General features: G+C 44.6%; 2 protein-coding genes and 1 pseudogene across 4 annotated transcripts; 2 read left to right on the top strand and 1 right to left on the bottom strand.

Annotated features, from left to right (window-relative positions):
- Window positions 1-34,885: 34,885 nt before the first annotated feature.
- Window positions 34,886-40,861, top strand: LOC103650711 (uncharacterized). Of its 3 annotated transcripts, none has more exons than XM_008676278.4 (12): window positions 34,886-35,227; window positions 36,683-36,793; window positions 37,354-37,442; window positions 37,947-37,993; window positions 38,083-38,163; window positions 38,243-38,408; window positions 38,552-38,789; window positions 38,875-38,943; window positions 39,705-39,824; window positions 39,907-39,982; window positions 40,111-40,159; window positions 40,403-40,861. In XM_008676278.4, exons 1-11 carry the CDS (start codon window positions 35,049-35,051, stop codon window positions 40,150-40,152), a joined length of 1,218 nt encoding a protein of 405 aa, XP_008674500.1. In that variant the 5' UTR covers window positions 34,886-35,048; the 3' UTR covers window positions 40,153-40,159; window positions 40,403-40,861. The 3 variants fall into 3 exon arrangements, with proteins under 3 accessions (XP_008674500.1, XP_008674499.1, NP_001311201.1); XM_008676277.4 differs by having other exon boundaries at window positions 40,111-40,170; NM_001324272.1 differs by having other exon boundaries at window positions 34,952-35,227; window positions 40,111-40,148; window positions 40,403-40,743.
- A 2,291-nt stretch (window positions 40,862-43,152) lies between these two features.
- On the top strand, window positions 43,153-45,589 carry LOC101202727 (uncharacterized). The gene is made up of 2 exons (NM_001279534.1): window positions 43,153-44,771; window positions 44,872-45,589. Exons 1-2 carry the CDS (start codon window positions 43,153-43,155, stop codon window positions 45,581-45,583), a joined length of 2,331 nt encoding a protein of 776 aa, NP_001266463.1. The 3' UTR covers window positions 45,584-45,589.
- A 3,312-nt stretch (window positions 45,590-48,901) lies between these two features.
- On the bottom strand, window positions 48,902-50,137 carry LOC103652260 (two-component response regulator ORR6-like; annotated as a pseudogene).
- Window positions 50,138-72,089: the final 21,952 nt, after the last annotated feature.

Here is a 72,089-nt window from a genome sequence, read left to right as displayed (position 1 = left end):
AAAAGACTCTCAAGGATATGCTGGCCTTTTGGGAATCAAGGTGAAGCTTATCAAGATTCAAAGACTCTGTTTGCAGAAAAGCTTACTATAAGTGGATCCTTAAAAATCCATTTTATTATCAAGTTAAGTAGTTAACTCCATCTATAGTTCTTTCTATTCTAGATCAAACACTTGGTCTATGCTAGCCGTCTTTTATCAACCTTTCAGTTCACTTGATTGCTACGTGTAAGTCAATGACCAAGTCTTCATGTCCGAGAAGTAACGGCGATCCGAATCGATTAATACCCATCTAGGGATCTCCAACCACATGACATATGTAGCACTTAACCATTGCATATGTCAACTCGCCACCGGGTTTCTCAAGACCAAAATGGGTTCACGCCAACCGAGAGCACAGATACTCCACCGTCCAGTCTCTTGCCATGGAGGGTACACGCTACTCTTGCCATCTCTCCAGTACCATTGCGTGGTGGCCTTTCTAGTATTGGTCCGACCGAGGCAAAGCTTACTCATGACGAGGCATGTGGCCAGTTAAAAGGTCCTTGATCATCAAGCCTACATCGGTTCGGTCCTTAAACGTCTCAGACGGAGACACTACACCGAGACTTCCTTCTCGTGCAAGCCACCCGCTCGGTCTCATCTTTATCATTTACAACCCAAAGTTTGGTATCTGACAGAGGTACATCTTTTCAGATGTTGAACCCATCACGGCCATGATGGATTCACCATCACAAGTCTTTTATTTATAAAAATCCCCATCCCATATGAAGCATCCTTTTTTGTTTAAAACAAAACATTTTGTTTTTCTAGAGCATGGATAAGCATCATAAAATCCTTTTTATAAAAGGTAATCAAGGAATGGTGATCAATTTTCCAAGGAAGTAATGCATCAATTGTTTACCACACAACTCCTATCACCTAATGCATCATATAAGGTGATAAAGACTTGAAAGTAAACAACAAGGAAAAGGGATAATGCACCGGGGCTTGACTTGTGTTGCAGGAGGTTCCAGGTCTACTCCATAGATGTCGAAGTAGAAGTTATTCTCGCCTAGAGGATTTTCAGCTTGAGTGACAACTTCTTCTTCAACCACAATTTCTTCCTCGTTTTCTATACATGACAAAACATGTACATGAATGCTTATGTGATGTCATGAATATGCAATTACACAATAGAAACATACTAAGTTGTATCTTTCATACAACTTTCCTTCACGGTACACACTAATCACTAGGGTTTCCTAAATTGGTATTCTATCAGTATTAAGCAGCTAAACCCTAGGAGGCTAGTTATTGGGTTTGTGACCAAACAGTATCCAAATCATTTCAAACTTCACTCAAGGTCTTCAATCATCATACTAAGCCTACCCAAAAAGTTGTACCATTTTTGGAGCTACTAAATTATTTCTAAAATTCTAAAAGGCTTGGTTTGAACACCTTTAAAGGCTACATAATTCTTGGTTTGGGATAAAAATCTTGGAACTATTTTTATTAAATACTAGATGATTTTAGGAGTCTAGCAAAATTTGTCCCATAATTTTACCATTTTTCTACTATTTTCAACAGTTTTTACACGCTCCCAGTAAAAAGAAATGGATAAGTGATGAATAGTGCTAGGCCGATTCCGGCCCGAGTCGGTCCGCAAGGAGCAGAAAGGCGCGCGTGTCGCGCCCGCGCTGTTGGTTTTGCATGAAGGCCCCTGGCTATTCAAATAACCCATAAAAAGCCTGTGACACTATTCACCTGTCTCACTCAGTTGCATAAAACCCCTTGCAATTCTATTTCTTTACGACTTTCGGCCCCCGACGGAACCACATCGAGCACCTGGCCGGAGTCGCGGTTCCACGGTGATGGCGACCCGTACAGGAGGCAACAAGCACACGAACATCGTGCGCAAGTTTACCCAAGCAAAAGCCCTCACTCAATTGGGTTCGACCTTAATCGATGCTTGTTCCCGGTCACAGCGGCGCTAGGGCTTCGGTGAGCGTGTTCTGAGCAACCAAATGCAGTAGCGCTTAAATTGAAGCTAGGGTGAGTTTCACCGATTCACCAGAGGTCGGGTACACGCATGAATTTGGATAGAACGGGGGTGGAAGAGTGGGTCAACGTGAGTGCGCGCTCGGAGGTGTTCCGCGGCGGCGAGGTGATGTTCTTGATGCCCAAACGTGATAGCGCTCAATTGGTTGGGCCGACGAGCAAGGTTAACAGTCAAGGATGCTAAAACATGACACAGAAGGGGATGAACAGACCTGGAAAGGGCTGAGCACGGTAGAATGCCTCACGGCGACGTGATTGGCCCGATTTGGGGGAAATCCAGTGACTGTGGGCTATGGTGCACGGCAGAGACTAATTGCGGGTGGTATGAGCACGTAATAGAGAGGCGGAGCGAGGGTAGTGCTCAATTTAAAGGAACCAGCTACGTGCTTTGCTAATTTGGGCCGAAGACGATCATGGGGGCGATGGGATATTCCACAGGACGAACTCGTCGTGGTGCCTGCTGGTACAATGGCTCAAGGATGGTAACTCCAGGCTTGCCACGGCTATAGCTATGTGGTGAAAGGATAATGGCGTGGCGCAATTGCGAAGAACGACGGCCACTACGACGATGGTCGTCCGGCCACGTCGCGCGTGCAAGTGGGTAGGCGAGCTGAGCAGTAATAGGGCCCAATGATGAGGACATCACTTCTATACATACAATGAATGGACTGATAACACGATCGCGTACACGACAGCTAAATCTCCAGGTACGTTCTACCCTAGTCAATTGTGTTTCAGAGCTTACGCTTGGGGCCATGGATGTTTTGATGATTAGGAACCTTGGAGAGGACCAGCAAGGACTTGGGAAAGGCCTAGGTGTTGAGGAGGAGCAGCAAGGGCGCCACAACAGGAAGGAGATCAAGTCTGACTTGGCTACGACTCCATCTCGGGTTCCAGGACCAGTCTGCACTAAAATGGGCGCCCAAGATGCATCCGGACTCCGATTGCGACGGACTTGATATGGTTGGAAAGATAAGGAGATTATCTAACCAACCCAACTGGTTCCACCCTAAAATTCGTCCGGAGTCCACGGGAATCGTCGAAACAAGTCAGCGTTCAGATTCTGTTTTGGTGCTGCGACACCGTCTGTTGGGCCGTTGGGCCGTGTATCGCGTCGGAGCCCATTAGGGGCGAGTCCAGGGGTCACTCACGCCCTAATACTATATTTATTCAGCAGCCGCCGCCACATTAGGGTTGGGTTTTGCTTAAGTTTAGATCTGTCGAGAACAGCCTCCGTCGATCGGTTTGTGAGACCCCAACTTGTGAGCTTAATCATTCATCCTCAATATTCTAGATTGTGTTCTTTCTTGTTCTTGCTTGTGTCTTCGATTCTCAGGCAAGAATTAGCCCTCGTGGCGAGGTCAATTGTGCAGTGCACGGTTGATAACCAGAGGAGAAGTGGTGCTACGATTGCGGGGTTCTAGTCGTGTTGATTGGAAGCCGGATCATCTGTGTGACATCTCCACCAAATCAATAGTTATCTTCACCTGACGGAAGATCGGGCACCCCAGTTCCTATCACCCAATCTCATCCCAACCCCGAGATCTTTTAGCCCAAGTCGTTATCCACGCGCCACAGAGCACGAATCCCAACACCGACGTGGATTGCGACGCGGGTTCACCGACGGCGAGATTCACTGCACCTGATCTTCTTCAGGTTACTGTACCATGGAAACATCATTCAGTCCGCCTAACAGAGCAAGTTAAGGAGCTTCTTTCTCAAATTTTCATCTGGGAAGCTACCAATTCATCTGTATCAAAGTTGTTGCTCTTCAAACCAGTTTTGATTTTGTTATAAAGATCATGATCAAACATCCACTAGATTGGGCGCTACTTGGTTCTAAAGTTGATCTGATGCCACTGCGAGTCTGAATTTTAGACTAACAATTGACTGACAACTCATCTTCAGGTCCATTTTTCTCCAATTTCCATATAGTTTTAGGGCTTAATCACTTAATCAAACTTGCACTACTATAGTAGCTCTACAAAATTGTTGTAGTGACCTAGGGCAAAATCTCCATGGATTATGAAATACAGGGACCCAAAGTCAGCCTAATCTCACTGTTTTTCAGGGTTAAGTCATATGGGTGCCTTTGAGACTTTTTGCAATTTACTCCAAATTGTTCCACAAAACCTGAAAATCTCCAAATGTAAAAGTTGCTTAGTTTTTGTTACTCTACCACTTTGATATATGCACTTTGGTCCAAAAGTGTATAGAAATTGATCTCATCTCATAGAGCTCTAATTAGGGTTTCTAGGGTCTTTATTAGGGTTTTGGGTGTCCTAGGGTTTAAGTGGCACTTAACTTTCCAAATTTAGTCTCTCTTGAACATCTCCACTGATCTTTTGAGATCATACTCCAATTATTATGTCACACATACCCACATACCACTATCCCTGGGTTAAGTACCCTATCCTAGGGTTAAGGATCAATTCAAGTCATCGCATCACAACTTGTTTTGAAGTTTTAGCCTAGTGGATGCACTCTAGGTGTAACATACATAATGAAATGTAATTGCATATGATGACATGCCCAAGTTTTAGTTCTTGTAACACCAGGGGTGTTACAGGTCTGGTGCCCCTGCATTGGTCCCTGATGTTCCCCTCACCCTGTCGTAGTTAGTCCAGGCCTTAGTGCGCCCCAGATCCCCTCTCCCCGGCCGCGATTCCTCGCCGGAGTTGCCCCGACCCGCTCGGAGCTTTTTCTCTGCCATTCTCCCCTCTCCGACCCTGGTCTCATGGCCAAAGCCCCCTCAGTGTGTTCGTTGAGCCATCCTTGTCATTTCTGGCCAACCCCGACATCCTCTGAACCGCCGTAGCCCGCACCCGCCTTGGCTCCAGTGACCTCACCACCGTGAGTGAGAGCGGCGCCGCCTACAGCCCTGAAACCCTTCGGTGCTCGGTCTCAGCCGTCTGATCTTCATCGTGCGGAACAGATCACCGGATACCGCTTCGCGCACGTGCACCTGCGCCTGGACCCCACCGGTCGGCCGCTGGTGTCCCTGGGACCTGGTCCGACCGGTTAGTCTGTTTCGCCGCCCTCGATCGCTGACCGCCCTGGCCCGCTGGTCAGGGCGCGCTCGCGCCTGTGTCCGCGCGCTCGCCCATGGATCTAATCTCGGTCGTTGATCGTAGATCCGACGACTGAGGAAACCCTGTACCCCTTCGTGTGGCAGTTTTGCTAAAGAATCCCTCGAGTTTCCAGGAATCAACCCGTTGTCCTGTGTTTTAGCACGCAGACCCCTGAACTCTTATAAACAGACCTCTGCACTTTTAAACAATTACAGAATTGGACCTATTTTCATATTTCAAACTTCAAAACTTGGTTATTTCATATCTTTTTCATATGAACTCCAAATTTAGTGATTCAAATTGCAAAATGTTCATAGAAATATTCTATTTTCAAATAAATTATGTTCATTCACAGTCTATACACCCTAATTTTGTGTCTAACTATAGGTTAGTGTATGTGTTGATTTATTTACTTAATAAAATAAATAAAAGGAAACCCTAGTGGTAAATAGGTGTTTAATATTGTGAAGATAATAACATGTGATGTATGAACTTATCTCTGGTTTAAATTTGATATCTCATTAAAATAAGTAGAGTTAGATTATGTAATCATGGACAACACTCAAAGAATAATCAACTACTAAATGAGATTAGTTCATCCTATAATTTAAACTCCCTTTTGAGTTTATAATTTTCCTTTTGAGATGTGTTCCAATGTTTGTACATGATTGATGTGCTATTCATTTGTCATTTACCAACCTGGTGAAGGCAAGTGTCCTCTAACATATTATGTCCTACATATTTCATAATTCAATGTCCCGCATTACATTATTGAAACCTAAGGATTGACTAGTCTGTATTTACTTATCCTTGTTTACCTTTTCGGTTAATCATGGTTAGCTTATGCTATTGCTTCAACTTAATCAATGAACATGATGTGAACATTTATGATACGATGATGTTATCCCAATGTTGATATTGTGATACTTTAGGGGACTCAGGCCATTTTCCTAAGTACATCTCTGTAAGGACCTGTTCGTGGAGTGACCACCCCGGATAATAGTGCAACCATGAGGGTGCAATGGGACGCCCTTAGCTGATTAAATACATGAACCTAGGGGTGTAGTTGGCTTTGCCCGAGGGTCATCAATGGGGGTTAGGCCGTAGTGCTCGCTCTGCCAAGGGGGTGCAGAGGTTCATTCGATTTGGTTTTGTTAGTCACCCACCTTGGGGAGGTGTACTGTGTTTGTACGACTGGCGAAACCTAACGAGCAGCTATGCACCAGGGGAGTCTTTGTAAAGGCTTCGTAATGAGACCCTGCGAGGTCACCTTGGTAGTGATCAACGGGGAGTCATGATCTCTGGCAGAATGGGAATCATGACTCATGGGTAAAGTGTGCAACCTCTTCATAGTGTTAGAAACTGGTATATCAGTCGAGCTCATGGTTAAGAGAGGCCTTGGGATCCTCTTTGATTAGAAGAACTCTTATTACTTTTATGATAATGGTTAATAATGATGGTTATAATTTTGATCTCTGGTACTTCCTATTGGATGAGGTACATTTGGGTAATAACAGGGTTGGCTGTTAGTAAAACTTGGATCTACTGATAGTAATAAATACTTGACCAACTAAAAGCAATTGCTTAACCTTAACCTCACATACAGCTAGTCCACTTTAGCCAAACGGGGCATTTGCTTGTTACGTTGATGTATACTCACCCTTGCTTCACAAACCACCCCACCCCAGGTTGTCCCCATTGTACTCAGTGCTCGGGAGGAGATACTGGCAACATGGAGGACTTTGAGGAGTTCAAGGACTACGACGAGTTCTAGTTTTTACTTAGTGGCAAACCCCCAGTCAGTTGCCTATGTAGACCTTATCTGCTACGTTACGTACTTTCCGCACTTTGATGATATTAATGACTATGCTATGTATTAGACTCTATGGACATCTTATTGTAATAAAAGTACCATTCCGCTATTTACTTTGAGCAATGTATGATGATGTCCAATTATGTAATCGTTGTGTACGTGAGTTTATGATCCTGGCACGTACATGGTTCGCATTCGGTTTGCCTTCCAAAACCGGGTGTGACAAGGGCAAGCATGGCTGCTTGGTAATTTTGGAGCAGAGAGAAGGGCGTCGAGGTGTTTGAAATGGAATGAGCATGGGTAGTTTGACACGAGAGCGCAATGTGGGCGCGGACTAAGCGGAGGCGATTGGAGGAAGGGGACAGGGTTGACGTGTGGGGCCCACGGTGCAGCGTCGTCGAGCGACTAATAGGCCAAGCCCACGGCTAGGGCATGACTGCGGACACTTGCGTGTGTGCACGCGATGGGTCAGGGCACAAGGGTGAGGTGGCCGAGTGGGCCCAAGAGATGGGCCGAGCGGGCTGAGAGAGAGGGGGACGCTAGGCCACCGAGCAAGCCAAGGCCAGAGAAGGAAAGGGGGAGCCAATCTTTTAATTTTTTTCTCTTTTTCTATTCTTTTTTTCCTTTATTTGAGTTTAGTTTTAATTTTAATTCAAGGTCAAACTTGTTTCATAAGTTTAAATGGATGTACAAAGAAAGAAAAAAGATGCTCCAACATGCGATGCACATTTCAAAAATTCCCCTAGGGTTTAACTTGCCAAATCTAATACTTGTTTAATCAGAACAACTATAGTTTTTTAGAAACAAAAAGAAAGGGCAGGAAAAGAAACAGTAACACTTGAATTTTGAGTATAGAGCAAATGATTTTTTTATACCCAAAATTTAGGGTGTTACAGCTTAGCCTTGGCCCTCCTCACATATGATTGATAGAGAACACATTCAAACATATGGATATGATTTTTAGTAAGTTGCATTAAGCGGTTGCATCGAGTGATACTGGTGATCGAGTTGCAAGATGGTGGTGTTTGTTACTATCGGAGGTCCCCACCTCCTAGACAGTTTGGAGGTTGTGATTTTGTGGAAGCCCATGATAAGTTGTTCATAGCTCCAAAGAAGAGAGCAGTATTGTGCTCACTCTATGGGAGACACGAAGAGCAACACTAGTAGAGTGAGGTGTGAAGAACGCCAAGTGGTCTAGCCCAATAAGTGCTAGAGCTTAGGTGTGAGCACTCCATGCGGGACAGTGTGACTTGCGAATCACCACTAGCAAAGGGATCAACAAAAATCTTGGGCTTGCCTCAACAAAAGAGTAGGTGATTAGCAAATCATTGAACCTTGGGAGAAAAATTATTGTGTCAACATTTATCATCCCATTGGTCTGCAACTTCCTAACACTAGCTTGTTCATAGTTGATCATGTTTGAGGTAGTGATTAATGTGTTTTTGTGTTGTAAAGTAGTTATTCTCTTATGCTTGTAAGCTGGTGTAACTTAATAACTTTACTTAATCTATATAGTTAAGTTGTTTACCTCACTAGTATAGTTTTTGTAGCTTTTCTAACTCGAGTCATGCTAGTGAGCTGCCACACCCGGATTTAAAGGATAAAGCCGGGTGCGTCTCATATGTGCGCCAAAGAAGAACACCACATATAATGACAAAGTGTATAGAGATAAATGTCACCAATATCATAAATGTCATTATTACATAGCGAAAGTCTTACAAGAAAATAAATGATAATAATAAAGCGAACTAAGTATTATTCCTTGGCGCCATCAAGCTGACTGGGAGACGCCACCTAGATCAACTCAAATTCTTCATTGTAGGGCGGCTCCTCTTGGACCACCTGCTCTTCACCTGTGGGGGGTTTATATATCGCAAGAGTGAGCTCACAAAAGATCATAGCTCAACAAGTTTTGGGGAATAATGTGCATGAACTTACCAAAGGTGGGAGTTCATGTGAAGTGTAAGGCTGATCAACAAATAAGGGTTAAAGCTAAGCATTGCTTTTAAAAAGTTGGTCAAATTTTATTAGCAATTACTAAATATAAGTAAATACCAAACCAGAGTAATAGTAGATCAAAATAAATAATAAATCCTAATGCGACACAAATGACAAATTGAATTTAATTCCAATGATTATTCATGTGAGGGTTCGAGCCGCTCATGACCGTGAGCACGGCTGATATACCAGTTTTACACTCTATAGAGGTTGCACATCTTTACCCACAAGTCATGTTACCCATCTGCCAAGGGATCGCGACTTCCCATACACCTCTACCAAGGAAGAGAGGCAGGATAACACTACGAGTCCTTTACAAAGTTCCAGTAGCTTCAGAAAACCCGCTACAGCTCTAGGAAGCTCCAATGCAGGGATCCCTCGCCTGACTGCCACCGCAGCTAAATCAACCCAAGGTCCTCCCTACACCATGACCACTCCCCTACTGTCATTGTGAAAGGGAAATAGGCTTACACCTTTTCCTAGATTGATTTTGGTGGTTGAATTGCCCAACACAAATAATTGGACTAACTAGTTTGCTCTAGATTATGAGTTCTACAGGTGCCAAAGGTTCACAACAAACCAATAAAAAGACCGAGAAAGGATTCAAATATAAAGAGCTAAAGTCAGCCGAAGTGTGCCCTGGTCTGGCGCACCGGACTGTCCTGTGTGCCACCGGACAGTGTCCGGTGCACCAGGGACTCCAACTCTGAACTGCTCACCTTCGGGAATTCTGGGAGCCACTCCGCTATAATTCACCGGACTGTCCGGTATGTCAGCGGAGCAACGGCTACTTCGCGCCAACGGTCGTCTGCAGAAGGCATTAAATGCGCTACAGTGCGCGCCAGAGTTAGAGCAGAGCCAGACGGCGCACCGGACAGTGAACAGTGACTGTCCGGTGGCCCAAAAGACAGGAGCTCCAACGGTCAGAATCCAACGGCTGGGTGACGTGGCAGGCGCACCGGACAGTGTCCGGTGGCGCACCGGACTGTCCGGTACGCCATGCGACAGCAGCCTTCACCAAACGGCTAGTTTGGTGGTTGGGGCTATAAATACCCCAACCACCCTCCATTCATTGTATCCAAGTTTTCAGACTTCCTACACCTTACAAGAGCTATAGCATTCAATACAAGACACACCAAAGAGATCAAATCCTCTCCCAAGTCCTAAGATCACTCCAAATCAAATAGTGACTAGTGAGAGAGTGACTTGTGTTCATTTGAGCTCTTGTGCTTGGATTGCTTCTTTTTCTCATTATTTCTTGTGATCAACTCAATTGTAACCGAGGCAAGAGACACCAATTGTGTGGTGGTCCTTGTGGGGACTTTGTGTCCCGTTTGATTGAGAAGAGAAACTCACTCAGTCTAAGTGACAGTTTGAGAGAGGGAAAGGGTTGAAAGAGACCCGGTCTTTGTGACCACCTCAACGGGGAGTAGGTTTGCAAGAACCGAACCTCGGTAAAAAAATCCTTGTGTCTCACTCGTTCATATTTCTAACGCTAACCCGGCTTGTAATTGTGCTTAAGTTTATAAATTTCAGATTCGCCCTATTCACCCCCCCTCTAGGCGACTTTCAATTGGTATCAGAGCCCGGTGCTTCATTAGAGCCTAACCGCTCGAAGTGATATTGGGAGCATCCGCCAAGAGGGAGCTCGGGACCGGCGACAAGTCCGCAAGCTCGGGGAGAACACACTCAAGGGAGTCCGCCCACAAGCACAAGGAGGAATCCTCTTCCTCCATCAAGTCCCAACGGAAGGGTGACAAGAAGAAGAAGATGAAGAAGGTGGTCTACTACGAGACCGACTCTTCGTCACCCTCCACCTCTGGCTCGGAATCGGCATCCGTCACTTCTAAGCGCCATGAGCGCAAGAAGAATAGTAAGATGCCCCTTCGTTACCCTCGTATTTCAAAACGCACTCCATTACTTTTCGTTCCATTAGGCAAAGCACCTATGCTAGAGGGTGAAGATTATTCTATGTGGAGTGATAAAATGAGGCATCACCTAACCTCACTCCACAAAAGCATATGGGATATTGTTGAGTATGGAGCGCAGGTACCAAAGAAGGGAGACAAGGATTATGACTCGAAGGAGGTCGAACAAATCCAACACTTCAACTCCCAAGCCACAACTATACTCCTCGCCTCTCTAAGTCGAGAGGAGTATAATAAGGTGCAAGAGTTGAAGAGCGCAAAAGAAATTTGGGACGTGCTCAAGACCGCGCACGAAGGAGACGAGGTGACCAAAATCACCAAGCGGGAGACGATCGAGGGGGAGCTCGGTCGCTTCATGCTTCACCAAGGGGAGGAGCCACAAGCGATGTACAACCGGCTTAAGACCTTGGTGAATCAAGTGCGCAACCTCGGGAGCACCAAATGGGATTACCATGAAATGGTCAAGGTTATTCTAAGATCACTAGTATTTCTTAATCCTACGCAAGTACAATTAATTCGTGGTGATCCTAGATACACACTAATGTCTCCCGAGGAAGTAATAGGCAAATTTGTGAGCTTTGAACTAATGATCAAAGGCTCAAAGAAGATTATCGAGCAAGGCGCCTCCTCCACACCCGAGACTCAACCGGTCGCATTCAAGGCGACAGAGGAAAAGAAGGAAGAGTCTACATCAAGTAGACTATCCATTGACACCTCCAAGCTCGACAATGAGGAGATGGCGCTTATCATCAAAAGCTTTCGCCAAATCCTCAAGCAAAGGAAAGGGAAGGACTACAAGTCCCGCTCCAAGAAATTATGCTACAAGTGTGGTAAGCCCGGTCACTTTATTGCAAAATGTCCATTATCAAGTGATAGTGACAGGGGCGACAACAAGAAGGGAAAGAGGAGAGAAAAGAAGAGGTACTACAAGAAGAAGGGCGGCGATGCCCATGTGTGCCGCGAGTGGAACTCCGAAGAGAGCTCCATCGACTCCTCCGACGAGGACGCCGCCAACATCGCCGTCACCAAAGGCCTCCTCTTCCCCAACGTCGGCCACAAGTGCCTCATGGCAAAGGACGGCAAAAGGAAGAAGGTAAAATCAAAATCCTCCACTAAATATGCAACCTCTAGTGATGAGGGTAATTCTAGTGACGAGGAGGATAATTTGCTCACCCTTTTTGCCAATCTTAACATGCAACAAAAGGAAAATTGAATGAACTAATTAGTGCTATTCATGAGAAGTATGAACTCTTGGACACCCAAGAGGACTTCCTAATTAAGGAAAACAAGAAGCATGTTAAAGTTAAAAATGCCTATGCTCTAGAAGTAGAAAAATGTGAAAAACTATCTAGTGAGCTAAGCGCTTGCTATGATGTCATTGCCAACCTTAGAAATGAAAATGCTAGATTAATTGCTAAGGTTGATTCAAATGTCTGTGATGATTCAATTTCCAATCTTAGAGATGATCATACTAGTTTACTTGCTAAGATTGAACTATTGAATACTTCTCTTGCTAGCCTTAGGATTGAAAATGAAAAATTGATTGCTAAGGCTAAGGAATTAGATGTTTGAAATATTTCTATTTCCAATCTTAGAAGTGAAAATGACATTTTACATGCTAAGATTGTTGAACTAAAAACTTGCAAACCCTTTACATCTATCGTTGAGCATGTTACAATTTGCACTAGATGTAGAGATGTTAACATTGATGCTATTCATGATCACATGGCTTTGATTAAACAACAAAATGATCATATAGCAAAATTAGATGCTAAAATTGACGAGCATGAGCTAGAAAATGAAAAATTTAAATTTGCTCGTAGTATGCTTTATAGTGGGAGACGCCCTGGCATCAAGGATGGCACTGGCTTCCAAAAGGGAGACAATGTCAAACTTAATGCCCCTCCTAAAAGATTGTCTAACTTTGTTAAGGGCAAGGCTCCCATGCCTCAGGATAACGAGGGTTACATTTTGTACCCTGCCGGTTATCCCGAGCACAAGATTAGGAGAATTTACTCTAGGAAGTCTCACTCTAGTTCTAATCATACTTTTATGTATAAGAGTGAGGCATCTAGTTCTAGGCAATCAACCCGTGCTAAATTGCCTAAGAAGAAAACTCCTAGTGCATCAAATGAACCTAGCATTTCATTTAATATTTTTGATGCATCATATGTTTTAACTAACAAATCTGGCAAAGTAGTTGCCAAATATATTGGGGGCAAACACAAGGGATCAAAGACTTGTGTTTGGGTACCCAAAGTTCTTGTATCTAATGTCAAAGGACCCAAAACCGTTTGGGTACCTAAAATCAAAAACTAAATTTGTTTTGTAGGTTTATGCATCCGGGGGCTCAAGTTGGATCATCGATAGCGGGTGCACAAACCATATGACAGGGGAGAAGAAGATGTTCTCCTCCTATGAGAAAAAACCAAGATCCCCAAAGAGCGATCACATTCGGGGATGGAAATCAAGGGTTGGTCAAAGGATTGGGTAAAATTGCTATATCACCTGACCACTCTATTTCCAATGTTTTTCTTGTAGATTCTTTAGATTATAACTTGCTTTCAGTTTCGCAATTATGTAAAATGGGTTACAACTGTCTTTTTACGGATATAGGTGTTACTGTCTTTAGAAGAAGTGATGATTCAGTAGCATTTAAGGGAGTGTTAGAGGGTCAGCTATACTTAGTAGATTTTGATAGAGCTGAACTCGAAACTTGCTTAATTGCTAAGACTAACATGGGTTGGCTCTGGCATCGCCGACTAGCACATGTTGGAATGAAGAATCTTCACAAGCTTCTAAAGGGAGAACACATTTTGGGACTAACAAATGTTCATTTTGAGAAAGACAGAGTTTGTAGCGCATGTCAGGCAGGAAAGCAAGTTGGTGTTCATCATCCACACAAGAACAACATGACGACTAACAGGCCACTCGAGCTCCTACACATGGACCTATTCGGCCCGATAGCTTACATAAGCATAGGCGGGAGTAAGTACTGTCTAGTTATTGTGGATGACTATTCTCGCTTCACTTGGGTATTCTTTTGCAGGAAAAATCTCACACCCAAGAAACTTTGAAAGGATTCTTGAGACGGGCTCAAAATGAGTTCGGCTTGAGGATCAAGAAGATTAGAAGCGATAACGGGACGGAGTTCAAGAACTCACAAATCGAAGGCTTTCTTGAGGAGGAGGGCATCAAGCATGAGTTCTCTTCTCCCTACACGCCACAACAAAATGGTGTAGTGGAGAGGAAGAATAGAACTCTATTGGACATGGCAAGGACCATGCTTGATGAGTACAAGACTTCGGATCGGTTTTGGGCCGAGGCGGTCAACACCGCCTGCTACGCCATCAACCGGTTATATCTTCACCGAATCCTCAAGAAGACATCTTATGAACTCCTAACCGGTAAAAAGCCCAATGTTTCATATTTTAGAGTCTTTGGTAGCAAATGCTTTATTCTTGTTAAAAGAGGAAGAAAATCTAAATTTGCTCCTAAGGCTGTAGAAGGCTTTTTACTAGGTTATGATTCAAACACAAGGGCATATAGAGTCTTTAACAAGTCCTCTGGACTAGTTGAAGTTTCTTGTGACATTGTGTTTGATGAGACTAACGGCTCTCAAGTAGAGCAAGTTGATCTTGATGAGCTAGATGATGAAGAGGCTCCGTGTGTCGCGCTAAGGAACATGTCAATTGAGGATGTGTGTCCTAAGGAATCCGAAGAGCCTCCACAAGCACAAGATCAACCATCTTCCTCAATGCAAGCATCTCCACCAACTCAAGATGAGGATCAAGCTCAAGATGAGGATCAAGCTCAAGATGATGATGAAGATCAAGAGGAGCCCCCTCAAGAGGAGGACAATGATCAAGGGGGAGATTCTAATGTTCAAGACAAGGAAGATGATCCAAGACCGCCACACCCAAGAGTCCACCAAGCAATCCAACGAGATCACCCCGTCAACACCATCCTCGGCGACATTCATAAGGGGGTAACCACTAGATCTCGTGTTGCACATTTTTGTGAACATTACTCTTTTGTTTCCTCTATTGAGCCACATAGGGTAGAGGAAGCACTTCAAGATTCGGATTGGGTGGTGGCGATGCAAGAGGAGCTCAACAATTTCACAAGGAATGAGGTATGGCATTTAGTTCCACGTCCTAACCAAAATGTTGTAGGAACCAAGTGGGTCTTCCGCAACAAACAAGATGAGCATGGTGTGGTGACAAGGAACAAAGCCCGACTTGTGGCCAAAGGATATTGAAAGTCGCCTAGAGGGGGGTGGATAGGCGAAACCTGTAGATTAAAACTTTATCCCCCAACTAGATCCCTTGATTAGTGGTTAGAACAAGATATATGATTATCGGAGAATAAAAACTAAGTCCTTGCTTGTAAAGAGTATTGCTTTTAAATAAAGCGGAATTGATAAATCAATACTATTAATAAGTCTATGAGAATAAAGCAAGAAGGCTTAGCCAAGAAGAGCAATAACACAAGTTCTCTCTTGCAGTGTGTTGCTTTGCTAAATGAGAGTTTATCTTAAAGCAACACCAAATAGAATTAGCAAAGAGTAATGCAAGAGAAACTTAGAAAGGGAAAGGACAAACAAATCACAAGCAATAAGCACACGAGACACGGGTGATTTGTTTTACCGAGGTTCGGCCCTCGAAGACCTAGTCCCCGTTGAGGAGTCCACTTAAGGACGGGTCTTTTTCAACCCTTTCCCTCTCTCAACCGATCACCCAAGGATCGGCGAGCTCTTCTTCTTCTCAAGGATCACTCTCGATCCCGCAAGGACCACCACACTCTTTGGTGTCTCTTGCTAGCTTTTACAAGCCTCCAAAACTTTGGAGGAAGTTCGATGGGAGTCAAAACTCCACGCACAAATGAACACAAAGATGTAGCACACACTATCTCTCAATGAATCTCACAAGGCACTAGTGCTAAACTCAAATGAGCAGCTCTCTTTTGCTTGCTCTCTCTTTTGTGGCACTTGTGTTGGTTGTAGTGGTCTAAATCTTGTGTATAGGATGGATCAATGAATATATGTGGTTGGGAGGGCTTGAGTATGTCAACTAGATGACTTAGAATGTTGCTTGGGCTCCCACACTTTGAAATGGCCGGTTGGGGTGGTATTTATAGCCACCATCCAAAAACTAGCCGTTGGTGAAGTCTGCTGGCGAAGGGCGCACCGGACAGTCCGGTGCGCCACCGGACAGTGTCCGGTGCGCCGCCACGTCATCTGTCTGTTAGGTCTTCGAGCTGGTCGACCGTTGGAGGCTTTGTCCTCTTGTGGCACCGGACAGTCCGGTGCCCCTCTGACTTCTGCTCTGACATTCTGCAATCCACTGTTCACTTTGCAGAGTCGACCGTTGCGCGCAGATAGTCGTTGCTCTGCTGGTGCACCGGACAGTCCGGTGCTACACCGGACAGTCCGGTGAATTATAGCGAAGATGCGCCTGGGAAACCCGAAGGTGAAGAGTTCGAGATGAAGCACCCTGGTGCACCGGACACTGTCCGGTGGTGCACCGGACACTGTCCGGTGCGCCAGACCAGGGCAGCCTTCGGTTTCCTTTTTGCTCCTCTCTTTTGAGACCTAGCTTGTTCTTTTGATTGGTTTGTGTTGAACCTTTGGCACCTGTAGAATGTATAATCTTGAACAAAGTAGTTAGTCCAATTATTTGTGTTGGGCAATTCAACCACCAAAATCATTTAGGAAATAAGTGTAAGCCTAATTCCCTTTCAGATATTCACAAGTCGAAGGTTTGGATTTCGGTGAAACCTATGCACCCGTAGCTAGGCTTGAGTCAATTCGAATATTACTTGCCTATGCTACTTACCATGGCTTTAAGCTTTATCAAATGGTCGTGAAAAGTGCCTTCCTCAATGGACCAATCAGGGAAGAAGTCTATGTTGAGCAACCTCCCGGCTTTGAAGACAGTGAGTATCCTAACCATGTTTATAGACTCTCTAAGGCGCTTTATGGGCTCAAGCAAGCCCCAAAAGCATGGTATGAATGCCTAAGAGATTTTCTTATCGCTAATGGCTTCAAAGTCGGAAAGGCCGATCCTACTCTCTTTACTAAAACACTGAAAATGATTTGTTTGTATGCCAAATGTATGTTGATGATATTATATTTGGGTCTACTAATGAATCTACATGTGAAGAGTTTAGTAGGATCATGACTCAAAAATTCGAGATGTCAATGATGGGGGATTTGAAGTATTTCTTAGGATTTCAAGTGAAGCAACTCCAAGAGGGCACCTTCATTAGCCAAACGAAGTATATTCAAGACATTCTTGCAAAGTTTGGGATGAAGGATGCCAAGCCCATCAAGACACCCATGGGAACAAATGGGCATCTCGACCTCGACACGGGAGGTAAATCCGCAGATCAAAAGGTATATCGGTCGATGATAGGTTCTTTACTTTATTTATGTGCATCTCGACCGGACATTATGCTTTCTGTATGCATGTGTACAAGATTCCAAGCCGATCCTAAGGAAGCTCACCTTAGGGTCGTAAAACGAATCTTGAGATATTTAGTTTATACTCCTAAGTTTGGCCTTTGATACCCCAGGGGATCCTCATTTGATTTAATTGGTTATTCTGATGCTGATTGGGCAGGGTGTAAAATTAATAGAAAGAGCACATCAGGGACTTGCCAGTTCTTGGGAAGATCTCTGGTGTCTTGGGCTTCAAAGAAGCAAAATTCGGTAGCTCTTTCTACCGCCGAAGCCGAGTATATTGCTGCAGGCCATTGTTGCGCGCAATTGCTTTGGATGAGGCAAACCCTCAGGGACTATGGTTAAAATTAACCAAAGTTCCTCTTCTATGTGATAATGAGAGTGCAATCCGCATGGCGGATAATCCCGTTGAGCATAGCCACACTAAACACATAGCCATTCAGTATCATTTCTTAAGGGATCACCAACAAAAAGGAGATATCGAGATTGCATATGTTAACACCAAAGAACAATTAGCCGATATCTTTACCAAGCCATTAGATGAGCAAACATTTACCAAACTTAGGCATGAGCTAAATATTCTTGATTCTAGGAATTTTGATTGATATTTTGCACACATAGCTCATTTAATATACCTTTGATCATATCTCTTTCTTTGCTATGACTAATATGGTTTTCAAGTGTATTTCAAAGCTAAGTCATAGATTGAAAGGGAAATGGAGTCTTCGGCGAAGACAAGGCTTCCACTCCACTCCATCGAATTATTCATCCTTCGCCGTCGCTCCGCAACGCTCTCCAACTTTGGTATAATCTTCACTCATATGTTATTTACCATAGGGAGAGAAAGTAAGAGGGCTCTAATAACTCTGTTTTTTGCGATTCATGCCAAAGGGGGAGAGAGTATTAGCCCAAAGCAAAAGGACCGCACCACCACCAATTTCAAAAAGAAAAGATTTTTCAATTGGTATTTAAAGTAGTGTTTTCAAATTGGTATCTTAGTATTATCAAAACCCTCTTGAACACTAAGAGGAGAATTTCATTAAGGGGGAGTTTTGTTTAGTCAAAGGAAAAGCATTTGAAACAGGGGGAGAAAATTTCAAATCTTGAAAATGCTTCTCAAAATCTTATTCATTCACCTTTGACTATTTGCAAAATGACTTTGAAAAGAGTTTACAAAAGTATTTGCAAAAACAAAACATATGGTGCAAGCGTGGTCCAAAATATTGAAAATGAAGAAATCAATCCATGCATATCTTATGAATATTTATTGGTTTCATTCCAAGCAACCTTTGAACTTACATTATGCAAACTAGTTCAATTCTGCACTTCTATATTTGCTTTGATTTGTGTTGGCATCAATCACCAAAAAGGGGGATATTGAAAGGGAAATAGGCTTACACCTTTTCCTAAATTGATTTTGGTGGTTGAATTGCCCAACACAAATAATTGGACTAACTAGTTTGCACTAGATTATGAGTTCTACAGGTGTCAAAGGTTCACAACAAACCAATAAAAAGACCGAGAAAGGATTCAAATATAAAGAGCTAAAGTCAGCCGAAGTGTGCCCTTGTCTGGCGCACCGGACTGTCCGGTGTGCCACCGGACAGTGTCCGGTGCACCAGGGACTCCAACTCTGAACTGCTCACCTTCGGAAATTCTGGGAGCCACTCCGCTATAATTCACCAGACTGTTCGGTGTGTCATCGGAGCAACGGCTACTTCGCGCCAACGGTCGTCTGCAGAAGGCATTAAATGCGCTACAGTGCGCGCCAGAGTCAGAGCAGAGCCAGACGGCGCACCGGACAGTGAACAGTGATTGTCCGGTGCACCACCGGACTGTCCGGTGGCCCAGAAGATAGGAGCTCCAACGGTCAAAATCCAACGGCCGGGTGACGTGGCAGGCGCACCTGATAGTGTCTGGTGGCGCACTGGACTGTCCGGTGCGCCATGCGACATCAGCCTTCACCAAACGGCTAGTTTGGTGGTTGGGGCTATAAATACCCCCAACCACCCTCCATTCATTGTATCCAAGTTTTCAGACTTCCTATGCCTTACAAGAGCTATAGCATTCAATACAAGACACACCAAAGAGATCAAATCCTCTCCCAAGTCCAAAGATTACTCCAAATCAAATAGTGACTAGTGAGAGAGTGACTTGTGTTCATTTGAGCCCTTGCGCTTGGATTGCTTCTTTTTCTCATTCTTTCTTGTGATCAACTCAATTGTAACTGAGGCAAGAGACACCAATTGTGTGGTGGTCCTTGCGGGGACTTTGTGTCCCGTTTGATTGAGAAGAGAAGCTCACTCGGTCTAAGTGACCGTTTGAGAGAGGGAAAGGGTTGAAAGAGACCCGGTATTTGTGACCACCTCAACGGGGAGTAGGTTTGCAAGAACCGAACCTTGGTAAAACAAATCCTTGTGTCTTACTCTTTATTTGCTTACGATTTGTTTTTGGCCCTCTCTCTCGGACTCGTTCATATTTCTAATGCTAACCCGGCTTGTAGTTGTGCTTAAGTTTATAAATTTCAGATTCGCCCTATTCACCCCCCCCCCCTCTAGGCGACTTTCACATTGCCCCTTTCGGGTAAGGTAGTCCTCCACTAGCTTTCCTAATTAGTCAGTCAACCCATACCACCCTTGTGGTAGCACTGTTTTCCCGGGCGATCGCTCCATGTTCCAATTAACATAATGATCTTATCATGAATAGTAAATAACAAACTGATAATAAAAGTATGATCATGAATAATGTGTATATCCATACCCAGAACCACATAAAGCAATAGCAGGTACTACCCAAAAATTCAGTGACAAATAAGGTATAAAGATAGCCAAACTAGGGTAACCTATTGGGTCCCATAAAAATTAACCTATGCAGATTATTATGATTAATAAGAATATGATTGGGTAAAAAGAAGTGATCAATAGCACAACTTGCCTTCAATGAGCTCCTGCTCAGCAGTCTCCACCTGCTGAACCCCTAGTTCCTATGTGGCTTGCTCGTCTACTCGCATCAATACAAACAAACATGATATAGACAAAATTAACATCACACCAAACAACAGATCAGAATGCATGATAATATTCTACGCGTCGTAACGAGGTCGTAGGAATAAGAATCAATAAATTCGGAGTTACGGTTACCTAGTTATGAATTTCTGAAGTTATTTAGTACCTAGAATAGACTAATTCACTAGTAATTCAAGTGAATAATTTTAGTCCAAATTTCATGGCTAAACAGAGGTACTAGATGATAAATAATATTAAAACAAAATTAATGTCACTGTAACGAATCAATTTAGAGCTAAAATGAATTGAATATAATTTATAAAAGTTTCTAGAATTATTTTTATATTAAAAAATCAATTTCTAATATTAATTATCTGGTTTACTCTGTTCTCTGGACTGTGCGCCAAATTCTGAGAAGTGCAGGGGTTAACTCGCAAATTTTCTCTGACTCAGGCTACAACTACAGTGGACGACGGGTTCTATTTAAAACAAACGCAGGGGCTCATTTGTAAATCTGCAGAGCCGAAGGGGTATGGCGGCCAATCAGTCGTCCGATCAGGAACGAGCACGCCAGATTAAATCGCTAAGCTGGAATACTCCTATGCCATCCCAGCCACCCGCGGAACGATCAACGGCCCACATTCAATGCAGACCCGCCCTGATCCTAGCCCTCCACGTCGATATTAACGGTTCATATCTAACACCGAAACGGTACCGAGCGGATCTAATCTTGGCCACCGCATAGGGAATCAACGGCCAGCGCTCCCTCTTCCCCCAGCAGCCCGCCAACACGGCGAACGGCGGCACCGCGGCGGCGACCATCACCAACGAATAGCCGATCAACGCCACTGGTCGCAACCACAAGTCTAAGTAGCGTTTCATGACGAGGATATGATAGCCAATTGAATGGGGTGTGATTTTCCTCTTGTGGTATAGCAGGAGCCCCGATCCACGTGCACCGCGGCGTCACCGTTGTGGGCTGACGCCGACGACAAATTCCAGTCACACCCCAGACTTCCGCGCTCGGGCACTTGTTTGCGAGGATCTGAAAACCCAGAAGCTACCCCCCAATCAGGGCTTGTTCGGTTAGGAGTAGATTGAGGGGAATTGGAGGGAATTAAATCCCTTCATAGTCAAAATTGAATAGAAAGGGATTCAATCCCCCTCATTCCCCTCCGGTTTGGGTGAAACCGAACATGCCCTCACAGGTTGCGTGGTGGCGGCGCGTGTGGGCGCTAGACAACGACGGTGGGGTCTGGCGAGTTTCTCCCGATGCCCTTTTGAGTCCCTCGGTGATGGCGGTTCACAGGGAAGAAGACTTGGGTTTGCCAGGGGCAAAGATACCTGAGGTCGGGTTTATACCCCGGTTCCATCCCTTTTCTAACAGAACGAGCCGGATTCCTAGCGAGGTGCGCGGCATGCATGGGGATGTTTGGTGGAGAGGATAGATCCGACACGGGTGGCCCACCAGTCGGCGATTGAGAAAGCTGTGGCGCGCGCTCGTAGTGTGGCTGGTTCGTGGGACCACCATGTCGAAGCTATACCGTTGATTCCATCAAGTGCACCGCAGTTCAGCTGACAGTGCGGCCCCACTAGGCGGTGACCGACATCTTCCCCACTGGGCCGCGCAGCGCGAAAGAACAATTGGGCCAACCGGCTAGATTCAGCCCAAACTCGAGTTTTCTCATTTCTTTTTTTTCTATTTTTTCCAGTTTTCAAAGATTTCCATTGAATTCAACTGAATTTCAAATCTTGGTTTGTAAATTTGAAATTTAAATTAAATATTCAATCCAGTGATGCTAGTAAAAGACACATTTATCTATGTATATTTTCTTCATAATAAATATAGGATTTCCTTTTCCTCACTTTTCTTTTATACATTATCTCCAAATTCTAGAATTTAAATTGGGTTTGAAAGTCGCCTAGAGGGGGATGAATAGGGCGAATCTGAAATTTACAACTTAAACACAAACTACAAGTCGGGTTAGCGTCAGAAATATAAACGAGTTCGCGAAAGAGGGCGCAAAACAAATCGCAAGCGAATAAGGAGTATGACACGCGTATTTGTTTTACCGAGGTTCGGTTCTCGCAAACCTACTCCCCGTTGAGGTGGTCACAAAGACCGGGTCTCTTTCAACCCTTTCCCTCTCTCAAACGGTCCCTCGGACAGAGTGAGCTTCTCTTCTCAATCAATTGGGAACCAAACTTCCCGCAAGGACCACCACACAATTGGTGTCTCTTGCCTTGATTACAATTGAGATGATCGCAACAAAGAATGAGAAAAAGAAGCAATCCAAGTGCAAGAGCTCAAAGGAACACGACAAATCTCTCTCACTAATCACTAAAGACTTTTGTGGAATTGGGAGAGGATTTGATCACTTGGGTGTGTCTTGTATTGAATGCCTAGCTCTTGTAAGTAGTTGGAAGGTGGAAAACTTGGATGACTTGAATGTGGGGGTGGTTGGGGTATTTATAGCCCCAACCACCAAACTAGTCGTTTGGTGGAGGCTGTTGTCGCATGGCGCACCAGACAGTCCGGTGCGCCACCGGACACTGTCCGGTGCGCCAGCCACGACACCAGGCCGTTGGGTTCCGACCGTTGGAGCTCTGACTTGTGGGCCCGCCTGGCTGTCCGGTGGTGCACCGGACAGGCCCTGTAGGCTGTCTGGTGTGCCACCCGCGCGTTCTCTGACTTCTGCGCGCGCTGGCGCGCATTTAATGCGCCTGCAGTCGACCGTTGGCGCGAAGTAGTCGTTGCTCCGCTGGCACACCGGACAGTCCGGTGTGCACCGGACATGTCCGGTGAATTATAGCGGAGCGGATTCCCGAAGCTGGCGAGTTCAGAGTCGCTCTCCCCTGGGGCACCGGACACTGTCAGGTGGTGCACCGGACAGTCCGGTGAATTATAGCAGAGCGCCTCTGAGAATTCCCGAAGGTGAGGAGTTTAGCTCTTAGTCCCCTGGTGCACCGGACACTGTTCGGTGGTGCACCGGACAGTCCGGTGCGCCAGACCAGGGTGCCTTCGGTTATCCCTTGCTCTCTTAGTTGAACCATTTTCTTGGTCTTTTTATTGGCTTAGTGTGAACCTTTGGCACCTGTATAACTTATACACTACAACAAACTAATTAGTCCAATTATTTGTGTTGGGCAATTCAACCACCAAAATCAATTAGGAACTAGGTGTAAGCCTAATTCCCTTTCAATCTCCCCCTTTTGGTGATTGATGCCAACACAAACCAAAGCAAGTATAGAAGTGCATAATTGAACTAGTTTGCATAAGAGTAAGTGCAAAGGCTACTTAGAATTGAGCCAATATAAATTCATAAGATATGCATGGATTGTTTCCTTTTTTATTTAACATTTTGGACCACGCTTGCACCACATGTTTTGTTTTTGCAAATTCTTTTGTAAATCCTTTTCAAGGTTCTTTTGCAAATAGTCAAAGGTAAATGAATAAGTTTTTGAGAAGCATTTCTAAGATTTGAAATTTTCTCCCCTTGTTTCAAATGCTTTTCCTTTGACTTAAACAAAACTCCCCCTATATAAAATCCTCCTCTTAGTGTTCAAGAGGGTTTTAAGATATCAATTTTGAAAGTGCTACTTTCTCCCCCTTTTGAACACAATAGGATACTAATTTGAAAACACTATATCAATTGAAAAATGTATCCTTTTAAGAGCTTGAAATTTTGAAAATAGGTGGTGGTGCGGTCCTTTTGCTTTGGGCTAATACTTTCTCCCCCTTTGGCATGAATCGCCAAAAACGGATACTTGAGTGAAATGTAAGCCCTTTTACTACTTTCTCCCCATTTGGTAAATAATGTATGAGTGAAGATTATACCAAAGACGAAGAGTTGCTCGGAGCGACGGCGAAGGATGAGTTATAGAGTGGAGTGGAAGCCTTTGTCTTCGCCGAAGACTCCATTTCCCTTTCAATATACCTATGACTTGGTTTGAAATTCACTTGAAAACACATTAGTCAAGGCATATAAAAGAGATATGATCAAAAGTATATTTAAGAGCTATGTATGCAAGATATTAAAAGAAATTCCTATAATCAAGAATATTTAGCTCATGTCTAAGTTTGTTAAAGGTTTGTTCATCAAGTGGCTTGGTAAAGATATCGGCTAATTGATCTTTAGTGTTAATATATGCAATCTCTATATCTCCCTTTTGTTGGTGATCCCTTAGAAAATGACACCGAATGGCTATGTGTTTAGTGCGGCTATGCTCAATAGGGTTATCCGCCATGCGGGTTGCACTCTCATTATCACATAGAAGAGGAACTTTGGTTAATTTTTAACCATAGTCCCTAAGGGTTTGCCTCATCCAAAGTAGTTGCGCGCAACAATGACCTGCGGCAATATACTCGGCTTCGGCGGTGGAAAGAGCGACGGAATTTTGCTTCTTTGAAGCCCAAGCCACCAAGGATCTTCCCAAGAAATGGCAAGTCCCCGATGTGCTCTTTCTATTAATTTTACACCCTGCCCAATCGGCATCCGAATAATCAATCAAATCAAATGTGGATCCCCTAGGATACCAAAGCCCAAATTTAGGAGTATGAACTAAATATCTCAAGATTCGTTTTACGGCCATAAGGTGAGCTTCCTTAGGGTCGGCTTGGAATCTTGCACACATGCATACGGAAAACATTATATCCGGTCGAGATGCACATAAGTAAAGTAAAGATCCTATCATCGACCGGTATACATTTTGATCTATGGATTTACCTTCCGTGTCAAGGTCGAGATGCCCATTGGTTCCCATGGGTGTCTTGATGGGCTTGGCATCCTTCATCCCAAACTTTGCAAGAATGTCTTGAATGTACTTCGTTTGGCTAATGAAGGTGCCTTCTTGGAGTTGTTTCACTTGAAATCCTAAGAAATGCTTCAACTCCCCCATCATAGACATCTCAAATTTTTGTGTCATGATCCTACTAAATTCCTCACAAGTAGATTCGTTAGTAGACCCAAATATAATATCATCAACATAAATTTGGCATACAAACAAATCATTGTCAAGAGTTTTAGTGAATAGAGTAGGATCGGCTTTTCTGACTTTGAAGCCATTATCTATAAGGAAATCTTTTAGGCATTCATACCGTGCTCTTGGGGCTTGCTTGAGCCCATAAAGCGCCTTAGAGAGCCTATAAACATGGTTAGGACACTCACTGTCTTCAAAGCCGGGAGGTTGCTCAACATAGACCTCTTCCTTGATTGGTCCATTGAGGAAGGCACTTTTCACGTCCATTTGATAGAGCTTAAAGCCATGGTAAGTAGCATAGGCTAATAATATACGAATTGACTCAAGCCTAGCTACGGGTGCATAGGTTTCACCGAAATCCAAACCTTCGACTTGTGAATATCCCTTGGCCACAAGTCGAGCTTTGTTCCTTGTCACCACACCATGCTCATCTTGCTTGTTGCGGAAAACCCACTTGGTTCCTACAACATTTTGGTTAGGACGTGGAACTAAATGTCATACCTCATTCCTAGTGAAGTTGTTGAGCTCCTCTTGCATCGCCACCACCCAATCCGAATCTTGAAGTGCTTCCTCTACCTTGTGTGGCTCAATAGAGGAAACAAAAGAGTAATGCTCACAAAAATGTGCAACACGATATCTAGTGGTTACCCCCTTATGAATGTCGCCGAGGATGGTGTCGACGGGGTGATCTCGTTGTATTGCTTGGTGGACTATTGGGTGTGGCGGTCTTGGTTCCTCATCCTCCTTGTTTTGATCATTTGCATCTCCCCCTTGATTAATGTCGTCATCTTGAGGTGGCTCATCTCTTTGATCTTCTTCTTCATCAACTTGAGCCTTATCCTCATTTTGAGTTGGTGGAGATGCTTGCGTGGAGGAGGATGGTTGATCTTGTGCATTTGGAGGCTCTTCGGATTCCTTAGGACACACATCCCCAATGGACATATTCCTTAGTGCGATGCACGGAGCCTCTTCATTACCTATCTCATCAAGATCAACTTGCTCTACTTGAGAGCCGTTAGTCTCATCAAACACAACGTCACAAAAAACTTTAACTAGTCCTGAGGACTTGTTAAAGACTCTATATGCCCTTGTGTTTGAATCATATCCTAGTAAAAGGCCTTCTACAGTCTTAGGAGCAAATTTAGATTTTCTACCTCTTTTAACAAGAATAAAGCATTTGCTACCAAAGACTCTAAAATATGAAATATTGAGCTTTTTACCGGTTAGGAGTTCGTATGATGTCTTCTTGAGGATTCGGTGTAGATACAACCGGTTGATGGCGTAGCAAGCGGTGTTGACCGCCTCGGCCCAAAACCGATCCGAAGTCTTGTACTCATCAAGCATGGTTCTTGCCATGACCAATAGAGTTCTATTCTTCCTCTCCACTACACCATTTTGTTGTGGAGTGTAGGGAGAAGAGATCTCATGCTTGATGCCCTCCTCCTCAAGGAAGCCTTCGATTTGTGAATTCTTGAACTCCGTCCCGTTGTCGCTTCTTATTTTCTTGATCCTTAAGCCGAACTCATTTTGAGCCCGTCTCAAGAATCCCTTTAAGGTCTCTTGGGTATGAGATTTTTCCTGTAAAAAGAATACCCAAGTGAAGCGAGAATAATCATCCACAATAACTAGACAGTACTTACTCCCGCCGATGCTTATATAAGCTATCGGGTCGAATAGGTCCATGTGTAGGAGCTCCAGTGGTCTGTCAGTCGTCATGATGTTCTTATGCGGATGATGAGCACCAACTTGCTTCCCTGCTTGGCATGCGCTACAAATCCTGTCTTTCTCAAAATGAACATTTGTTAATCCTAAAATGTGCTCTCCCTTTAGAAGCTTATGAAGATTTTTCATCCCAACATGGGCTAGTCGGCGGTGCCAGAGCCAACCCATGTTAGTCTTAGCAATTAAGCAAGTGTCGAGTTCAGCTCTATCAAAGTCTACCAAGTATAGCTGACCCTCTAACACTCCCTTAAATGCTATTGAATCATCATTTCTTCTAAAGACAGTGACACCTACATCAGTAAATAGACAGTTGTAGCCCATTTGACATAATTGAGAAACGGAAAGCAAGTTATAATCTAAAGAATCTACAAGAAAAACATTGGAAATGGAATGGTCAGGTGATATAGCAATTTTTCCCAAACCTTTGACCAAACCTTGGTTTTCATCCCCGAATGTAATAGCTCGTTGGGGATCTTGGTTTTTCTCATAGGAGGAGAACATTTTCTTCTCCCCGGTCATGTGGTTTGTGCACCCGCTGTCAATGATCCAACTTGAGCCCCCGGATGCATAAACCTACAAAACAAGTTTAGTTCTTGACTTTAGGTACCCAAATGGTTTTGGGTCCTTTGGCATTAGACACAAGAACTTTGGGTACCCAAACACAAGTCTTTGACCCCTTGTGCTTGCCCCCAACATACTTGGCAACTACCTTGCCGGATTTGTTAGTTAACACATAAGATGCATCAAAAGTTTTAAATGAAATGCCATGATCATTTGATGCAATAGGAGTTTTCTTCTTAGGCAATTTAGCACGGGTTGATTGCCTAGAACTAGATGTCTCACCCTTATACATGAAAGCATGGTTAGGGCCAGAGTGAGACTTCCTAGAATGAGTTCTCCTAATTTTGCTCTGAAGATAACCGGCAGGGTACAAGATGTAACCCTCGTTATCTTGAGGCATGGGAGCCTTGCCCTTAACAAAGTTAGACAATCTTTTAGGAGGGGCACTAAGTTTGACATTGTCCCCCTTTTGGAAGCCAATGCCATCCTTGATGCCAGGGCGTCTCCCACTATAGAGCATACTTCTAGCAAATTTAAATTTCTCATTTTCTAAGTTATGCTCGGCAATTTTAGCATCTAATTTTGCTATATGATCATTTTGTTGTTTAATTAAAGCCATGTGATCATGAATAGCATCAATGTTAATATCTCTACATCTAGTGCAAATAGAAGTATGTTCGACGGTAGATGTAGAGGGTTTGCAAGATTTTAATTCTACAACCTTAGCATGCAATATATCATTTTTAGTTCTAAGGTCGGAAATAGAAGCATTGCAAACATCTAATTCTTTAGCCTTAGCAAGCAATTTTTCATTTTCATTCCTAAGGCTAGCAAGAGAAATGTTTAATTCTTCAATCTTAGCAAGTAAATCATCATTATCATTTCTAAGATTGGGAATTGAAACATCACAAGTATTTGAATCAACCTTAGCAATTAAATTGGCATTTTCATTTCTAAGGTTGTCAATAGTTTCATGGCAAGTGCTTAGCTCACTAGATAATTTTTCACATTTCTCAACTTCTAGAGCATAAGCATTTTTAACCTTAACATGCTTCTTATTTTACTTAATAAGGAAGTCCTCTTGAGAGTCCAAGAGATCATCCTTCTCATGGATAGCACTAACTAATTCATTTAGTTTTTCTTTTTGTTGTATGTTAAGGTTGGCAAAAAGAGTACGCAAATTATCTTCCTCATCACTAGCGTTTTCTTCATCACTAGAGGATTCATATCTAGTGGAGGATTTAGATTTAACCTTCTTCTTTTTGCCGTCCTTTGCCATGAGGCACTTGTGGCCGACGTTGGGGAAGAGAAGTCCCTTGGTGACAACGATGTTGGCGGCGTCCTCGTCGGAGGAGGAGTCGCTAGAGCTTTCGTCGAAGTCCCACTCACGACATACATGGGCATCGCCGCCCTTCTTCTTGTAGTATCTTTTCTTCTCCTTTCTTCTCCCCTTCTTGTCGTCGCCCCTGCCACTATCACTAGATAATGGACATTTTGCAATAAAATGACCGGGCTTACCACACTTGTAGTACACTTTCTTGGAGCGGGATTTGTAGTCCTTCCCCCCCCCCTTTGCTTGAGGATTTGGCGGAAACTCTTGATGACGAGCGCCATTTCCTCATTGTCGAGCTTTGAGGCGTCGATTGGTTGTCTACTTGATGTAGACTCCTCCTTCTTCTCCTCCGCTGCCTTGAATGCAACCGGTTGTGCTTCGGATGTGGAGGGATCATCTAGCTCAATGATCTTCTTTGAGCCCTTGATCATATACTCAAAGCTCACAAAATTCCCGATTACTTCCTCGGGAGTCATTAGCGTATATCTAGGATTACCACGAATTAATTGAACTTGAGTAGGGTTAAAGAAAATGAGTGATCTAAGAATAACCTTAACCATCTCGTGGTCATCCCACTTTTTGCTCCCGAGGTTGCGCACTTGGTTCACCAATATTTTGAACCGGTTGTACATATCTTGTGGCTCTTCTCCTTTGCGAAGTCGGAAGCGACCGAGCTCTCCCTCGATCGTCTCCCGCTTGGTGATTTTGGTTAGCTCATCTCCTTCGTGCGCGGTCTTGAGCACGTCCCAAACTTCCTTGGCGCACTTTAATCCTTGCACCTTGTTATACTCCTCTCGACTTAGAGAGGCGAGGAGTATAGTTGTAGCTTGGGAGTTGAAGTGCTCGATTTGAGCCACTTCGTCCTCATCATAATCTTCATCCCCTACGGATGGTACCTGTACACCAAACTCAACAACATCCCATATACTTTTGTGGAGTGAGGTTAGATGAAATCGCATCAAATCACTCCACCTAGCATAATCTTCACCATCAAACGTTGGTGGTTTGCCTAATGGGACGGAAAGTAAAGGCGTATGTTTAGGAATGCGAGGATAGCATAGGGGGATCTTACTAAACTTCTTGCGCTCATGGCGCTTAGAAGTGATGGACGGCGTGTCGGAGCCAGAGGTGGATGGTGATGAGGTGTCGGTCTCGTAGTAGACCACCTTCCTCATCTTCTTTTTCTTGTCACCGCTCTGACGCGACTTGTGTGAAGGGGATTCCTTTTCCTTCCCCTTCCCTTTATTGTAGGGCTCTCCCAATGGAGCCTTCCCGTGGCTTGTAGCGGGTTTGTCGCCGGTCTCCATATCCCTCTTGGCGTGATCTCCCGACATCACTTTGGGCGGTTAGGCTCTAATGAAGCACCGGGCTCTGATACCAATTGAAAGTCGCCTAGAGGGGGGGTGAATAGGGCGAATCTGAAATTTACAACTTAAACACAAACTACAAGCCGGGTTAGCGTCAGAAATATAAACGAGTTCGCGAGAGAGGGCGCAAAACAAATCGCAAGCGAATAAGGAGTATGACACGCGTATTTGTTTTACCGAGGTTCGGTTCTCGCAAACCTACTCCCCGTTGAGGTGGTCACAAAGACCGAGTCTCTTTCAACCCTTTCCCTCTCTCAAACGGTCCCTCGGACCGAGTGAGCTTCTCTTCTCAATCAATTGGGAACCAAACTTCCCGCAAGGACCACCACACAATTGGTGTCTCTTGCCTTGATTACAATTGAGATGATCGCAAGAAAGAATGAGAAAAAGAAGCAATCCAAGTGCAAGAGCTCAAAGGAACACGACAAATCTCTCTCACTAATCACTAAAGACTTTTGTGGAATTGGGAGATGATTTGATCACTTGGGTGTGTCTTGTATTGAATGCCTAGCTCTTGTAAGTAGTTGGAAGGTGGAAAACTTGGATGACTTGAATGTGGGGGTGGTTGGGGTATTTATAGCCCCAACCACCAAACTAGTCGTTTGGTGGAGGCTGCTGTCGCATGGCGCACAGGACAGTCCGGTGCGCCACCGGACACTGTCCGGTGCGCCACCGGACACTGTCCGGTGCGCCAGCCACGTCACCAGGCCGTTGGGTTCCGACCGTTGGAGCTCTGACTTGTGGGCCCGCCTGGCTGTCCGGTGGTGCACCGGACAGGCCCTGTAGGCTGTCTGGTGTGCCACCCGCGCGTGTTCTGACTTCTGCGCGCGCTGGCGCACATTTAATGCGCCTGCAGTCGACCGTTGGCGCGAAGTAGCCGTTGCTCCGCTGGCACACCGGACAGTCCGGTGTGCACCGGACATGTCCGGTGAATTATAGCGGAGCGGATTCCCGAAGCTGGCGAGTTCAGAGTCGCTCTCCCCTGGGGCACCGGACACTGTCAGGTGGTGCACCGGACAGTCCGGTGAATTATAGCGGAGCTCCTCTGAGAATTCCCGAAGGTGAGGAGTTTAGCTCTGAGTCCCCTGGTGCACCGGACACTGTCCGGTGGTGCACCGGACACTGTCCGGTGGTGCACCGGACAGTTCGGTGCGCCAGACCAGGGTGCCTTCGATTATCCCTTACTCTCTTAGTTGAACCCTTTTCTTGGTCTTTTTATTGGCTTAGTGTGAACCTTTGGCACCTGTATAACTTATAGACTAGAGCAAACTAGTTAGTCCAATTATTTGTGTTGGGCACTTCAACCACCAAAATCAATTAGGAACTAGGTGTAAGCCTAATTCCCTTTCAGGGTTAAACCTCCTTTCCATTATTAAGGTATTCTTATTACCATTATTATTATAATTATTTTTAAATGCACAAACAATTAAACTCCAACATGATGCACAAGTTGTTCATGTGTTATTTGTTATTCATTCTTTTTTAGGAGTGGGTGTTCTCATATGATCATAAGTAGAGACAAAATGCATAAGAGAGTTATCCCCATTTTCTATGGTTTACAACTTTGGGTATTACATGAGCTTAGGCTTTGCGTGCTTTGGTCACTAGTATTTGTAGGAACTCCCTGTTCGTTTGAAGTACTAGCTGTATAGGTTTGTATGACCTTGTCAACTATAATTGTTAGGTGAGCTCTGCAAAGAGTAGTACTTTAGTTGTTTAACTAAGATCTTTATAAGGTGTTATTAATAGATAGTGGGGTATAGTCTTGACTAGATCGGTAAGTTTAATTCCATTGTGCCTCAAGTTTTAGAAAAAAACTATTTATGTTCTTCTTGTTCTCCATGTTTACCCTACAACATCCTTTCTACAGAGAGTGGTGCTACACATTCACCATGCTACCAAGTACACAAAAAAGTGGCCAGCAGAGCTAGCAGAGTTTGACCTCCATTTTTGCAACCTCCATTTTTGGTCCCCGCCATAGTGAAGAGCTAGGCACCCGTAGACTTTTTGTGGTAGAGTGGACCCCCTCAGGTCACTTAGACTTAGATCCAGATTCTACCCATATCGTTTATGAACCACCTCTCAATGATGATCCGTTGGTGCTCAACTTTGATGGGTCTAGCCGTCATGACAACGCTAACACATGGTTTCTTCTGGTTTCTCCAACCAATGAACAAATCTACTATGTATTATACCTTTATTTTTCCACCACAAATAATATGGCCGAGTACGAGACACTCACCATTGGCCTGAAAAATCATCATCCCTCTCGAAGTTCCCTAGTTGTTAGTCAAGGTGACTTCGAGCTGGTGATCAATCAAGTTTGTAGGCTCTGCATGTAACAACAAACAGCCGGCGGCCAACACCATCGAAGCCAAGTAGTTGGATCTCTCATTCGACATTGTGCATATATATTCTTATAAGATAGAAAACATGATGTCCAGTGAACTGTTCACAGTTTCTTCAACTTAGGTACCTCAACTTGTGAGGACCTACGAGTTAAGGCTCCCAAAACATGCCACTAACTATATCTACCTACGCGAGGACTCAACTGACACATGAGCGTTGGTGGCCCCAACAGTGTTGAATTCAAACGCCTCGCCCACCATAAATGATGTCTTAGACTACCCCGGCCCGGGCCCATAGACCTAGCTAGGAATGCTTAGATAGAACTTGATGCATAGATCTCTAAGATCCTAGACTACTTAAATGACAATAACCTCCCTAATGATGATATAGTTGTGGAGTACATCTCTTACTAGGCTAAGAAGTATACATTGGTAGAAGGGAACCTTTAATATCGTGGTGTCGTAGAGTCATCTATAAATGTGTTTTCTAAAGGGACAATAACAATATACTCATTGACATCTATGATGATGACTATAGCAACTATTCATTGTCTCAGACGATAGCTGATAAATCCTTCCAAAAGTTCTCTACTACGGTGTTTTTCTATAACACATCATAAATATACCCCTGCTCTAAAACATGTTAGGGCCTCTTTGGGATTTTGACGGATCTTGGAAAGTGTCTTCAAAGTTGGATCGACTTTTGCCAAACAATTTTCTTTTTCTACCAACCGATTCTACGTTGATGATGTGAAGTGATTCACTAAAATGAAATAGGATTAGGAGCTAAAAATTGACTCTCTCTCTCTGAATTCACTCCATGCATAGAATTACAATACACAAATAGTTTATCCAAATAAAAGCAATTTTTTAAGAGGACCACAAAGAATCATTTTCAAATTTCACCGTACAGAACCAATTCCCATTAATTCTCTTCTTTCAGTCTACTTGTATGTTTGGATCCACTTATTTTTAAGAGCTTATTTTAATAAACTAGCATTTACTTGGTTGTTGAGAAAAAACACTTACTGAAGAAGCTAGAAAAAAGCCAGCCCAGATGTTTGGTACTTTTGTAGCTTTTCATGTTCCCTCTCGCTCGTTGTTTATCGCGTTGCCAATAGTGAAACGGAGGGAAGAGCAGGATCCATGGCTGGCCCAAAAGCAAGGATAAGAAGGATCTTGCCTCGACGCGATGCAAGTGGAAGGAGGATGCGTGTCAGGTGATGGCTTTGCGGGAGGCGCACACGGTGGCGACGATGGGGAACTCGTGCTCGACGCCAATAATAAGAGAAGCTCGCGAGCGATGCCTATGATGGGGGAGGATGTGAACTTCGTTGGCGGGGACGAGGAGAGGGGCACCGGAGGCGACAAAGAGGTGCACTATCGATGGGTGGGGAAGGGTGGCACTGGTGGTCGGGGCGGTCACATGCGGACCTGACAGAGAAGAGGCACACACGGGCGAAAAGCCGGAGAGCCGCTCGGTGGTGGCGTTTGGCTCATGTGTTTCGCTAGTTATTTTGGAAAAGCTGATGTTGGGATAAGCTCGTAAGAGCATCTCCAAAAGATCCTAAAAATAAATCTCCCATTACATGGGAATTAAGATCTCCCTAAATCTATTAATTCCAAAAAGTGTTAGTACTCCAACAACTCCCAATATATTCTCAAAAACGTACTCAATAGGACCCATAATACTATATCATCATGACTTATTGCACGTGAAAAAATCTTAATTTGTTGCATCCAGATCGAATGTCAAATAATTAGAGCACAATTTGGTGTAGAGGGCACAATTTGACTAAGATGACGTGTTGTGTTGCACATTCATGTCAACGTTACGACTTGTAGGATGTGTGGCATTGTATATCATTTTCTAATATTTTTTGCTGTTCATTTTCGCTGTATATTGTCCATGGACAGGCGCAAAAGTGTGTGCCACCCTAGTCGACTGAATGCTGGTGAAAACCACGTGGGAAACGAAAAACGGTGCGATTGGGAGCTCGACGGCAACAAATGTTTGCGCCGTGCACACGATGATTTTCACCTGCGAAAGTTTAGGAATGCTACATACATTACTGTGGAATTATTTCCCCTAAAATAAGGATTAGGACAATGATTTTAGGGATGTATTGAAGATGCACTAAAAAGTTGGGTGTTTGGAACTGTTTCTACTTATTTTAGATGAAAAGCCCCCAAAAATCAGATCCAAACACGGCCTCCTTTTGCGGGGTCTATTGGGCCAACTGGGCCGAAAAAAGGAGTGGACATGGACAGCAGCCGGGGCTCTTTTCACACAGACACGGGTGGGTTGAGTTGGAGTGTGGATGGAACCATACACTCTATCTCTTCCTTCTCCCAACCCCGCTCAAAACCCTAGCTCAACGCCACAGGCTCGCCGACTTTCGCCCGGCCGCCGCCGGGGACGATGGCGAAGCCTCGGCGCGGCCGCTCCGCGTCTCGCTCCTCCTCGGGATCTTCTTCCCGCTCGCTGTCCCACTCCGTCTCCTCCGGCTCTGTCTCGTCCCGCTCCCGGTCGCGCTCCCGCTCCTTCTCGTCGTCGTCCTCCCAGTCCCGGAGCCGCTCCCCTCCTCAGGCTAAGCGCAGGTGAGGCTCGACCCTATACGGTATAGATCCACTGATTCTAGGCTAATCTGTTAGGTTCTCTTGCATTTGTTCGGATGTTTTTTCATGTGTGTTTAGTTGTTTGTCCGGGTAGCGAGTTATCCCCGTCTTCAACGTTTACGATTTATTTACATATTTGTGTGTCACTTTGTCAAACCCTAGTGCCATCTGTAACCTCATCTTAAGCCTTGAGGTGGCTGCAACTGGAGTATCTAGAACGGGGCTGCTTGATTCAGATAATTTTACACTTCCACAATCGTGGCTTGCGTGTTCAAACTACTTCTGTTGAATACAGTTACAGTTATACCTTGTGGCACTCAACAGAATTGATGCTGTCATTCAGCAGTGAACAGAGCCAGAGTCTGGTAACAGTTTTTTCTAACGCTGAATTCAGTTTTTTCAGTTTTGCTTGTGATAGGCTGGAAACATAAGTTAAATATATGACCCTGCATTCAGAATTCAGATGGACACCTTTGATTGGTTCCATTTCTCTGCCGTAGGCTTATTATTTAGCCGTGCCTTTTGCAGTTCCTATAATAGCACAGGCCTGTGCTGGCCAGCATTTGCAACCCAAATCAATTTGTTGATACCATTTTATTGATTGAATCTGTTGGGGACTTGTTCTCAAATGCTTCGAATTAAGAACAAGGCAACACAAAAATGTTAAGTATAAATGCCCTTCGTCCGCTGAAGCATTATCTCCCCAAGGATTTAATGAGCTTCGGACGAAGGTCATGAGTAGAGTATCACGAAGGTTTCACCTTCGTGATCATGTTTTTAAGACAACAATGAGAAATGAAATATAAAACACAAAATATACTCACATGTTTTATTATATGAATATACAAGTATTGAAACATGATATTTAAGAACATTTATACATTCGTCTTGACAGAAAACAATAATCCGGGCGTAACGTGTCCGTGATTACAGGATCGCGTGAACAGTACCGGGATACTGTTCACCTATTTATAGGCACAGGATGCAACCTGCGCAAAATTACATTTATATCCTTTACAATCGACTACAATAATGACACAAAACATTATGGGTCTTTAAGTCAATTCATCTTTAAGTCGGTTCGATCCTTCATCTTGAGATTTGTCTTTGTGCCGAAGCTTCATAGATAATAGCTTCGGCGCTTGCTTCTGAGAAGACCTTTCGAAGGTGTTCTTTTTAGGATCTTCGGCTACGAAGCATACCCCCAACAGAATCCATCCTGCCACATGCTTTTGCTTCTCCCTGTTAACATATTTTTATTGCTGTCATGGGCTCATGGCAATTTAAACTTTTCTCATATATGAAGTCAAACAGTTACATGGCGTACATTCTGCTTGAACATGGTTGTTTGGTATTTTTCTCATGAACTGTAATGTTTCTTATGCTGGTTCTCTTTATATCGGGTGCATTTACTTATGGATACTATTGTCTGCCCAGTTCGCCTGGAGCACGGAAAGGGCGATCACCTTCACCGCCCCCTAAAAAGGGTTCACCTTCAAAGAAAGTCCGTTCGCCATCACCACCACTTAAAAAGGCTTCACCCCCTAGGTATATACAGGTTTTCATATAACTGCATATGTTACTTTAATTCTCTGGCTATGTTTTTTGTTAATTATATATATTTAAGCATGCTGTTTCACTTTTTATTTGACTATCATTTTCATCTTCTATATGTGAAGTAAACTGTATTTTGTCAAATAGGATGCTGTATATGGGTTTTATCTTGTATATATGAAGTGAATTGTAGTTTGTCAAATAGGATGCTGTATATGTGCTAACAATACAAAGGATCTTCAAAGTTCTTATTATGCTGGGTGCTACAGCTCCTCACGTTAGTAAGAAAATATCATAGCAGCATCTGATAATTTTCTTTGCACCTGTGATGTTGCTGATTACTGTTCATAAGCTTATCGACTTCTTTTGCACTATATATTTCTGGGAAATTTTCTATCATGTAACATAACCTGCTGCTGAGCAATTTCTGTTATTTTCAGAGATTTCATCTGTTTCCCTAGGAACTCTGCATGGTTTTGTGCTCCGTGTTTCCATCTCTTATCTCTACACATGACTCTTGTGCCCTAAATTATTAAAGAGGTTATTGGTTTCAGGAAAGTGTCGCCTCCTGCTGAATCAGCTGTTCTCTGCATTGATCATTTATCAAGGAATGTTAATGAGGCTCACTTGAAAGAGATATTTGGTGAGTTTGTGTTTATATTTCCATGCACTTTATTCTGTTGTAACTTGAAAGTCTACTGTGATGATTATATTCATAGTGAAGACATTAAAGATAGTAAAATTATATTTGCATTTCCATGAGTTTTCCTTGTGTGATTATCACCTGAGTGACCACTTAGTGTTTATGATAGTAATAGTATCCATTTTTTAGTATTCAAATGTCTACAGTCTATATTATGGTTGGAGCCAATATATATTTTTGTATCTATCTCCAACAATCATGTGTTCATGATGTACCCACATTGGTTTGGTTAAACACACTGATCTTCCCACTGGTAGCCTCATGTGGGGATGATCCTGTTTCTATAGTAATCGGCCAAAAGACTTGCTGATTCTAGTAGGATTTTACTGTTGTTCCTACAAACTCTTGCATACAGTACTGGCAATAAACAAGTGCTTTTGCGAAGTCGTTATGTTGCCAAATGAATCCAAAAAACCATATTGGACTAATTATCTGTATTTTCAGGAAACTTTGGCGAAGTGGTGAATGTGGAGCTATCAATGGACCGAATGGTAAGTGAACATGTCGATCTCTTGTTCTATTATTCTGGTGGGGATGTATGTCTTGTGCTCTCCTGAACACCTGCTGTTTGTTTTCTTAGGTTAACCTTCCTCGTGGCTATGGATATATTGAATTCAAGAAGAGAGCTGATGCTGAGAAGGCTCTTCTTCACATGGATGGTGTATGCATTCTACCCTATGCTTATTCTGTCTTTTTTTGTTGAAAAGTAAATGGCCAACAAGTTCTAAAAATCTATCCAGGGTCAAATTGATGGAAATATTGTTAAGTTGAGATTCACTCTTCAACCACGCCAAAGGGCTGCATCACCTGTAAAAGCTCCGCCCCCTCCTCCAAAAAGAGATGCTCTTCAGATTGAAAAAGGTGTTAGCAGTGCTGAAAAGGATGCCCAGCAGCGTCCTAAGGAATGTACGCTTCTGAACTTCGAAACTATATAATCTTCCTTATTGTTCGCTTGTTACTTCTGCTTGTATCAAGGAACTTGCTCCCTGAAGGTGCATGTTCAGCTCTATGATGAATTAATTGTTTGCATACTTCACACTTGTCTGCAGCATCTCCACGAAGGAAACCAGCTTCACCTCTACGGAAACGATCTCCAAATCGAAGGGCTGAATCACCCAGGCGTCCACCTGACCCATCACCTAGGCGCCGTCCTGATTCTCCACCTATACGTCGCCGACCAGATCCTTCTCCTGTCAGACGTGGTGACACACCTCGCAGGAGACCACCATCTCCAGTTCGAAGGCGTTCTCCTTCTCCACCACCTAGGAGGCATAGGTCACCGATGCGGTAATCAATGCTTAAATAACTTCTATAAATTTATAAGATATGTGAATGGATCACTGGAGTTGCTGATACTATTTTCTCAAACCAGTCTTTCACCTAGGAGGGGGCGTGGTAGCCCATCACCACGCAGGCGCTCCCCTGGGCCTCTTAGGCGGCGGTGAGTTTCTTTGAGCCTGTTTCTCTTTACCATTTCTGTGCAGTGCCCTTTAATACAAAGGTGACCAGATTGTGCACTTCCCTGATGTGCTAAAACTATGTAGTATTCTCCATTTTATATTTCATAGCTGTGGACTACACGTCCATATCCCTGCTAAATGTATCAAGTATTCTCTTGACATGGGAGGGGGCAATCAAAAGGGACTTGAAGGAATGGAATATCCCAATGGAGTTGTGTTTGGATAGAAGTGCTTGGAAAGAAGCTATCCACGTGCCCGAACCGTGATTAGGCCTTTTTCCTTTTAGTGCTCTCAAAAGCTTTTCCCTCCCCTTTCTATCTCTTTCCCCTTTTGGTGACATCTTGTTGGGTTTCAACTCTAGCCTACCCCAACTTGCTTGGGACTAAAAGGCTATGTTGATGTTGATTCTCTATTTTATATTTCATAGCTGTGGATTAGATATACCTTTTTGTAGATAACACAAGTGGATTATGTATATGTATCTCATGTTTATAATTAGTTGCTGACTGTTCTAAGCATGATCTTGTGATTGATTTCTAAGCTCTGAACTTATTACGCTTTTAGTATTTGGATACTTGTCTTCCCCCTTCTATTTTTCACATCTTGGGCTCGTATTGAAGTTCTGTCGATTTTTTAGTCCTCCCTCCATATTCTGCTGCTTAACTGCTGTGTCCATTCCTTACTTTTTGAAGTCGCTATGTATAGCAACTGTGCTCATTCCTTTCTTCAACCCCTCCTGTAGCTCACCACCTCCAAGGCGGTTGAGGAGCCCACCAAGAAGGCCACCACCTCCACGTCGCTTCAGTCGCTCTCCTCCTCGCCGACCCCTTCGCTCCCGCTCCAGATCAATTTCTCCAAGAAGGTAGTGGGTCTGACACCGAAATCTACCAGCTGACACTGCCTCTTTTGCACCCTGTCAATTCCCATTCTCTTGTATAATGCAGGGGACGAGGGCCTCCATTGAGGCGTGGTAGGTCAGACTCATCATATTCTCGATCACCTACTCCACCACCAAGAAAGGTGAGTGCTACAACTAATATGTATTTTTGTAGCATCAAACACAAAGTAATGCTGTTTTCTTTGCTTCTATTGCTGGTCATGCCTTGTAATATTGATTTACTAAGTGCTTAAACATGTTTCTTGTATAGGGGCCAAGGAGGGTATCAAGGAGCCGCAGCCCTAGAAAGTAACATATATGTATTTGTTTTGTAATACTCCCTCCGTCCTAAGATATAGTTCCTTTTGGCACTCTTTTTTTCCGTCCACATTCATCCGAATGATAATGAACGTAGACATAAATACAAACTACATTTGTAGATTAATTAATTAATGTTTGTTTAGTCAAACGAATTATATTTTGGGATGGAGTATGTTTTTTCTGGTGTTTTTGAATATACCAAGAGTATTCCATCCATAACTGAAAATATCTCCCGTTTGCAGGCCTCCTAGAGCAGGAAGAAGCGTCTCCAGTGACAGCCGCAGCAGCAGTTCACCTTCCCCTAGACGCGGCAGGTAGAAAGAACCCGTGGCATTGTGTATGCGGCAGGTAAAGCCTTTTATCCCTTGACTCTATCTGTATCGTTTGCCTGTGCTTGTGACTTGCTGTGAGTTCAAGTATTGGTTCGAGGAGAAGATGAGAGAACGCTACAGCAATGCTCCAAACGGATCTGCTCAACATGCCTGGTCGACCGCCCTAGTTTGTGTGGTCTACCCTAGACAGAATTATCTGCTGTGTTGGCTTGTGTACTTTGATTGTACCCCAAGTATTTTGAAGTTCTGAACTTATTTCTGCTAATTGGTGTCTGAAGTGGATATGTTGAATGTATTTTGTTTTGTTGGATAGAGTTCCTCAGCATTGCCACCGTATGAAAGATGAATCTATTGATCAACCAATTTGTGCATGCGTCACTATGTAGTTGAGACTAGACGCATGTGCCACGCGCAGCTTACAATTTGTTTTCTAATCTGTTTTTAAAAAAGTTCCATTTTGCCAACCCATGCTCAGCCTGTTGGCTGTTGCTCTGACCCACGATCTTTCTTCAGATCGAGTGGCATTGCTAACATAAACTCATTGATCTCATTTGTTAGAATGGAGTGCTGTAACTTTGTAACTCATTGATCTCTGTTGTTTATATATATACACACACACTAACGCACACGTGGTGAGTGATGAGGTGTCTCTTTGTATGACCAATCAACCGATTCTATAGCTCGGGTTGGCAAGCAACCCTTCCTAAAGCTTAGTTGCCGTTTGCAACCATTCCTAAAGATTCAGGTGTGGTTGTTTGGGAGGGCTGCAGTTTTTTTTTAAGAGAATTAGGGTATGTTTGGTAGAGCTGTGGCTGTGAAAAAAGTTGCTATGAGGTGTGAAAAAAACTGCTATGAGCTGTAAAAAATTAAGGTGGCGTTTGGTTTGGATATTGTAATGGTACTCGATTACGAACCGTATTGTATTCCATTGCTTCGTGTTTGTTTCGACCCTCTAGTGATCCAGTCACGGCGTAATTAGATACCGCTGTATACAAAGTCGATACCGCTCTGTGCTCTGAACCCCTCGCATTCGGATACTCCTACCTTACCAGCTAGCAACCAAACAAAAGGCGTCAATTGTTACACGGTAATCACTAGCAGTGAGACCTGATTACATTTTCATTACCGCTCCACTGGGTGAACCAAACAGCACCTAAAAACCATTTGGTGGAAGCCGCTAAAAGCTACTAAAAGATCTTCTATATATAGTTGTATAGTTTCATCCAAAAGGTCTATATATAGTTGTATAGTTTCATTCAAAAGTTTAGACGTGCTTTTAATTTTGCACTGTGAAAAAGCCGTCGGCTGAAAAAATGGTTTCTGTTTAAGGCTCTTTGGTTTGGTTTTTAGCAGACAAAAGACATCCAAAAGTTAAACCAAACACACTCATTATTAATCACCTAAATGCGCAGAATGTCTTCGGCTACCCAAATTCTCGAAATGTCAACTGGTCTAAGTGAGAATGAGGGAATTACTTCTCTATTTATATTGGGAGCCATGAAGTTAGATATTTGGTAATTAATTTTCATTAGGTCTCTACTCTACTCTTTTATGAATCCTATATAATCATTCCATCGAAGAGTCATTCTATGAAACCATTCCATCAAAGAATCAAAGGGCAAGACTAAAGAACTGGGAAAGATAGCTCTTCCAACGAATCATTCTGTAAAACCATTCCATCAAAGAATCAAGTAGCATCGAAGAATCGAAGAGCACATAAAACTGAACGTATGTTTATTTACATATAGAGCTGGTAATAATGTCTCTAGCCTATGAATGAAATTGAAATTATTTTATGGTGTGTTTGGTTGCAATGATGTAACAGAATAGGATAAGACAATCCTTTATATAAGCTTATAAGGTTGTTTGGTTTAAGATGTTGTTTGATTTAAGGTCAGAAGTTAGGATAGGACCGTTCTAGTCGACGACGTTTAGACTATCTCCAGCAGACTTATTATCCCATTTTTTATCTCGCTCTTTATTTCAAACTTCACTATAAAAACAATGTTATCTACAGTGCAAAATAGTATTTTACACGACTGATTACACGGCCTGCCTTGAACTTGCATATACATCTTCTTTAAATAGGATCTTGGATGGTCAATCTCACACGTTCGTTAGAGTTTATTCGTTTTGCTCTCAATCCACATAGACTGGATGAAATTGAGTGTGATTTAAATTTCAAATAAATCAAAATCTTAAAAAAATTCAATCTCATTTAATATAGGAATAACCGAACAAGCCCTAACGAAGACACTCACTTGATTGTGCATACGCGTGTAATCAAAGTCTCTCCGCCGACTCACCAGTTTGATGGGTCGGAACGATTCATAGCCGGATTGCTTCTCTAATTTATACTCCCTTGCACTATCCAGCGACAAATAAAAAGAAACGGAGGGAGTATAAACTTTGATTAGTTGGAACGATTCCGGGTGCAATCGGACGTAAACCAACGAGGCAAGGGTCTCCCGCCCCGCCTCTCCCCTGGCGATACCCCGCCGCCTCTCGCTTGTCCCCGTTCTTGAGCAATCATCTGCCTCCCTTTGTTCCCGCACAATCCCTAGTTGGGAGGGGGGCCATGGGGCGGCTGCGGCCAGATGGCCAGTAACGTGCAAAGATGAGCAGTAGATTACTATCGGTCTGCTCCATCGCCGGCGTCCATGGAGGCCTTCTACCTCCACCTTCTCCGCTCCTGCGCGGCGCTACCGCACGTCGCGGCAGTGCACGCCCACCTTGCGCGCGCGCACCCAAACGCCTCTCTCTTCCTCCGCAACTGCCTCCTGGCCTCCTACTGCCGCCTCGGGGTTGGGGCCCCACTCCACGCCGCCCGCCTGCTCGACGAAATGCCCCGCCGCAACGCCGTCTCCTACAACCTCGTCATCGTCGCCTATTCCCGCGCGGGACTCCCGGCCCTCTCCCTGGCGACGTTCGCGCGCGCGCGGGCGTGGGCCAGGGTGGTCGACCGGTTCACGTACGCCGCGGCGCTCGCCGCGTGCTCTCGGGCGCTCGACGTGAGGACGGGGAAGGCCGTGCACGCCATGGTCGTCCTGGGAGGTCTCGGCAACGGGTTGTTCCTGTCCAACTCGGTCGCCAGCATGTACGCCAGGTGCGGCGAGATGGGCGAGGCCAGGCGCGTGTTTGATGCAGCCGAGGAGCGTGACGACGTCTCGTGGAACGCGCTGCTCTCCGGGTACGTCCGTGCCGGTGCACGTGAGGAGACGCTGGAGGTGTTCTCTCTGATGTGCCGGCATGGTCTGGGGTGGAACTCGTTCGCGCTTGGGAGCATCATCAAGTGCTGTGCCTCCTCCTCTTCTTATGCTGCTGCTGGTGATGTCGGAGGAGGGCGCATCGCTGAGGCGGTTCATGGGTGCGTGGTGAAGGCTGGACTGGACGCCGACCTGTTCCTCGCGAGCGCAATGATCGACATGTACGCTAAGAGAGGCGCCTTGACCAACGCGGTTGCTCTTTTCAAGTCAGTGCCAGACCCGAATGTGATTGTTTTAAATGCGATGATTGCAGGATTCTGTCGTGAGGAAGCAGCCGACGTCGCTAGAGAAGCTTTGGGCCTGTATTCAGAGCTGCAGAGCCGAGGGATGCAGCCTTCTGAGTTCTCATTCTCAAGTATCCTGCGTGCATGTAACCTGGCCGGTGAATTTGGATTCGGGAAACAGATACATGGCCAAGTGCTCAAGCACAGCTTCCAAGGCGATGTCTATATCGGGAGCGCACTCATTGACTTGTACTCTGGCTCTGGTTGCATGGAGGACGGATACAGGTGTTTCAGATCCCTGCCTAAGCAGGACGTCGTCATCTGGACGTCAGTGATTTCAGGGTGCGTTCAGAACGAGCTTTTTGAGGAGGCACTGAGGCTGTTCCAAGAATCAGTACGCTGTGGACTGAGACCTGATGTTTTCGCGATGTCGAGCGTGATGAACGCATGTGCCAGTTTAGCTGTTGCAAGGACCGGTGAGCAGATCCAGTGCCTTGCTGTAAAGTCTGGCTTTAACCGCTTCACCGCCATGGGGAATTCCTTCATACACATGTGTGCTAGGTCAGGGGATGTTGATGCTGCCACCCGGAGGTTTCAGGAGATGGAATCGCGTGATGTTGTCTCTTGGTCCGCGGTGATATCAAGCCACGCGCACCATGGCTGTGCAAGGGATGCTTTATGCGTTTTCAATGAAATGCTGGATGCGAAGGTGGCACCGCCTAACGAGATCACTTTTCTCAGCATCCTTACTGCATGTAGTCATGGAGGATTGGTTGATGAGGGACTCAGGTAAGACTAGAATTTCATTTCATCATCTCAGAGCATTCGATCAATTTTCCAGTGCAACTTTCTATATATTCATACATTCTCCTTTGATGATCTTATGCAGGTATTATGGAATTATGAATGATGAATATGGATTGAGCCCAACCATAAAGCATTGCACCTGTGTTGTTGATCTTCTTGGACGAGCCGGGAGGTTAGCCGATGCTGAGGCTTTCATAAGGGATTCAGCATTCCATGACGATGCTGTGGTCTGGCGGTCTTTGCTGGCCTCGTGTCGTATCCACGGAGACATGGAGAGAGGCCAACTTGTGGCGGACAAGATAATGGATCTGGAGCCCACTTCCTCAGCATCCTACGTAATTCTCTACAACATGTATCTGGATGCTGGCGAGCTGTCCTCGGCTTCAAAGACTCGAGATCTGATGAAAGAGCGAGGCGTGAAGAAAGAGCCTGGTCTTAGTTGGATCGAGCTGAGCTCTGGAGTTCACTCTTTTGTTGCCGGTGACAAGTCCCATCCAGAGAGCAAAGCAATATACAGAAAAGTGGCAGAGATGGTTTCCAAGGTGGCGGGCATCTCTAGCAGGGAGCAGGATTTGGCGGGTTGCCACAGCGAAAAACTAGCTGTGGCATTTGGAATGATCCATTTGCCGCAATCAGCTCCGATCCGAGTGATGAAGAACCTGAGAGTTTGCCGTGACTGCCACTCGACCATGGAGCTGATATCCAAGAGTGAGAGGAGAGAGATAATCTTGCGAGACGCGATTCGCTTCCATCGCTTCAGAGACGGTTCCTGTTCCTGTGGCGGTTACTGGTGATGATGACCAACCCAAGGCTCAAAAGCGCGACATAGCCCACCTATTGCTTGACGCGAGCACCTGACATGGCTTCCGTTGGGGGCAAGCTAGGTCACTGCCGGTGCACATGACGCTGCATGCATGGCTTAATTAAGTTACTCAACCCCCACTGTAGCTGGATACCACAGGCTGATACACGGTGTTGTATATATAGTCTGTGTCGTCAAGTGAAACGACCAGGAACAAACCCTACAACGTGTGATGCCAAGTGTCTATGGGGACAATGGTCTTTTCTTTTGGACCTAAATACAAGCGGTGTATTCTATGCGACCGAATCAAGACTGCGGTATGAACATGTTCAAGATTTCGAGCTTCACCAATACAAGTTCGTTTAAAAAGCAACAAAGAGAATATTGTGCTACTAGAAGCATACGTCAAATTTTGGTCTTTGGACTTTATCGATTGGTATCTCCAAGTCGTATCTTTCTTTCATATGTAATGAATGTTGGGTTTGCTAAAACATGCAAGTAATAACTACATTCAAAATATCTATTGTAATGAGACAATTGATCATCTTTTTTTCCACTACCAACTTGCTAAATTTATTTGACGTTTAGTTCCAATCAGATGTGGTGTTCGTCCACCAAACAATATTAGGCATATCTTTGGTTCTTGGTTAACTGGTCTGGATAATAGAAAGAGAAGTCACTTTATTCTAGTAGCTTCGGCTATATGTTGGGCACTCTGGTTGAGCAAGAATGATGCAGTGTTTAATAATGCTCCAATAAAATCTTCTTTGCAGGTGGTTTTTCGGGCTACGCATTGGCTCCGCTTCTGGGCTCAACTACAACTTAGACAGGATGATCAAGAACTAATAATCAAGGCATGTCGTAGATTGGAGGAGTTGGTGATGCAGATTTTTAGACATCATAGATGGGGATCTGCATTTAGACTTTGTCTTTAATCTCGTTTCGCCGCACTATGTTTTGCCTTTCTCTGAGTTTTCAGATAGTGTTGTTCCTATCTGAGTTTGTAATAATTCAGCTATAGTCTCTTTGAGACAAAGACCGGGAACTTTGAATTCCCATTATCTAAAAAAGGTGGCATGTAGACATCTTGTCATGATGTTGATCTCACAGGTTTCTGGTCTCTCTAGGTACCCAGGAAAAGGTACCATGGCAAGGCCCATAAACCTCTCTATGGTCTATGAACCAACTAAATCCCCGCCGAGCAATTCTGTGAGGCGGGACGGCCGACCAAACCCTCGTCGAGCCAGTCTGCGAGGCGGGACGAATGACCAAGTACCTATCGAGCAAGTCTGCGAGACGAGGTGACCGAGCATACCCCCGTCGAGCAAGTATGCAAGATGGGCCGAATGACCAAGTCTCCACCGAGCAAGTCTGCGAGGCGGGACGTCCGACCAAACCCCCGCCAAGCAAGTCAGCGAGGCAGGGTGACCGACCAAGCCCCCAGTGAGTCTACGAGGTGGGGTGAACGACACTGTCTCTGTTGAGCAGATCCACAAGAAAAGAACTCAGGCCGACGTTGTCGACCCACGACGGCCGCGACAAGACACAACATCACCAAACGACGGTCAGACCATACTTACAGTACCAAAATATGCCAGACAGACACGATGGAACACCCCGCGTGCGTCGACGGATATGTCCTCACTGACTCGTGGGATCGGTCAACTCTAGTCGCAGAGGCCTCAGCACCAGAGTCTCTATAGTGACCCATACACCGAAAAGGACGAGGCAATACCCCATATTGGGCCTATACCTACGTGTGCTTCACAATCACGCAAGGGTATGACATAAGATGAAGCTTACCAGACACGACCTGGTACCAGACACGACCTAGAACCCTACCATAAGCCCGCTTTGCGGGACCCACCAGGTGCCGCAGCGCTGGCACCAAGCAAGCTACAAGGACTCGTTACCGAACGAACAAGATGAAACATCATACTATGGGTACGACAACGCACGACCCCACGGACGATGCCAGAGGACTAAGCCATCTAGAGGCAGCAAGCTGAGCTCCCTCCTGGTAGAATACAAGTCCCCACTATAAAGCCCCCCTTGAACTATAAAAGGGCGGGGCAACTTTCTTTCTATACACAAGCACACGAACTGTAATACGCCCTACTGCAATACTACAATCAGCACTACACTGAACTAGGGCTCCGGCTTGAACCAGTATAACCTAGTGTCTCAGTTCTTTGCTTGGATCTCCGTGATCCACCATTCGGAGTGAGTCCATGCTTGCATCCCCACCGAACACAAATCTATTGTTCCCCGGTTTCCGAAACTACGACACTAACTATTATAGGTGCTAAGGAAGAACCTTTCTAATTGGTAGTCAAAGAGGTGTAGACGTTTAAAGGTTTATCTTATACATGTCATCATCTTTCGGTAGAAATGCTTCTTTTATAATTTTGAAATCTAACATATGTTGAATATTTAGCACATATGTAGGGGAAAGCAAATACTATCAAAATTGAGGCCATGAAACTTATCTAAATATCCACATGTGGTTAAAATGCTTAGACACGTTACCCAAATTCAAACTAAGTAGTGAATCTATTTGTATGGTATTCTAGCTTGGAATTCAGATTTTAATTCTAGCTTTATCAGTCACAATATGTTTACTTTGGTAATTGCATATACGCTTACCCTGCCCATGTGTTAGCACCAAATTTAGCACCTGGATGGTCGCATGGTTTGCAGATTAGCCTAGACGGTCAGTGATATGATTAATTCAGGCTGAAATTCTTATCTCTTACATGATTATCTTAACAAATCTTGTGGGAACCGTTGAGAACAACTTAGAAATAGGTCCATACCTTTCCTCTCTCTCTCTCTCTCTATATATATATATATATATATATATATATATATATATATATATATATATATATATATATATATATATATATATATATATATATAGGGAAGAGGTAATGGAAGTCCTGGGCTTCCGTTAGTGGAGGAAGCCCCAGCCAGGACGCCAACCAGGTCGCGGTCGGCCCACTGTACGCGAGCATGCGTCAGCCATGCATATGATAGCCACAAATCCTGGATGAGACGTGATAGACGATATACACATGCATAAATATATGTAGAAATGTGCATAAATCATGCATAGAAGGAATCTTTTGGGCCACGAATCACGAGAACGAATATTACCATGTGTACACCGTTTACGACTGCATAACACTGTGTAACATGATAGCGTAAACCATGCAACATTTAAATATCCACCGGTTTGAGATAAGGAAAGACGTGCTCCACGTTCGCATAAATAAAGGCACAGTTACGGGAGGAAACAAATTCTCATTTACAGCCGCTCGTCCACGTTCGTATCTGTGATATTGGCGGCGGTTAACGACTGCATAACGATGCGTAAATAAACCGTTTACGACTGCATAACGATGTATAACATGATAGCATAAATCATGCATTATATAAATCTTGACCGGTTTGATATAAGGAAAGACGTGCTGCATAATCGCGTAAATAAAGTGACAGTTACGGTTTGAGAGCATTAGTAGAAGGAAATAAATTTTAATTTAGAGCCGCAGTTCGCGGGTTCTGCTCGGGCGGATTCTAGCGTAAAACGTGAGCTAAAACAACATAAATGAGTATGAAATTTAGCGTAAATCATATATCTGTTTTGTAACAGCAAACGAAGCCCAAAATTACGGCGTGAAAATCGCGTGCACCCAATCGTGCGCGGGTTCTGACTAGGGCAGATTCCGGCGTAAAACGTGAGCTAAAACAACATAAATGAATACAAAGTTTACGTAAATTATACACCTGTTTCGTAACAACGAATGGGGTCCGAAAATTACAGCGTGAAAATTGATCACGTTCGATCGTGCACGGATTTTGGCTTGGTCAAATTTCAGCGTAAAACGTGAACCAAACAGCGTAAATGGGTACAAATTTTATCGTACATCATCAATCTATTTCGTAACGACGAATGTGGCCTAAATTACGATGTGAAAATCGCGCTCCGATCGTGCTCGGGTTTTAGGTCAGGTGGATTTAAGCGTAAAACGTGATCCGAAACAGCGTAAATGGATAAAATTTCAGCGTAAATCAATGATCTGTTTTGTAACGACGAATGTGGCACTTGCTTTTTAGTGGAAGCGTAAAATGCAATAAGAGCTATCGTAAAATTTTGTTTGAAAATGTATAAATCACGATGGTCATAGACGACATAATGACGACGTAGATGCCCCTGAGCGCCGCCGACTCCTTGACGCGCTTGAGCAGCTCGTACCCGGTCATCCCAGGCATCCAGTAGTCAGTGATGATCATGCTGACGTCGGGGAGCAGGCCCATCGCGAGCAACTCCAGCGCGCGCGTCGCCGACTCCACGACGGTCACTGTACCTGGAGCCGCGCAGGATCCTGGCGATCGCGGCGCGGTCCACGGATTTGTCGTCCACCGCCAACACGTGATTCTCCAGCTCCGACGCGTCCACGGGCACCACCGCCTTCCTGCTGTCGTTGGCCTTGGGTACAAGGGACGGCGCCACAGATGCTGGAGCGGCGGCGGCGGTGGCCATCGCAGAGACGGACGGGACAACCGCCGTTGTCGCCGGGCCTAGGGTGCGCTGCTGTCGTCCGTCCGCTTCGACAGCGCCGTCACCGCTTGCCCGCCTGCCTCGGAGCGTCGTTGTCGCTCGTTCCTGGTGGAGCGCCACCGTCGGTCGCCTGCCTCGAGGTGACGCCGCTGCTGGCCCCCAGGATCACCGCCGCTCGCACGCCCGAGGGAACCGCCGCCGCCGCCGCTAAAACCTAATCCCTGGCGGCGTGGGGGTGTTTTTATAGTGTCGGCGTGGGACTGAATAATTGTGAACGCGTGGGCCGGATCGTGGGCCCGATGCACGTAATATGCGCAGACTATATTTGTATAAACTAATACACACATCAGCATAACTCGTATTATAATTTAGCGTAACCACAGTTAGGTACAATAAGCCAAAAAGGGTCTGGTGCGGTCTGCGCACCTGGTCGGGGCTTCCTGTAGTTAAATAGAGCCCAGGGCTCTAAATAATATATATATATATATATGATTGAAACACACAACAATTGATCTATCAAACCACTTTTACCTTGTGCATTATGAGTAGAGTATTTTAGTCCTAATTTAAGTCTTCCTCAACCTCAATCTTCACCTCTCTTCGGTTCTACGTCGTCTAGAGGTGTTTTTGACTGGCATGTTGATCCCAAGACAATCCTAAGATCCTTCTTCCTCGATGGGATCCCTCCACGCGGCGAGATCTAGATTCTACAGGAGACTCATGAAGCCCTCTTGTGAGCACCTAGAGGGGGGGGGTGAATAGGTGATCCTGTAAAACTTAAACTTAATGCCACAAAAACTTGGTTAAGCGTTAGCACAATAATGCCAAGTGGCTAAAGAGGAGTCTCAACAAAACACAATAACCACAAGAGATCAATCACAGAGATGGCACAGTGGTTTATCCCGTGGTTCGGCCAAGACCAACACTTGCCTACTCCACGTTGTGGCGTCCCAATGGACGAGGGTTGCAATCAACCCCTCTCAAGCGGTCCAAAGACCCACTTGAATACCACGGTGTTTTGCTTGCTTTACTTTATCCCGTTTGTGAGGAATCTCCACACTTTGGAGCCTCTCGCCCTTACACTTGAAATTCACAAAGAAACACGGAGCAAGGGAGGGATTAGCAACTCACACAAGACACAAAGATCACAGCAAATACGCACACACAAGACCCAGACTTGAGCTCAAGAGACTAGCACACTAGAACGGAGCTCAAATCACTAGAATGTCGAACAAGTGCGCAGGAATGGAGTGTGAGTGATCAAGAGTGCTCAAGGAATACTTGTTGTACTCCTCCATGCGCCTAGGGGTCCCTTTTATAGCCCCAAGGCAGCTAGGAGCCGTTGAGAGCAATCTGGGAAGGCAATTCTTGCCTTCTGTCGCATGGCGCACCGGACAGTCCGGTGCACACCGGACACTGTCCGGTGCCCGATTTCTTTCCTTCTATGGCGAAGCCGACCGTTGGCAGCCTTGGAGCCGTTGGCGCACCGGACATGTCCGGTGCACACCGGACAGTCCGGTGCCCCCTTCTAGCCGTTGGCTCGGCCACATGTCCTGCGCAGATCGCGCGGCCGACCGTTGGCCTGGCCGACCGTTGGCTCACCGGACAGTCCGGTGTGCACCGGACTGTCCGGTGAATTATAGCCGTACGTCGCCGGTGAATTCCCGAGAGCGGCCAGTTCGCTCGAGCCAGCTTGGCGCACCGGACACTGTCCGGTGCACCACCGGACAGTCCGGTGCTCCCAGACTGAGCAGAGTCTTGGCTACTCGAGTCAAGACAATTCCAATTCGATTTTTCCTGTTTCCAGCACTTAGACACAATACATTAGTCTCTAAAACAATGTACTAAGTCTGAGAAACATACCTTTATGCTTGATTTGTACTTTGTCCACCATTTTACACTTAGGCACTTTTGTTGGACACTAAATCACCAAAATACTTAGAAATGGCCCAAGGGCACATTTCCCTTTCAATCTCCCCCTTTTTGGTGATTTATGCCAACACAATATAAAGCAAGTAGAACAAATACAAAATCAATTCAAATAAGAACTCAAATTGTTTTGATTCAAATTTGACATATATGGATCACTCTTTGCTACCACTTGGTTTGTTTTTTCAAATCGAACTCAAATTTCTATCTCCAAGTTAAACACACTTGTTAAGACATGAAGAGGGTTGTTCCAAGAGAAATTGATTCAAGATTTCAAAAACTCCCCCTTTTCCCCATAATCAGCACTTCTCCCCACAAGAGACCGACTTTTGACAAAAGAGACAATAAAAGAGTTTTGACAAACCAAAAGCTCTATTCTATTATTTTCAAAATTCTCAAGTGGTAGCTGATCCATTTATTGCTTTGGCCTTTATTTTCTCCCCCTTTGACATCACGCACCAAAACGGGATCAATCTTGGCCCTAAAACCCCATTGCCTCACCAAAATCTTCAAATAAGAGTGCAAAGGCAATAAGGTCATAAAGATGAACTTGGAATAAGTTACCCTTTCATCGAAGTGCAGTGGAAGTCTTTGCATGGTCCAAGTCCACCTTTTCCCTTTCAATCCTCCTTTGAGACTAAATCAAGCAAACTCAAGCACATGGTCAGTCTCAAAGGGTCAAGTTGTAACACATCTCCCCCTAAACATGTGCATCACTTTGCAATGGACTTGTGAGGTCCAGGGAGTGTTTGTACAACTTGAGCACCATTATTAAGCAACCAAATGCATAAGGAACATGATCAAATGCATAAACACATGTATGCTATAAATCAATCCAAGTTCCACGAATCTAAGACATTTAGCTCACTACGCAACCTGCAAAAGGTCTTCTCATCTAGAGGCTTGGTAAAGATATCGGCTAGCTGGTTCTCGGTGCTAACATGAAACACTTCGATATCTCCCTTTTGCTGGTGATCTCTCAAAAAGTGATGCCGGATGTCTATGTGCTTTGTGCGGCTGTGCTCAACAGGATTTTCCGCCATGCGGATAGCACTCTCATTATCACATAGGAGTGGGACTTTGCTCAGATTGTAGCCAAAGTCCCTGAGGGTTTGCCTCATCCAAAGTAGTTGCGCGCAACACTGTCCTGCGGCAACGTACTCGGCCTCAGTGGTGGATAGGGCAACAGAAGTTTGTTTCTTAGAGTTCCACGACACTAGGGACCTTCCTAAGAATTGGCACGTCCCTGATGTACTCTTCCTATCGACCTTACATCCAGCATAGTCAGAATCTGAGTATCCAATTAAGTCAAAGTTAGACCCCTTAGGATACCAGATCCCGAAGCAAGGCATAGTGACTAAATATCTAAGTATTCACTTCACTGCCACTAAGTGACATTCCTTAGGATCGGATTGAAATCTAGCACACATGCATACGCTAAGCATAATATCCGGTCTACTAGCACATAAATAAAGTAAAGACCCTATCATTGACCGGTATGCTTTTTGATCAACGGACTTACCTCCTTTGTTGAGGTCGGTGTGTCCGTCGGTTCCCATCGGAGTCTTTGCGGGCTTGGCGTCCTTCATCCCAAACCGCTTTAGCAAGTCTTGCGTGTACTTTATTTGGGAGAGGAAGGTGTCGTCCTTGAGTTGCTTCACTTGGAACCCAAGGAAGTATTTCAACTCTCCCATCATCGACATCTCGAATTTCTGCGTCATCACCCTGCTAAACTCTTCACAAGACTTTTGGTTAGTAGAACCAAATATTATGTCATCGACATAAATTTGGCACACAAACAAATCACCATCACATGTCTTGGTAAAAAGAGTTGGATCGGCTTTCCCAACCTTGAAAGCATTAGCAATTAAAAAATCTCTAAGGCATTCATACCATGCTCTTGGGGCTTGCTTAAGTCCATAGAGCGCCTTAGAGAGCTTACACACGTGGTCGGGGTACCGTTCATCCTCGAAGCCAGGGGGTTGCTCCACGTACACCTCCTCCTTAATTGGCCCGTTGAGGAAAGCGCTCTTCACATCCATTTGGAACAACCTGAAAGAATGGTGAGCAGCATATGCTAGCAAAATACGAATGGACTCTAGCCTAGCCACAGGAGCAAAAGTCTTCTCAAAGTCTAAACCTGCGACTTGGGCATAACCTTTTGCCACAAGTCGTGCCTTGTTCCTTGTCACCACCCCGTGCTCGTTCTGTTTGTTGCGGAACACCCACTTGGTTCCCACAACGTTTTGCTTGGGACGAGGTACCAGTGTCCAAACTTCATTGCGCTTGAAGTTATTGAGCTCCTCTTGCATGGCCAACACCCAGTCCGAATCTAGCAAGGCCTCTTCTACCCTGAAAGGCTCAATAGAAGAGACAAAGGAGTAATGCTCACAAAAATTAACCAATCGAGATCGAGTAGTTACTCCTTTGCTAATATCACCCAGAATTTGGTCGACGGGATGATCCCTTTGAATCATCGCTCGAACTTGGGTTGGAGGTGCCGGTTGCGCTTCTTCCTCCATCACATGATCATCTTGTGCTCCCCCTTGATCACACGCCTCCTTTTGATGAACCTGTTCATCGTCTTTAGTTGGGGGATGCACCATAGTTGAGGAGGAAGGTTGATCTTGCTCATGTTGTTCCTGTGGCCGCACATCTCCAATCGCCATGGTGCGTATTGCGGCCGTTGGAACGTCTTCTTCATCTACATCATCAAGATCAACAACTTGCTCTCTTGGAGAGCCATTAGTTTCATCAAATACAACGTCGCTAGAGACTTCAACCAAACCCGATGATTTGTTGAAGACTCTATACGCCTTTGTATTTGAATCATAACCTAACAAAAACCCTTCTACAGCTTTGGGAGCAAACTTAGAATTTCTACCCTTCTTCACTAGAATGTAGCATTTGCTCCCAAATACACGAAAGTAAGATACATTGGGTCTGTTACCGGTTAGAAGTTCATACGACGTCTTCTTGAGGAGGCGGTGAAGGTAGACCCGGTTGATGGCGTGGCAGGCCATGTTCACGGCTTCCGACCAAAAACACTTGGGGGTCTTGAATTCTCCAAGCATCGTCCTCGCCATATCGATGAGCGTCCTGTTCTTCCTTTCTACCACACCATTTTGTTGTGGTGTGTAGGGAGCGGAGAACTAGTGCTTGATCCCTTCCTCCTCAAGAAATTCCTCCACTTGAAGGTTCTTGAATTCGGACCCGTTGTCGCTTCTTATCTTCTTCACTTTGAGCTCAAACTCATTTTGAGCTCTCCTTAGGAAGCGCTTGAGGGTCCCTTGGGTTTCAGACTTATCCTGCAAAAAGAATACCCAAGTGAAGCAGGAAAAGTCATCAACAATAACTAGACCATACTTACTTCCTCCTATGCTTAGATAGGCGACGGGTCCGAAAAGGTCCATATGAAGCAGCTCCAGGGGTCTTGATGTGGTCATCACATTCTTGCTGTGATGCCCTCCTCCCACTTGTTTACCTGCTTGACAAGCTGCACAAGGTCTATCTTTTTCGAATTGCACGTTAGTCAAACCTATCACGTGTTCTCCCTTTAGAAGCTTGTGAAGGTTCTTCATCCCTACATGTGCTAAGCGGCGATGCCACAGCCAGCCCATGCTAGTCTTAGCTATTAAGCATGCATCTAGACCGGCCTCCTCTTTTGCAAAATCAACTAAATAAAGTTTGCCGTCTAATACACCCTTAAAAGCTAATGAACCATCACTTCTTCTAAAGACAAACACATCTACATTTGTAAATAGACAATCATATCCCATATTACATAATTGACTAACAGATAGTAAATTATATCCCAGAGACTCAACTAAAAACACATTAGATATAGAGTGCTCATTTGAGATTGCAATTTTACCTAACCCTTTTACCTTGCCTTGGTTCCCATCACCGAATATTATTGAATCTTGGGAATTCTTGTTTTTGACGTAGGAGGTGAACATCTTCTTCTCCCCCGTCATATGGTTTGTGCATCCGCTGTCGATAATCCAGCTTGAACCCCCGGATGCATAAACCTGCAAGGCAATTTTAGGCTTGGGTCTTAGGTACCCAACTCATGTTGGGTCCTACAAGGTTAGCACAAATATCCTTAGGGACCCAAATGCAAGTTTTGTCTCCCTTGCATTTTGCCCCTAATTTTCTAGCAACTATTTTCCTATCCTTTCTACAAATAGCAAAGGAAGCATTTAAAACATGATATATTGTAGAAGGTTCATTAACTTTCTTAGGAACATTAACAATATTTCTCCTAGGCATGTGAACATATCTCCTAGACATATCTCTATCATGCATATAAGAAGAACTAGAAGCAAACATAGCATGTGAATCATAAGCATGTGAATCATAACTTCTATAGTCATTTCTAGCATGTCTCCTATTATGATACATAAAAGCATGGTTCTTTTTAGTATTACTTGCCACAGGAGCCTTCCCTTTCTCCTTGGCGGGGATGGGAACCTTATGGCTTGTTAAGTTCTTGGCTTCCCTCTTGAAGCCAAGTCCATCCTTAATTGAGGGGTGTCTACCAACCGTGTAGGCATCCCTCACAAATTTTAGCTTATCAAATTCGCTCTTGCTAGTCTTAAGTTGAGCATTAAGACTAGCCAATTCATCATTAAGTTTGGAAATTGAAACTAGGTGTTCACTACAAGCATCAATGTCAAAATCTTTACACCTATTACAAGTTGCAACAATTTCTACACAAGAAGTTGATTTACTAGCTATTTCTAACTTAGCATTCAAATCATCATTAATGCTCCTTAAGTTAGAAATTGTCTCATGGCAAGAAGATAATTCACAAGAAAGCATTTCATTTCTTTTAACTTCTAGAGCATGAGATTTTTGTGCTTCTACAAATTTATCATGTTCTTCATACAACAAATCCTCTTGCTTCTCTAAAAGCCTATTCTTATCATTCAAGGCATCAATCAATTCATTAATTTTATCTACCTTGGTTCTATCTAGGTGTAGCATCCCAAAAATTCAAATTCTGAAATATTCTCAAACTCGCTCTAAATTCAAAATGAATTTCAAATTTCATTTCAAAATGTTTGTTTGCGAGTTGATATCAGCAAATAAAATATAGTGGTCTATATTATCTCCAAAATCCTCCTCAAAATATTGTCCAAATATTTCCCAAGTGACCCCCTCTGATTCTTTCCAGAAATACTGCCCAAATATTCCACCGATATATCTCCAGATATTTTCCTCCTGACAAATACCTTCAGAATCATTTTTCAAGCCCCCACAAATATTTTCTTCATAACTTTCTTCATGCTCATACGTATACGTATGCCTCCGGTATCATACGGTGAGCTCTACAAGCTAATTACACTCATATAAGATAAATCCATGCTAATCTCCCACTAATCCTCTCATCCTCCCACTAATCCTCTCATCCCTCCCCCTAATCCCCCCACCATGGCTATAAATAGAGGGGCAAGGGCCTCCTCTCATCCCACCCCAAGCCATTTCATGGCAACTCTCTCCCCCCACACACACCCACTCCATGTTCCACACAAGCATACACTAGCACAAGGATCGTTCGGTCGTTCTTCGATCGTTCGTCCCCCTGTTCTTAGTTGTTCGTTCGTTCGTCCGATCGTTTGATCGTTCGTCCGATCGTTCATGGTTCGTTCGTCCGTTCGTCCGATTGTTCGATCGGTCGTCCGTTCGTTCGTCCAAATAATCTTTTTCCTGCCGTTATGCTGCCGAAATTCCGATCGTTCGTTCGTCCGATCGTTCATGGTTCGTTCGTCCGTTCGTCCGATCGTTTGATCGTTCGTCCAAATAATCTTTTTCCTGTCGTTATGCTGCCGAAATTCCGATCGTTCGTTCGTTCGATCATTCGATCGTTCATCGTTCGTTCATAGTTCCTATCCATCGTTCATCGTTCGTTCATACGCACTATTCACCATCACTATTTACCGTTACTATTTACCGTTACTTTTACCGTTACTATTTACTGTTACTATTTACCGTTACTATTTACCGTTACTATTCACCGTTACTATTTACCGTTACTATTTACCGTTACTTTTTACCGTTACTATTTACCGTTACTTTTTACCGTTACTTTTTACCTTTACTATTTACCGTTACTTTTTACCGTTACTATTTACCGTTACTATTTACCGTTACTTTTTACCGTTACTATTCACCGTTACTATTCATCGATCATCCGATCACCCCAAATTTCAACTACTCATCCATCATGTTGTCCAGTCCACCTAAGACCAGCCAGACCCATATTCCAGTTATACAAACTCCGGTGACTGTAGTCTCGAAGGAGAATTGAAAGGGAAAAGGTGGACTTGGACCATGAAAGACTTCCACTGCACTTCGATGAGAGGGTAATTTATTCCAAGTCCATCTCATGAACTCTTATTGCCATTTGATCTTAATTGAAGATTTTGGTGAGGCAATGGGGTTAAAGGGCCAAGATTAATCCCGTTTTGGTGCTTGATGCCAAAGGGGGAGAAAATAAAGGCCAAAGTGATAAATGGATCAGCTACCACTTGAGAAATTTTGAAAATAGTAGAGTTTTTGTTTTGTTAAACTCTTTTGTTGTCTCTCTTGTCAAAGTTGGCTTCTTGTGGGGAGAAGTGTTAATTATGGGAAATAGGGGGAGTTTTTGAAATCTTTGATCAATCTCTTTTGGAATGACTCTCTTTATGCTTCAACATGTGTGTTTGACTTAGAGATAGAGATTTGAGTTTGATTTGCAAAAACAAACCAAGTGGTGGCAAAGGATGATCCATATATGCCAAAATCGAATAAAACTCAAATTTATTTTTATTTGAAGTGATTTTGCACTTGTTCTAGTTGCTTTATGTTGTGTTGGCATAAATCACCAAAAAGGGGGAGATTGAAAGGGAAATGTGCTCTTGGGCCATTTCTAAGTATTTTGGTGATTGAGTGTCAACACAAGTGCTTAAATGTGAATCAATGCCCATGGATGAACAAAGTGCAAATCTAGAGCAAAGGTATGTTTCTAAGTCTTAGTACATTGGTTTTGTGTACTAATATATTTGTCTAAGTGTTAGAAACAGAGAGAAGAAGAAAAGGAGAATGTTGGCTGTGTACAGCCAACAGGCTGTGTCGGTCTGGGGCACCGGACTGTCCGGTGGTGCACCGGACAGTGTCCGGTGCGCCAGGCTACCTCGGGCGAAGAAGCCGCTCTCGGGAATTCGCCGACGGCGTACGGCTAAAATTCACCGGACTGTCCGGTGTGCACCGGACTGTCCGGTGAGTCAACGGTCGGCCGAGCCAACGGTCGGCCGCGGATTCTGCGCGCGACACGTGGTCTGACCAACGGTCGGAAGGAGGCACCGGACTGTCCGGTGTGCACCGGACTGTCCGGTGCGCCAGATCTGCAACGGTCGGCAACGGTCGGCTGAGCTGTTTATGGAAATAAATCGGGCACCGGACAGTGTCCGGTGTGCACCGGACTGTCCGGTGCACCCGACGACAGAAGGCAAGATTGGCCTTCTGGATTTGCTCTCAATGGCTCCTAGCTGCCTTGGGGCTATAAAAGGGACCCCTAGGCGCATGGAGGAGAAAACCAAGCAACCCTAGAGCATTCCTGATCATCCACACTCAGTCTTTGCGCATCCGATTGTCATTCTAAGTGATTCGAGCTCCGTTCTTGTGAGAACCTTGAGATAGTCTTTTGAGCTCGACTCTTGGCCGTGTGTGTGCGCGTTTTGCTGTGGATTTGTGTGTGTTGCTTCCCTCCCTTACTCCGTATTTCTTTGTGAATCTCAAGTGTAAGGGCGAGAGACTCCAAGTTGTGGAGATTCCTCGCAAACGGGATATTGAAAGAAAAGCATAACACTGTGGTATTCAAGTTGATCATTGGATCACTTGAGAGGAGTTGAGTGCAACTCTCGTCCGTTGGGACGCCACAACGTGGAGTAGGCAAGTTTTGTACTTGGCCGAACCACGGGATAAATCACTGTGTCTTCTCTGTGTTGAACTCCTTGTGATTATCATATTGTGCAAGATCTTCTCTCTAGCCACTTGGCATTAACTGTGCTAACACTTAATCAAAGTTTTGTGGCTTACGTTTTGAAGTTTACAGGATCACCTATTCACCCCCCCTCTAGGTGCTCTCAATTGGTATCAGAGCCGTTCTCTTCAAGAAAGGGACTAATCGCCCGAAGAGATGGATCCTAAGGGGAAGGGAATCGTGATCAACGACAAGGAAAAGGAGTCCTTCGTCAACGAGCCAAAAGATGATAAATCCAACGACTCTGGCTCGGGCCACAGACGTAAAGATGGGAAGAAGAAGAAGACAAGGCGCATCAAGGAGATCGTCTACTACGACAGCGACAAATCCTCTTCTTCCCAAAAGGACGACGACAACGACTACAGGAAGACGGTCAATTCGAACTTTTCATTTGATTATTCTCGTATTCCACATAGTTCGAATTCGCATTTGCTTTCCATTCCTCTTGGCAAACCCCCACACTTTGATGGGGAGGACTACGGATTTTGGAGTCACAAAATGCGTAGTCATTTATTCTCTCTCCATCCAAGCATATGGGAGATCGTAGAGAATGGAATGAAATTTGATAGCTCGGATAGCCCTATGTTTATTAATGAACAAATTCACAAAAATGCACAAGCTACTACTGTGTTGCTAGCCTCTTTGTGCAGGGACGAGTACAATAAGGTGAGCGGCTTGGACAATGCCAAGCAAATATGGGACACCCTCAAGATTTCTCACGAGGGGAATGACATCACCATGCTCACTAAAATGGAATTGGTGGAGGGCGAGCTTGGAAGGTTTGCAATGATAAGGGGCGAGGAGCCAACCCAAACATACAACCGGCTCAAGACCCTTATCAACAAAATAAGGAGTTATGGAAGCACGCGATGGACAGACCATGACGTCGTCCGACTATTACTAAGGTCCTTTACCATTCTTGATCCTCATTTGGTGAATAATATTCGTGAGAATCCCAGGTACACCAAAATGTCGCCCGAAGAAGTCCTAGGAAAATTCGTCAGCGGGCGAATGATGATTAAGGAAGCAAGGTACGTGGACGACGCCTTGAATGGACCAATCAACGAGCCGCAACCTCTTGCTCTCAAAGCAACAAGAAGCAAGGAGGCGCTACCTAGCAAGGTGGCACAAATTGAGGCGGCCGGACTTAATGATGAAGAGATGGCTCTCATCATCAAACGCTTCAAGACGGTGCTAAGAGGTCACAAGGGGCAGCCAAGCAAGACCAAGACAAAGGGGAAGCGCTCATGCTTCAAGTGCGGTAAGATTGGTCATTTTATCGCTAACTGCCCCGATAACGATAGTGACCAGGAACAGGGGAACAAGAGGGAAAAGAAGAAGCATTACAAGAAGGCAAAGGGCGAGGCACATCTAGGCAAGGAGTGGGACTCGGATTGCTCCTCTTCCGACTCCGACAATGAAGGACTCGCCGCCACCGCCTTCAACAAATCAACCCTCTTCCCCAACGAGCGTCACACATGCCTTATGGCAAGGGAGAAGAAGGTATGTACTCTCAACTCTACCTATGCTTCTTCAAGTGAGGACGAATCTAGTGATGAGGATGAAGTAGATTATTCATGTTTGTTCAAGGGCTTAGATAGATCTAAGATAGACAAAATTAATGAATTAATTGATGCCTTGAATGAAAAGAATATACTTTTAGAAAAGCAAGAGGATTTGTTGTATGAAGAACATGATAAGTTTGTAGAGGCTCAAAAATCCCTTGCATTAGAAATTAAAAGGAATGAAATGCTTGCTTGTGAAGTGTCAACATGCCATGACTCTATTTCTAACTTAAAGAGCATAAACGATGATTTAAATGCTAAACTAGTAGAAGCAAATAAATCCAACTCTTGTGTTGAATATGTTGAAATTTGTACTAGGTGTAAGGATATTGATATTAATGCTTGTAGCGAACACTTAGTTTCTATTTCAAAATTGAATGATGAATTAGCTAGTCTTAATGCTCAACTTAAGGCTAGCAAAAGCGAATTTGATAAGCTAAAATTTGCAAGGGATGCCTACACGATTGGTAGACACCCCTCAATTAAGGATGGACTTGGCTTCAAAAGGGAAGCCAAGAACTTAACAAGCCATAAGGCTCCCATTCCCGTTAAGGAGAAAGGGAAGGCCCCTATGGCTACTAGTGCTAAAAGGAACCATGCCTTTTTGTATCATGATAGAAAAAATTCTAGAAATGTGTTTAGAAATTATGATGCTTTTGATTCACATGCTTATGATTCTTATGCCATGACTGCTTCTAGTTCTTCCTATATGCATGGTAGAGATATGACTAGGAGAAATGTTATTCATCATGTGCCTAGAAAGAATACTATTCATGCTCCGAGGAAAGTAGTAAATGAACCTTCTACAATTTATTGTGCTTTAAATGCTTCCTTTGCTATTTGTAGAAAGGATAGGAAGATAGTTGCTAGGAAGTTAGGGGCAAAATGCAAGGGAGACAAAACTTGCATTTGGGTCCCTAAGGAAATTGTGACTAACCTTGTAGGACCCAACAAGAGTTGGGTACCTAAGTCCCAAGCCTAAATTTGCCTTGCAGGTTTATGCATCCGGGGGTTCAAGCTGGATTATCGACAGCGGATGCACAAACCATATGACGGGGGAGAAGAAGATGTTCACCTCCTACGTCAAGAATAAGGATTCCCAAGATTCAATCATATTCGGTGATGGGAATCAAGGCAAGGTAAAAGGGTTAGGTAAAATTGCAATTTCTAATGAGCACTCAATTTCTAATGTGTTTTTAGTTGAGTCCTTGGGATATAATTTGCTATCTGTTAGTCAATTATGCAACATGGGGTATAACTGTCTATTTACAAATGTAGATGTGTCTGTCTTTAGAAGAAGTGATGGTTCACTAGCTTTTAAGGGTGTATTAGACGGCAAACTTTATTTAGTTGATTTTGCAAAAGAAGAGGCCGGTCTAGATGCATGCTTAATAGCTAAGACTAGCATGGGCTGGCTGTGGCATCGCCGCTTGGCACATGTGGGGATGAAGAACCTTCACAAGCTTCTAAAGGGAGAACACGTGATAGGTTTGACTAACGTGCATTTCGAAAAAGATAGACCTTGTGCAGCTTGTCAAGCAGGTAAACAAGTGGGAGGAGCACATCACAGCAAGAATGTGATGACCACTTCAAGACCCCTGGAGCTGCTGCATATGGACCTCTTCGGACCCGTCGCCTATCTGAGCATAGGAGGGAGTAAGTATGGTCTAGTTATTGTTGATGACTTTTCCCGCTTCACTTGGGTGTTCTTTTTGCAGGATAAGTCTGAAACCCAAAGGACCCTCAAGTGCTTCCTCAGGAGAGCTCAAAATGAGTTTGAGCTCAAAGTGAAGAAGATAAGGAGCGACAACGGGTCCGAGTTCAAGAACCTTCAAGTGGAGGAGTTCCTTGAGGAGGAAGGGATCAAGCATGAGTTCTCCGCTCCCTACACACCACAGCAAAACGGCGTGGTAGAGAGGAAGAACAGGACGCTAATCGATATGGCGAGAACGATGCTTGGAGAATTCAAGACCCCCGAGTGTTTCTGGTCGGAAGCCGTGAACACAGCTTGCCACGCCATCAACAGGGTCTACCTTCATCGCCTCCTCAAGAAGACTTCGTATGAGCTACTAACCGGTAACAAACCCAACGTATCTTACTTTCGTGTATTTGGGAGCAAGTGCTACATTCTAGTAAAGAAGGGTAGAAATTCTAAGTTTGCTCCCAAAGCTGTAGAAGGGTTTTTGTTAGGTTATGACTCAAATACAAAGGCGTATAGAGTCTTCAACAAATCATCGGGTTTGGTTGAAGTCTCTAGCGACGTTGTATTTGATGAGACTAACGGCTCTCCAAGAGAGCAAGTTGTTGATCTTGATGATGTAGATGAAGAAGATGTTCCAACGGCCGCTATGCGAACAATGGCGATTGGTGATGTGCGACCACAGGAACACTTGGTGCAAGATCAACCTTCTTCCTCAACCATGGTGCAACCCCCAACTCAAGACGATGAACAGGTTCATCAACAAGAGGCGTGTGATCAAGGGGGAGCACAAGATGATCATGTGATGGAAGAAGATGCGCAACCGGCACCTCCAACCCAAGTTCGAGCGATGATTCAAAGGGATCATCCCGTCGACCAAATTCTGGGTGACATTAGCAAGGGAGTAACTACTCGTTCTCGATTAGTTAATTTTTGTGAGCATTACTCTTTTGTCTCTTCTATTGAGCCTTTCAGGGTAGAGGAGGCCTTGCTAGATCCGGACTGGGTGCTGGCCATGCAGGAGGAGCTCAACAACTTCAAGAGAAATGAAGTTTGGACGCTGGTGCCTCGTCCGAAGCAAAATGTTGTGGGAACCAAGTGGGTGTTCCGCAACAAACAGGACGAGCACGGGGTGGTGACGAGAAACAAGGCTCGACTTGTGGCAAAAGGTTATGCCCAAGTCGCAGGTTTGGATTTCGAGGAGACTTTTGCTCCTGTGGCTAGGCTAGAGTCAATTCGAATCTTGCTAGCATATGCCGCTCACCATTCTTTCAGGTTGTACCAAATGGATGTGAAGAGCGCTTTCCTCAATGGGCCAATCAAGGAGGAGGTGTACGTGGAGCAACCCCCTGGCTTCGAGGATGAACGGTACCCCGACCACGTGTGTAAGCTCTCTAAGGCGCTCTATGGACTTAAGCAAGCCCCAAGAGCATGGTATGAATGCCTTAGAGACTTTTTAATTGCTAATGCTTTCAAGGTTGGGAAAGCCGATCCAACTCTTTTTACAAAGACATGTGATGGTGATTTGTTTGTGTGCCAAATTTATGTCGATGACATAATATTTGGTTCCACTAACCAAAAGTCTTCTGAAGAGTTTAGCAGGGTGATGACGCAGAAGTTCGAGATGTCGATGATGGGCGAGTTGAACTACTTCCTTGGGTTCCAAGTGAAGCAACTCAAGGACGGCACCTTCATCTCCCGAAAAAAGTACACGCAAGATCTGCTAAAGCGGTTTGGGATGAAGGACGCCAAGCCCGCAAAGACACCGATGGGGACCGACGGACACACCGACCTCAACAAAGGAGGTAAGCCCGTTGATCAAAAAGCATACCGGTCAATGATAGGTTCTTTGCTTTACTTATGTGCTAGTAGACCGGATATTATGCTTAGTGTATGCATGTGTGCTAGATTTCAATCCGATCCTAAGGCATGTCACTTAGTGGCGGTGAAGCGAATTCTTAGATATTTGGTTGCTACGCCTTGCTTCGGGCTCTGGTATCCAAAGGGGTCTACCTTTGACTTAGTTGGATACTCAGACTCCGACTATGCTGGATGTAAGGTCGATAGGAAGAGTACATCGGGGACGTGCCAATTCTTAGGAAGGTCCCTGGTGTCATGGAACTCTAAGAAACAAACCTCCGTTGCCCTATCCACCGCTGAGGCCGAGTACGTTGCCGCAGGTCAGTGTTGCGCGCAACTACTTTGGATGAGGCAAACCCTCCGGGACTTTGGCTACAATCTGAGCAAAGTCCCACTCCTATGTGATAATGAGAGTGCTATCCGCATGGCGGAAAATCCTGTTGAGCACAGCTGCACAAAGCACATAGACATCCGGCATCACTTTTTGAGAGACCACCAGCAAAAGGGGGATATCGAAGTGTTTCATGTTAGCACCGAGAACCAGCTAGCCGATATCTTTACCAAGCCTCTAGATGAGAAGACCTTTTGCAGGCTGCGTAGTGAGCTAAATGTCTTAGATTCGCGGAACTTGGATTGAATTGTAGCATACATGTGTTTATGCTTTTGATCATGTTCATTCTGCATTTTGTTGCTTATTGTGGTGCTCAAGTTGTACAAACACTCCCTGGACCTCACAAGTCCGTTGCAAAGTGATGCACATGTTTAGGGGGAGATGTGTTACAACTTGACCCTTTGAGACTAACCATATGCTTGAGTTTGCTTGATTTAGTCTCGAAGGAGAATTGAAAGGGAAAAGGTGGACTTGGACCATGAAAGACTTCCACTGCACTTCGATGAGAGGGTAATTTATTCCAAGTCCATCTCATGAACTCTTATTGCCATTTGATCTTAATTGAAGATTTTGGTGAGGCAATGGGGTTAAAGGGCCAAGATTAATCCCGTTTTGGTGCTTGATGCCAAAGGGGGAGAAAATAAAGGCCAAAGTGATAAATGGATCAGCTACCACTTGAGAAATTTTGAAAATAGTAGAGTTTTTGTTTTGTTAAACTCTTTTGTTGTCTCTCTTGTCAAAGTTGGCTTCTTGTGGGGAGAAGTGTTAATTATGGGAAATAGGGGGAGTTTTTGAAATCTTTGATCAATCTCTTTTGGAATGACTCTCTTTATGCTTCAACATGTGTGTTTGACTTAGAGATAGAGATTTGAGTTTGATTTGCAAAAACAAACCAAGTGGTGGCAAAGGATGATCCATATATGCCAAAATCGAATAAAACTCAAATTTATTTTTATTTGAAGTGATTTTGCACTTGTTCTAGTTGCTTTATGTTGTGTTGGCATAAATCACCAAAAAGGGGGAGATTGAAAGGGAAATGTGCTCTTGGGCCATTTCTAAGTATTTTGGTGATTGAGTGTCAACACAAGTGCTTAAATGTGAATCAATGCCCATGGATGAACAAAGTGCAAATCTAGAGCAAAGGTATGTTTCTAAGTCTTAGTACATTGGTTTTGTGTACTAATATATTTGTCTAAGTGTTAGAAACAGAGAGAAGAAGAAAAGGAGAATGTTGGCTGTGTACAGCCAACAGGCTGTGTCGGTCTGGGGCACCGGACTGTCCGGTGGTGCACCGGACAGTGTCCGGTGCGCCAGGCTACCTCGGGCGAAGAAGCCGCTCTCGGGAATTCGCCGACGGCGTATGGCTAAAATTCACCGGACTGTCCGGTGTGCACCGGACTGTCCGGTGAGTCAACGGTCGGCCGAGCCAACGGTCGGCCGCGGATTCTGCGCGCGACACGTGGTCTGACCAACGGTCGGAAGGAGGCACCGGACTGTCCGGTGTGCACCGGACTGTCCGGTGCGCCAGATCTGCAACGGTCGGCAACGGTCGGCTGAGCTGTTTATGGAAATAAATCGGGCACCGGACAGTGTCCGGTGTGCACCGGACTGTCCGGTGCACCCGACGACAGAAGGCAAGATTGGCCTTCTGGATTTGCTCTCAATGGCTCCTAGCTGCCTTGGGGCTATAAAAGGGACCCCTAGGCGCATGGAGGAGAAAACCAAGCAACCCTAGAGCATTCCTGATCATCCACACTCAGTCTTTGCGCATCCGATTGTCATTCTAAGTGATTCGAGCTCCGTTCTTGTGAGAACCTTGAGATAGTCTTTTGAGCTCGACTCTTGGCCGTGTGTGTGCGCGTTTTGCTGTGGATTTGTGTGTGTTGCTTCCCTCCCTTACTCCGTATTTCTTTGTGAATCTCAAGTGTAAGGGCGAGAGACTCCAAGTTGTGGAGATTTCTCGCAAACGGGATATTGAAAGAAAAGCATAACACTGTGGTATTCAAGTTGATCATTGGATCACTTGAGAGGAGTTGAGTGCAACTCTCGTCCGTTGGGACGCCACAACGTGGAGTAGGCAAGTTTTGTACTTGGCCGAACCACGGGATAAATCACTGTGTCTTCTCTGTGTTGAACTCCTTGTGATTATCATATTGTGCAAGATCTTCTCTCTAGCCACTTGGCATTAACTGTGCTAACACTTAATCAAAGTTTTGTGGCTTACGTTTTGAAGTTTACAGGATCACCTATTCACCCCCCCTCTAGGTGCTCTCTGAGGTTCGTTGCCAAACCAGCTTTTGCCAGAATGAAGATGGTTTCCCCAAGTTGCTGAGAGCATGCACAGTTCGCCTTGGAATCAGGAGCCAGCCAGAGTATGATGGTCATGAATTCGTCGAGCATGGCACAGAGAAATGTGTCGTGAATGTGTACATTGGATCCAGTCCGCACCATGTGGAATGGAGTGTCACTGCTGCTGGGCACAGATTCAAAGACACCTGTCAAGTCGTCGCTCGCAAGGCATTGAGGACCCTATGTCAGATCTATGAAGAAGAAGTGGCCGACACACCGCTCAGATTCTTTCTGCCCTTTCAGAGAAACCATCCTGTTTGGATGGCCAGGATGCGTGCATTGGAAGGGAAGCAGCTGCTTGAGGATGACCCCACAGTTAAGTACCTCACTGCATACCTGCTCACCCTGGATGCACAGTATGATTTCTTGGCTCGGCACCACCGTCAGATGATTGCTCGAGCAGAAGATGCAGAGAAGCTCAACCGTAAGCTCCATGTGGATCTCACCACAGCTCAAGCCCGTGTAGCTGCCTTGGAAAGTCGTGAAGTCTGTTGAAGCCCTGAAGCAAGCCAAGGATGAGCACGTCCAGAAGTTGATGGAGGCCTACTTGGTAACCCATAACCAACATAGAGCCCTACGGATCCAAGAGCCCGCTTCATCCAACCCAGTTCAATCTGTGAGAGTTGAAGATCCCCAGATTCTTGAAGGTCACCCGGTCTCTATTAGAGGAGAGAATAAGTCTTGGGAACTCCCGGAAGGAGCCATAGTCTTGGAAGGAATTCCAGTCTTCCCTCAGGCTATGGATAAGCAAGAGCACCCTGAATCCTCCCAAGATCCCCCGCCGGAGTTGTTTGAGCCCCTCAGCATGAAGAAGATTCCAGCACCGTCCCGTGAGATCAAAGAAGAAGCTGCAAGCACCCCGCCAGCACCGCCGCCCTCTGAGGAGCTACAAGAGCCAGTCCCGCTTGAAGAAGAGTTCGACCCCGTGCTGCCATCTCAGTCGCTGCCAGAAGAAGTCATCAACATCAGCTCCCTGTTGACCCATCCAGGAGATGTCTCAGATTGAAGTTGTGAGCCAGCCTTGCTAGAAGAGAAGCTGCTAGATCTGAGTTAGTTATGCCCAGTCCTCTGCATGCATTGGGTAGTGAAGTTTTTCTTCACTTTGGCTAGAGCCCTGCATGTATGAGAGGTAATCGTGTAGACTCGTGTTTTGCAAAACTCTAATTGTGTGGCCCCCTAGGGCATTTCAAAATGAATTTTGCTTGATGTTTTCCTCCCTTTTGAGTGCATATGTGATGCTTTAACGTTAGTGCTCATAAGTTGCATTTAGTATAGTTCTCAATTCAGGAGCCAAGCAATAGTCGTTATGCTTATCCCCAAATCTGAGTAGTCCGTGCTTTGGAAAAAAAACTCTATTCTTCCCTTATTCAAAACATTTGACTTGTTTGTGCTTATCATTGCTGATCTTGTGTGTTTTCTTTTCGTTTTTCTTAAAAAGGTTTTCTCTAAAAACATAGATCACAAATTAGATCTAATCCTCACCTTATGCTTCCATTCTCATCTTAACCCATCTCAAGAGAAAAGTGCCTTACCCAAGAAGATACCGGGAAGCTTACCCTTGAAGCCTGGAACAAGCTACAGAAGAAACCAGTCCAGCCGCTCAGTCAAAAGGACCGACCGTGAGAATCAGAGCACTGGCCGTGAGTCAAAGTAAACAGGAAAAGAGGACAAAAGGAGTTATTACCATACAGAGGGGCAAAGATTCTTGGAACCAGAGACCACAAACATCAGGGTCATTGACCCCACCACTCACTCGTGCCCCCCGCACGCGTGCCCGCCTCCATGCGCACTACCGCCACCCACGCCCCCTTTTGCAGCGCACCCACCGCCATCGTCGCCGGCAACAGGCCCTCCTTCCCCTTGTCGCACCTGCTGCCTCGTGTCACCTACTCCATCACCGCCACTCCACACCCGAGCACCCACACTCGCCTATAAAACCCCCCACCAGCTCCCTCAACTCCCATCTCGCTCAAAGCAAAGCACACTCCAGATAAATCCCCTCTGTCATAATCGCAAGCAACCCCATTTCCCACTCCCTCGCCCCTAAGATCACAATGCTTGGTGATTCTTGGGTTGAAGACTGTTGCACATGGTTCATAGTCTTTGGCTTCCTCCTCTGTATGATGGTAATACTCATCGATAGAATCCTCCAGTGGGAAGAACAAAGAGAAAGAAAGGGTCAGTGAAAAGAAGATAGTGAAGAGAAGATAAGAAGAAGGTTCTCCCAGAATCAACCCTGTGTCAGTCATCTCTCCGCAGCCTGTTCAAGTAGCAACAACAGAAGAAGGCCCCGTAACACTCTTGTTATGAGGTACTTCAAGGAGTTCAAATCCCCAAGATTCAAGAGTTCTACCCTCATTCTTTTTAAGTGGGGTAGTGTTCCAGCAAGGTTCCTGCTATGGAGAAAAAGAAGAAGGCCTGTAGCAAGCTTGTGGAGGACCCGATCATCCAAGCATATAAGTTTCTGGATGAGAAGTGGTCACCCAAGTTCCGTTGATGAAGCACTAGAAGACCAATCAAGTAAGGAATCCATGTGGGAGTTTGCAAGAGAAAGGTTTGCATGTCGGCATCGATGCTTCTTCAATAAGCTAGCTGCCAAGCGAAACCTAGAAGCCTGAAGACGATTCTTTGAGTAGCCAGAATGAGCGTTTGCAATCGGCAACCAGATGCTCCGCAAGGGCCAGATTTTGTTGAAGTTCCATCTCCTCGAAGAGTTGCAAAGTGAAGATATGTAGCTGAAGTAAAGCTATACCCATAACCCTTCTCAGCCGAATCTCGAGGACGAGATTCCTTTTAAGTGGGGTAGATTTGTAGCATCCCAAAAATTCAAATTATGAAATATTCTCAAACTCGCTCTAAATTCAAAATAAATTTCAAATTTCATTTCAAAATGTTTGTTTGCGAGTTGATATCAGCAAATAAAATATAGTGGTCTATATTATCTCCAAAATCCTCCTCAAAATATTGTCCAAATATTTCCCAAGTGACCCCCTCTGATTCATTCCAGAAATACTGCCCAAATATTCCACCGATATATCTCCAGATATTTTCCTCCTGACAAATACCTTCAGAATCATTTTTCAAGCCCCCACAAATATTTTCTTCATAACTTTCTTCATGCTCATACGTATACGTATGCCTCCGGTATCATACGGTGAGCTCTACAAGCTAATTACACTCATATAAGACAAATCCATGCTAATCTCCCACTAATCCTCTCATCCTCCCACTAATCCTCTCATCCCTCCCCCTAATCCCCCCACCATGGCTATAAATAGAGGGGCAAGGGCCTCCTCTCATCCCACCCCAAGCCATTTCATGGCAACTCTCTCCCCCCACACACACCCACTCCATGTTCCACACAAGCACACACTAGCACAAGGATCGTTCGGTCGTTCTTCGATCGTTCGTCCCCCTGTTCTTAGTTGTTCGTTCGTTCGTCCGATCGTTTGATCGTTCGTCCGATCGTTCATGGTTCGTTCGTCCGATTGTTCGATCGGTCGTCCGTTCGTTCGTCCAAATAATCTTTTTCCTGCCGTTATGCTGCCGAAATTCCGATCGTTCGTTCGTCCGATCGTTCATGGTTCGTTCGTCCGTTCGTCCGATCGTTTGATCGTTCGTCCAAATAATCTTTTTCCTGTCGTTATGCTGCCGAAATTCCGATCGTTCGTTCGTTCGATCATTCGATCGTTCATCGTTCGTTCATAGTTCCTATCCATCGTTCATCGTTCGTTCATACGCACTATTCACCATCACTATTTACCGTTACTATTTACCGTTACTTTTACCGTTACTATTTACTGTTACTATTTACCGTTACTATTTACCGTTACTATTCACCGTTACTATTTACCGTTACTATTTACCGTTACTTTTTACCGTTACTTTTTACCGTTACTATTTACCGTTACTATTTACCGTTACTTTTTACCGTTACTTTTTACCGTTACTATTCACCGTTACTATTCATCGATCATCCGATCACCCCAAATTTCAACTACTCATCCATCATGTTGTCCAGTCCACCTAAGACCAGCCAGACCCATATTCCAGTTATACAAACTCCGGTGACTGTGATTTTCCTTCCAGTGGGAGCTTCCCATCTGGTCACCCAT

Source organism: Zea mays, chromosome 3 (genome assembly GCF_902167145.1).
Source record: "Zea mays cultivar B73 chromosome 3, Zm-B73-REFERENCE-NAM-5.0, whole genome shotgun sequence".
NCBI lineage: Eukaryota > Viridiplantae > Streptophyta > Magnoliopsida > Poales > Poaceae > Zea > Zea mays.
This window is presented reverse-complemented; position numbering and strand designations above follow the sequence as displayed.

Bases quoted from the DNA above. Each gene is read 5' to 3' on its own strand.
- LOC103650711 (NM_001324272.1), top strand. From the start codon at position 35,049: ATGGCGAAGCCTCGGCGCGGCCGCTCCGCGTCTCGCTCCTCCTCGGGA. The intron at 37,443-37,946 runs GTGAGTTTGTGT...CTGTATTTTCAG, and splicing joins TCACTTGAAAGAGATATTTG to GAAACTTTGGCGAAGTGGTG. The intron at 38,164-38,242 runs GTATGCATTCTA...AAATCTATCCAG, and splicing joins CTCTTCTTCACATGGATGGT to GGTCAAATTGATGGAAATAT.
- LOC101202727 (NM_001279534.1), top strand. From the start codon at position 43,153: ATGGAGGCCTTCTACCTCCACCTTCTCCGCTCCTGCGCGGCGCTACCG. The intron at 44,772-44,871 runs GTAAGACTAGAA...GATCTTATGCAG, and splicing joins TTGGTTGATGAGGGACTCAG to GTATTATGGAATTATGAATG.